Source organism: Cryptomeria japonica, chromosome 10 (assembly GCF_030272615.1).
Source record: "Cryptomeria japonica chromosome 10, Sugi_1.0, whole genome shotgun sequence".
In the NCBI taxonomy this organism is placed as follows: Eukaryota; Viridiplantae; Streptophyta; class Pinopsida; order Cupressales; family Cupressaceae; genus Cryptomeria; species Cryptomeria japonica.
The window spans coordinates 94626280-94698368 of record NC_081414.1 but is presented as its reverse complement, the minus strand read 5'-3'; the positions used below and the strand labels follow the sequence as shown (position 1 = coordinate 94698368).

Below are 72089 nucleotides of genomic sequence, written 5' to 3'. Positions count from 1 at the left end.
GTGCAAGTTTACCCTTGTGCATATGGCTTTTTTATAGTGGTGTTTGATTGTAAAAAAAATCAAGATGTCATCCTCCAGGAACAATAGTGTTGGGGGTAAAGTCTACTCCTTATCAATCCCTATTATCTATATTTTAACCCTCTCAAGGAATATTTTACAGTGAAACCTATTTGGGTCCACCTCTAAAATCTCTCGCTTCAGTTCTAGTTTGAGGATTGCATTTATTCAAATACCTCTAATTTCACTCACACCATACTTACTTGCATCCTAGTGGATATGAACATTTCAAGAGACCTTCTAGAAGATATCAATTTCAATTTTTTTGATTGCAACTGGTCTCAGCCTTTGCATTACAATGGCTTGCCCTTTAGATGCAGAAGATGCTTTGAAACTAGCCACATGGCCAACAATTGCACCAGACCTAAGATCAAAGTTGAGAAGCAATCTTGGTGGACCAATGTTATTCCAAAACATTATATTGATGATGCCCCTACAAAATTTCATGGCAAGGAACTTGAATCCCTTTGGCTTAAGCTAGTTTCCTCCTTGTAGGAATCGATAGGGTAGTATGTGTTGAACACACCTTAGGATTGAGAGAGGGGTTGAATCGGTTCGAACCTTAAAACACTTTACCTAAACTTTTTAATCTCCAAAACATAATCAAATTATCTTTAACTTTATCATTGACAATGAAACATGGAACCACAAAATATAATGCACAAGAGAATCACCATATTTACATGGAACCTAAATAGGGAAAAACCATGGTGAGAGTCAACTCACAAGATATATGAAATCGTTATAAATTTGTTTTACGAAACCACTTCCAAGGAAGCACACTGCCACTTAGAAGACTTGCAAGGTGAGATGCACTATCTTAGAGCAAGATACAAAGGACTTGTCAGCTGAAGCTCACTACTCCAAGGCAAGATACAAGGGACTTGTAGGCTGAAGCTCATTGCTCTAGGGAAAGATACAAGTAACTTTCAAGATGAAGCTCACTAATCCAAGGCAAGATACATAGACAACAAATCTTTGAATTAGAAAAACAAAGTCTTTCTACAACTATGAAGTTATCTTTGAACTCTTGTTACAAGCAACAAACTCCAACAACAATCACTACTACATTCACTACCTTCTAATCAAAACACTCTACACATGATATGATCATGAAAGAACTTGCACATGAAAAACACTTCACAAATTTATTCATCATCTCTTCCATTTCATAGCACCTTCAAAGACAAACCATCACACTGATCTTCTATATATACCATCTTCTTCATTGCAAGTTACATCAATTAGATTGACCAAAACAAGGGACAAGCATAGGTCTTATTAAGTTGGCCACCAAACATAATTGTGGTGAATGCAATCCGATCCAAGAGATAGAGAGGACCTAATTACATCATATTACACTTCTCTAAGCAACTCCAAACTATATAGACACCGGTGCACACAATCCAAGGTCAACAACAAGGTAACATGCAAATAAGAATAACACACAACCAATTGACCCAAAATACAACATCCAAATGAAATAGCTCAATGAAAATCCCCACATACCATAGGTAGGACCCAAACACAACTAAACATATTCTCCAAGGTTGGCAAGTATTATTAAGACTTAAGCATGAGATGGAAAACAAAGTTTTGTTATCCAAGTAACCACAATTAACCAGAATCACAATATTAGACATAATGGGGCACCAAACTGAACATCCAACACCATGTGGAGCACATCAGGGCATTCAGAGAACATCCAACAACACTTCCAAAAACTTTTTTCTCAATTTCACATCGATACATGCTAGCACAATACAAATAGATGTAGAACACCTCATCACCAGATTGCCAAGAAATGTAGTCCTAAACATAACATTAATAAACCTTCTTCCAAAACACTTTGAAACTTGAAATTGGAACTAAGACAATACACGAGCATTAGAGACATGGCCTCTAAGTCGTAGCACCTGAAACATCACTGCAGAAGAATGTAGAGCATTTCCTAAACCAGCCAAACCACTTCTAACAAAATGGCAAATTATTAACAAACAAGCATCATAGATCACTTCAACTACAACACCAAGAACTTGAAAAGGATAGTAGTGCAATGTCCACTAAACACAAACATTAAGTTCAAATCCGCAAGACCAAATTCACAATTGTGAAGGAATGCGAAGCACTGTTCTAGCCAAAAATTAAATACTGTTTCTACATATCGTAACTCATCATACTACAAAACCTTCTTGAAACATCATTATCCAAACCAAAAGTGTCAACACCAATTAGAATACATCTTGAGCCATTATCATGTCTCTATTCTAAAGATATCTTCATTATACCATCACAATAGCTTCGCCAACAATAATACAATGTCTTTGACAGAGTGTAGACATCAAACACCAAAGAAGGTGGACATCCACAACCCAAAGTAACTATAGTTGCATTCAAAATATAGCAACACAAACTCTACATATGACATCAAATTAGCAACATCAAGAACATCAAGAATATCAACAATAGTAGCATCAATGACCACATAATCAACTACACATACATTATCAAGGACAACACATATTGTCAAACATCAAGTTGACATCAATGACAACACATATTTCCAACATTCTCCCCCTTTTTCATTAATAGAAACACAACTGCATAACCTCCACCTATTAGCAATCTCCCTCTTTAACATCAAGGACAAAGGGCACACATAACCATCACCTTTTCAACACCAAAAATAGTTCTCTCCCTCTTTTGTAGTGAATCTATCATAGCAGATCTCTCTCTTTGTAACAATCCAAAACATTTTTCTTACAACAACAACAAACTAACCAAATACTCCCCTTGAGAGTAGCACACAACATCAATCTAGGACTAAGGATATATCTTGATATTCTCTCTCTAGATAGATGCACCATCATATGCATCTTAGTTAGAAGGAGGGGCAATAACCCCTAGCTTCTATTGAAGATATTGAAAGTATCCTTTGGAAACACCTTAGTGAAAATGTATGTAATTTGATCCTTAGTAGGTACATATTCGATTTTGACTTCCTTCTCTACAACTTTCTCCCTCAAGTAGAAATTCCAAATAGAAATAGGCTTGGTTTTTTAATAGATTACCAGGTTCTTTGAATTATTATTTTCACTTGTATTATCACACATAATAGGAATAGGCTCTTCATAAAATACCTTGACATACTTCAATGTCTGGTTCATCCACATCACCTAAGTGCATTAGGATGTTGCAACTATATACTCTGCTTCTATGGCAAATAAAGATACTGAATATTATTGCTTGTTGAACTAGGAGACCAATTTGCCCCCCAACAAAAATGCATTTCCACTGGTACTTCTTCAGTCATCGACATAACAAACCCAATCAACGCCTATGTAAGACATGAGTAACAAATCACCATCCTTCTTGTACCATAGGCCATAATGTGAAGTTCCCTTCAAGTATCTAAATATTCTTTTGACAACCTGTAATGTCCCCATCTAAATTAAAAGATTAAGTTAAAATAATTATTTAGAAGTGACAACTTTGAATTAGCTAATAGGTATAATTAGGAATAAAGATTAGAAAATGTGAAGTCTTATAAATAAGATGGTTTCTATGGCATGTAACTCTCATTCATTAAAGCAAAGTAGGATAAAAATACTTAAGCATTCATAAAAAAAGGAAAGAGATAAGATAGTTATCATACCTCCAAACTAATAAACTCCATGAATGAATCCTAGAACATCTTTCGATAAGGGTTAGCATCATACATAAAGACTTGCAAGCATCTACCATGTGAAAGATCTCATGATGTCATGGAGACAACCATACTAAACAATCATCTTGTACATACAAGAACATGAACCTACCATTAATTATATTAATCAAATATGATCGATATATCCAATATAGGCACACGATCTAATATGTCCAAGATGACTTTCCAACATCATCATCTAGACAACATGAAGTCGGTGCACATTGAAGCAACAATTGTAGAGTAATGCCAATCATATATATCAAAGAACATGTATGAACTCACTCATCAGTTTGCAATATAACAACAAATATTAATAGAACATGATCTCTAAAGATATCAAGTAATAAATGATTCAAGTTGGTGATCAATTAAGGAGAAGAGTAATGGTATCAAGGAAATGTTGAGAGCATTGATACATGATAATGAACAACAATATCAATGATGAGAAGACTTGTAATATCCCTCCACAGGCTTCCAGAAATCAATGATAATGAACAACAATATCAATGATGAGAAGGCTTGTAATATTAGGCCTCCGCAAGGCCTAATATTGAGTGCACATAACAAGCAAATATACATTTGAGACAACGCCATTCAAGTTGCATGCACATAAGTTACCATAAAAAAAGGCAATGTATCACTATTGAGTGATATAATGATCATCAATATGATTGTATTACTAATTCATCAGACATAGCGACCAAAATAAGGAGTGGTGGACACCGTGATTGCATGAACAAAAGGGTTATTCAAAATTAGCATCTGTATTAGAATTTGCAAGTATTTATATTCAAATTTGAAATAGCAATGTATTGCTTCAAGCAATACCAACATCATATATACATTGCATACACTTAAATATTGTAATTAGAGATAGCAATTCATTGCTATAGGTGACTAGAGGACAAGTAGCATACTTCCATTGTCAAATCAAAGAAGGCTAGTTCATCTAGGTCATCCTTGCATAATTGTCATCAATTTATATAAGATATAGTAGTGATCTATATTCAATATGTTTATTATTCTTTGATCAATATTATCATATATATCTTATTAATTGTATACTCAAACATCCTAAGCATTATCAAATATCATAATTGATAGAAATAATTGAGACTTGAAGGAAATAAATCTCTTGCAATTGATCTTTGCAAAATAATTGTCTCTATTTCATAAGTGAAAACATAATGTGACATTACAAGTGGTATTAGAGCTATATTCCTACCAGCTTGTGAATGTTTATGAGTGAAAAAGAATTTAAAACTTACCAAAGAAGAAGACCAAGACAAGATAATCAGAATCAACAATGAGGTAAAAGCATGGGAGACAAAGATTTCAATGAGAAGATGAATCAATTCTTTAATGAACAAAGAAATACTCAACAAAGAATGGCTCAACTACTTGACATGCTCACACAAATTGTTATCAGTGTCTCAAGAAATAATAATGGTAATAATAATAATAATAATAACAATCAAGGAGGGAACGAAGGAAAATAAAACAATGGAAGCCCAAACCATGGGTCAACCACAAAGGTTTCCCAATCCATGATGCCAACTTTCACACCTAGGGTGTCACCACAAGAAGACAATGAGCCATCTACAGTAGATCTTTAAGATCAATTCTGACAAGACTGGATAGATGGAGGACTCCAAACTGAAATGTCCTTAAAAGACTATATTGATATGTGAATGAGACATTTACCAAGGAAAGCCTATTGAGATAACTATTTTGAATTAAAACACAAGGTGGGTAAACTTAACATCCCTTACTACGATGGAACAACCATGACCAAAACATGGGTACAAAAGTTGGATACTTGCTTTTAATCAAAACCAATGGATGAGGAAGATGCAATCAAGTATGCAACCTTATATTTAGACAAAGTGCACATGAATGGTGGTACCATGGGATGATCACCATGGATCACACAAGGATCACTTCTTATGTGGAATTCATAGTGTCTCATCAAGAGATTCAATAGTAAAGACCCGAAACTACACTTTAAGGAATTAGCACAACTCAAACAAAAGGGTTCAATTGATAATTATATAAGATAGTTCCTTGGACAACTATTTATTCTTGTCACAAATATCTCTGAAAGATGAATTATTGTTCTCTTCACAATTGGACTCATGCTTAGGGGATGGGTCAAGGTTCAAGGATCACTTCTTATGTGGAATTCATAGCGTCTCATCAATAGATTCAATAGTAAAGACCCGAAACTACACTTTAAGGAATTAGCACAACTCAAACAAAAGGGTTCAATTGATAATTATATAAGATAGTTCCTTGGACAACTATTTATTCTTGTCACGAATATCTCTGAAAGATGAATTATTGTTCTCTTCACAAATGGACTCATGCTTAGGGGATGGGTCAAGGTTCTCAATCCTAGCAACCTCCAAGAAGCAATCAAGAAGTCAAGGGATATGGACGTTGGGACTAAAAAAGGCAAATACCTTACAAAGAAAATTATAAACCTAAGGAGCAAGTCAACCCACCTTTCCAAAAAGAGACCCCTCGAAGGAACCAACTTGATTCAAAGCAACCTGCCAAGAGCTTAGAAGGAAGAAACTATGTTTCACTTGCAAAGAGGCATGGGAACCCGGTCATAGATGCACAAGGAAAGAAAAATTTACTACATTGAGGTAAGGCCTAATAGTGAGGGGGAAGAAGATGTTGGTTTGGACAATAGTGAATCAAAGGATGATGGCAACCCTCTTTCTTTTCTAAAGAATTATGGCTCTCTAGACACCATAATGAGGACTCATGGGCCTACAACATTTAGAGTCCAAGGGTTCTTGTACATACATACCATAAAAATTATCATAGATAGCAAAGCTACACATAATTTCATAAATTCTCATCTCATCCTATCCCAAAAAATTCTAGCTAATGAACTTGAAGGACTCACTTAAGCATTCATGAAAAATAAAAGAGAGAAGATAGTTATCATACCTTCAAAGTGATAAACTGCATGAATGAATCCTAGAACATCTTTCAATAAAGAATAGCATCATACATAAAGACTTGCAATTATCTACCATGCCAAAGATATCATACTGTCATGAAGATGACCATGCTAAACAATCATCCGGTACATACAAGGTCATGATCCTACCATTGATTATATTACTCAAACATGATCGATATATCCAATGATAGGCACACAATCTAATATGTTCAAGATGACTTTAAAACATCATCATCTAGACAACATGAAGTTGGGGCACATTGAAGCAAACAACTGTAGAGTAATTCCAATCATATATATATCAAAGATGTATGAAGGAACTCATCGATTCACAAGATAACAACAAATATTAATAGCGCACGATCTCTAAAGACATCAAGTAATAAATGATTCAAGCCAGTGATCAATTAAGAAGAAGAGTAATGATATCTAGGAAATCTAGAGAGCACCAATAAATGATAATGAACAACAATATCAATGATGAGAAGGCTTGTAATATCCCTCCACGAGCTTCCATAAATCAACTAAGTCATACACTATTAACTGTAAGAAAGCTAATCATTCTCATAAAAAAAAATCCATTATATCTCTTAATCCAAGGAGATGATGGTGCTTAATCATGATTAAGAAAGAAAACAAAGTCCATTGTTAACCAATCAGTTTATACTAAATAAGCTACGTTAAGGAGGAGAGGCACGATGAGGAGATCCAACCTCTTGAAAGAAGAGTCTCCACACTTTTTTCGAAGAATATAAAACCAAGTTTGAAATCCTTTTTGCAAGTCATGGAATGTTTGTATATCTATTCTTATTTTCTACTTTGGAAGAGCTCATGCGAGCATTAAGGCCAAAGGCGCAATATCTCAAATATACATCCGAGACAACCCCATTCAGGTTGTATGTATATAAGTTACCATAAAAAAACTTAGGCAATGTATCACGATCGAGTGATATAGTGATCATCAATCCATCAGACATAGTAGCCAAAGTAAGGAGCGGTGGACACCATGATTGCATGAGCAAAAGGGATATTCAGAAATAACATTTGTATCAAAAGTTGCAAGTATTTATATTCAAATATGAAACAACAACGTATTTCTTCAAGCAATACCAACATCATATGTACATTGCATACACTTAAAGATTGGAATCAGAATTAGGAATTCACTGCTATATGTTATTAGAGGACAAATAGCATACTTCCATTGTCAAATCAGAGAAGGATAACATCCAAATCATCCTTGCATAATTTTCATTAGTTTATATCAGATATGGTAGTGACCTATATTCAATATATTTATTATTCTTTAATCAATGATATCTTATATATCTTATGAATTGTACACTCAACATCCTAACTGTTATCAAATATCATAATTGATAGAAATAATTGAGACTTGAAGGAAAGAAGTCTCTTGCAATTGATATTTGCTAAATAATTGTCTCTATTTCATAAGTGATTACAAAACTAGACATTACACAATCACATCATGAGATTTCTTAAGATTTGCTTGATATCTAGCCACCATGCACAAGGGTGATGGTATGCAGGTACAAATATGGTAAGGATTCGGTTCGGCTGTACATATTCGTATAGTCTATATAAATTTTGTAAAACATGCCCAAAAAAATTGCTAGAAAATTTTCCTATCTCAAGTTTTCACAAATTGATAAGTCTTTTTAAGGGTTTTGAGTGTTTCGAGCACATTGGTGATGTTCGTTTTGCTCCAAAGTGCCTATATTTTTTGTTGACCCCTAATTTTGCCTCAATTTTTGTGCTCTCAACAAAATTGACCCAAAACTTAAGCTACATAGATTTTGACAAAAAAAACAAATGATCTATAGGTTTTAGGACATTGCAAATGCGATAGTAACCTCCATTTGAGCTCAATGTGCACACAAAAATCTCTCAAGACTAGATCCATCGAGAATGTGGAAAATCTTAGCATATATGCTTTGATACCATCTTGGAGTTATTTGGTCAACCCCACAAGCTCATGAATCACCTGCAAGAAAAACACCTATCACATGTGAAGAGAATAAGTCATGATTAATGATATGCAACTTTGAGAGAGAATTGATCCAAAGAGGAATATGATATGTAGATTAACCTATAATGAAATTGGATAATTTCAATGAATATAATGAATGCTTATAAAAGCATAATGATAAAACCTTGGATGCAAACTCTAAAGAAAGATTAAGTTAGCTAGTGCCAAGTGTCACAATCATAATGAACAAGGCAAATTAAGGTATTATTAGCCAAATTTAATAGAAGGAAAAAACACCTAAGTTTAGCCAAAGTGAATAAAGTAATTATCAAAGGAACTAATTAAATAAATAATTAGATAATGTGTCCTAATTACTCCAACAAAATGCTCTTATTTAGCTATTGAACTCTTTGAACCCTAGTTTATATTGTGACCTCCATATATCTTATTTTTCATTTTTGGGTTTCTTGTAATGATGATTGATGATGTTTATATAGCAAGTGTAGGTAATTGGGATGGTATGAACCAAACAAAAATGTGGCACAATGCTTTATTCACATGAAACATGTAGAAAAACATATTCGGGATTAACATGGTATGCAATGAGATAAATGAAAGAAACTTGGCTTTATATTTATATAATAACAAACCTCCCTAGGACCAATAAAATCATATATGTGTTCAAATGTTGGCTTGAAGTTTTTATGGTTATTCCATACCCCATACCCCATACTCCAACTATATCTTTTTTATAGTAATTTTTTATCACATTGTTAAGAAATGACTAATTTTGAGAAATATAACAAAACTAATTTTAATATATCATTGTAAATTTTGATATCAATTGGAAGCTCTAGAATCAATTTTGGTGTTTGTTGATCCCTAAGAGGCCAAGGCCTAAATAAGGGCAGTCGCGAAGCTTCACCTATGTGGAACCAAGTGCAAATTGTGAAGCAACCTCCAAGATTTTAGAAGCCGCCTCTTTGTTCTTGTTTGGGGTTTTGAAAAGGGGAGAGAAAAACACAAATTATCTAAACCCAAGCAATCATTCAACAAATGTGAAGCTTACAATGAATGCAAATATTTTACAACACTTTAATCCTTGCATTAACAAGACATCCAGAATCCAACTATTTTGTAAGACGGGCATAATACACCACATGCCCTTTATTGTTGAGAGGAGAATAAAACACACAAAGTGACAAAGACATAGGGTGAAATATTTAGATCCTCACCATGGGAAGTACTCGTAAAGGCCAAACAAAATTAAGAAAATCCTTTAAATTTCCACAATGACTTATCATTTTATAGATTCTGCAATGAATGTTATAATTTGGTGTCTCTCCCTACAAAAAAATAGAAGAGTAAAATTCCCTACATGATCTATCATCCATTAGAAATTTAGACAACTAGAAAAAACCAGACAAAAAAGTAATCACTTGTTTAATCTAGGAGCACATAACACTTCCCATAATAGACATTGAAAGGTGACTAAAGCACAATCTAGTAATTTATTAAGGACAAATATACTAAGGCCCAAACACAGATTATGTTTAACATGATCTAGAACCATGATACATGTCATTCTAAACAAATGAGGAGATGTCTATCATCAAAATAGGAGTAAAGCCTATAAAAACCTTCTATTCATTAGAAGCTGACAATATCTCCCCTACAACATCCTCTTGGGCTTTATATTTGATCTATTGTCTGGACACACATTGGGAAGGGAGGGAAGTTCTTAAGGTCTGTGTTTGACAATTGCTAGATCTTCCACAATGCCAACAAATAGCATACTCGTGGGGTTCTTTGAACTATGTTCTCTAGACTAGTTCAATTTAATAAAGTTTCTTTTTAAAATAGTTGTTAATTAATTAATTAATTTATTTTAGTTTTGGTCTCGGGCCACAACTATTGGGAGCCACGACTATGGCTTCTCCTACAGTCGTGGGTCATGGGAACCACAACTATGGCTTTCCTCACAGTCGTGGGAACCCACAACCGTGGGAGGCCACTTAATAACAATTGATCAATACAAATCAATCAATAACAACAAATCAATATAACTCAATCAAAAGTCTAGTAACAATCCTTTATAAGTCACTCCTATCACACAAATCTAGCCAATGTGAAATTAACCTAAGTACAAACCAATCATTTATATTGTGTTAAATATTCAAGTCTTTATTAGACATTTTTTATTTTTATAGTTATAATGTTGCTTCATATAAAATTTATAATTATGCTTGCCAGTGTATCTATAATGGCTAGATATTCAAGAGTAGTATAAATATGACAGGGTAGGCCAGACTGATTATTAAGTATTGATCATTTGCTTTTTAAATTTTGCTAGTGTGTGTCAGGCATTACATTTCATCTCCAAATATGACATATATTCATGTTTTGAGTAAACAATTCTTAACTATATATTCATAAAAAGATCATTGAATAATGTCGAAAAGTTTTAAATCTCTTGTAGCCAACTCACAGGAGCACCTCTAGATGTTCAAACTATGCATTCATAAAAGCTCACTAAAAATTGTTGAAAAGAAAATTTGAATCAACAAAACCTTTGAAACACTACCAAGCTAGCTCTGATTTTGGGAAAAAAATTAAACCCAATAAATAAATTTTCAAAACCATATAAATCTTATTGTATATGTTTGCCAATTTTATTTACGATTTGCAAAATTGATGAATTACCTACAAATTCAACCCTAATTGACCAATATAATGCCCAACAGTTCCAAACACCAAAGCAAATCAATCTTCTTCAAATAGATCAAAAAATAAAAGTAATTTTACATTTACAAAAAATCCTTCATTCTCTATTGCAAAACAAATCTAGATTGCTAGTAAATGAGCTTGAGAATAAATTCCATAACTTCAACCATGAGTTGGGTAGGCATCCCTTGAGTTGATTATTGGAAATGCTTATTGCATTGAAGAAAAACACACTATCAAATGCAAAGGAAGTGATGTGTGAGGTGATTTGATGAATTCATAATGATAAAACAATTAAACAAAACTTATATATGTTAGGAGAAATTAAAACTTTGGCTTTATAACATTATTTATGTGTCCATCAATATATTTCATACATGGAAGTTCCTTAAAATCATACAAAGTTATATATATATATATATATATATATATATATATATATATATATATATATATATATATATATATATATATTATTGCAAGGTGTGTGCCCTTGGTCTCCTTGTGTTGTGCAGCCCAGCGCTCAAGTTTGTGACATGGCTAAACCGCCTCTTGTGGATTCTATAAATCTAGTGGTTGTATCAGGCATTAACAAGTCAATCTTTTGGTGCAACGACAACCACACTTGTAACAAGTGGTATCAGAGCTTGGTCACAGGTTCAAACCCCTCACTTACACTGGGGGGATTGTTGCAAGGTGTGGGCCCTTGGTCTCCTTGTGTTGTGTAGCGCATCGCTTATGTTTGTGACATGGCTTAACTGCCTCCTGTGGATTCTATAAGTCTAGTGGTTGTATCAGGCATTAACAGGGCGATCTTTTGGTGCAATGACAACCACACTTGTAACACACACACACACACACACACACACACACACACACACACACACATTCACCTCACCAATCATTTATTTACTATTGGAGATGTTTCTTGCATTGAAGGACAACACATTATCTCATGCGAAGTGAATGAAGTGAGAGAGGTAATTTGATAAATTCTTGTATCTTCATGATAGATTAAACTTTGACTTCATAGCATTAATTACCCCGAAGGTGTCTCCTTATATGAGATGGACAAGCTATTTTTTATAAAAATCAATGGCTCATAATTCACAAAAAGCAATGCAAGATGATTGAAAGCTTTTAGTGCATTGATCTTTTATGTCTGATGCCTGAAAATTTCTCGTCATGATTTTACCGACAATTTTTTATTTCTTACCATCACTTCTCTTACATTGCAAGGAAAAAGTGTGAACATTGCCCATTCATGCAATTTCGTACCTTTCAACAAATGTATTGAGTCAAAAAGCTTATGTAGCTTAAAACATGGAGAACAATCAGATGGTTTGTTAATTTGTACGTGGTAGGTATCATCCTCACTCACTAACCAAAGAGTTAATTTTGCAGGCTCCGGTGATTTTCTTGGTATTGGACTAGTACGTAGTATCAACCCACTTGTCAAGTCGTGTAAATAAAATCAAGTTGAAAATTACAAATTTCCCAACATCTTTAGATTATTATAGCAGTGAGATGAACATTACAGTACAAATAATAATTCAACTTTTATATTATATATTATACATTTTATTATATTATATTAATATGTTGCTTTAATTTGTTGTTCATCATTAATTATAATAATTTATATTTGTATTCAAAAGGTTTTATTATATAATTATAAATATTTAATAAAAATATAATTTATAAAATAAATTGTTATAAATAAAGATATTGTAATGATATTATATATAATTTGGTTTATATTATATACTAATAATTATATATTGTATTATACTTATATTTAATAGTTTTAAATATAAAAAAAAAATATAATCAAAATGTATAAGTATAACATTCATATGTGAATGAGAATTTAGGATACGATTTTGACCAGTATAGTTAGGTAACATGTTTAGGAATGAAAAGCCATCAAAATAATGGTCATACACCTCATCAAAATCCAATTTATTTGTATCTTATAAATGACAACAAGAGAGATGATACATGATCCTTTACCTATTATTTTGTATATTTCCCTCTAGTTTCTATTATATCATCTTTGTAATATCACTACGTAGACTTTAAATTTGAAGAATGATGTTTTTCTTCCTACAAGTGATATACATTAACATTATTTCATAGGATACACCCAATTCATGTTGGAATTTAATTTTGAAGAAAATTATTTGTTATAATTTTTACTTGTCTATGGACCACCTTCTTTCTCTCACTCATGCTCCCTCTATCTCTATCTCACTATCTATCTATTTTCTTCTCTATCCATATTTGATTATCTCTACCTCTCTTTCTCATTTACTCCACCTATCCTACTCTATATCTCTATTTCTCTCTATTATCACTTTCTATCCATAGATCTCCTAGCTCCAACCAAGACACATACTTTAAGGCTCGAACCAAGACACATACTTTAAGGCTCGAACCAAGACACACTTAAGGCTCGAACCAAGGCACATACTTTAGGAATATGGTTAGGGATATGATTAGGGTTAGGTTTATATCATACTTAGGCTTAGGGTTTAAGTTTAGAGTTAGATGTAGGGTTATGGTTTAGCTTTTAGGGTTAGGACTAAGTATTATTGCTAGGGTTAGGGTTAGGATTATGATTAGGGTTAGGCTTTAGGGTTATGGTTAGGATTATGGCTAGTAGGCTAACAATTTAGGGCTATGCTTCAGATTGTCGATAGGGTTAGGGTTTATACCATGGTTAGGGATAAGGTTAGGTTTAGGGTTAAATATCAGGGTTAGGATTATGGCTGGGGTTTAGGGATAAGATTAGGGTTAGGGTTAAAGCTAAGGGTTAACATTATGGTTGAAGTTTAGGGATAGGGTTAGGGTTACAATTAGGGTTATGATTTATATGATATGGTTATGGTTAAGGTTGAAATTTACATCTTATTTGGGGTTAGGGTTAGGATTATGGTTAGGCTTAGGGTTTAAAGTTATGGTTAAGATTATGGCTAGGATTAGGGTTTATATCATGATTAGGTTTAGGGTTAGGGTTAGAACTATGTTTAGTGTTAGATTTAGGCTTAGGCTTAGGGTTAGATTGATTGAGGGTTAGGTTTAGAGTTCTGCTTCAATTTGGTGGTTATAGGTTTCAATTTAAAAATAGTTTATTATTGATCAATTCATTAATTTTAAATTTAATTATTGTACATATTATTTCTCAAATTTGAGAGGTTATGTTTGTTATATTTAACACAGATGGTTAGGATTAGCATTATGGTTTAGGATTATTGTTAACAATATGGTTACGGTTAGGTTTAAATCATTCTTATAGTTAGTGTTAAGGTGTAGAGTTAGGGTTTAGGGTTATGGTTAAGTTAGAGTTAGGTTTAAGGTTCAGGGTTTCAGGTTAAGGTTATAGTTAATTAGAATTAGGGTTCAATTGTACAATTAGGGTTTGATTATGGTAAGGTTTTAATTATGATCAAGGTTGGGGGTAGATTAAGGTAAGATTGGATAAGGATTAGTTTCAATTAGGGTGAAGGACAAGTTTAGGGATAGAGTTTAATTAGGATTAGAGTTTAATTAGGGTTAGGGTTAAATAATCCTATTAATTGAACAAATAATCCTAATACTAATATTCTAAATTAAATGTGAGGGTTAAGTTTTATTGTTAGGGTTAAGTTTTGAGGTGAGAACTAATGATCATTTTTAGGGTTAGGGTTTAGGGTTATGATTAAGTTAGGCTCAAGGTTAGGGCTAGGATTATGATTAGGGTTAGAGTTTAAGGTTATGGATAGGATTATGGTTTACGTCATGATTGAGGTCAGGGTTAAGATTTTAATTATGGTGAGGATTATGATTTAGAGCTATGGTTAGGACTGTTGTTATGGTTAGAGTTTACATCATGGTTAGGGTTAGGGTTAGGATTTTCTTTAGGGTTTACATAATGGGTTGGGTTAGATTTAGGATTATTGTTAGGGTTTACATCATGGTTATTTTTAAGGGTTAGGATTACGGTTAGGGTTAGGGTTTACTATTATGATTAGGGTTATAGAAAGTTGGTTTAGGGAAAATGTTAGGATTAAGGCTAGCTTTAGGGTTTAGTGTTATAGTATGGTTTAGGGTTAGTGTTAAGGTTAGGGTTCTATTTACCTCATGATAAGGGTTTGGATTGGGATTATGCTTAGGGTAAGGGCTTACGATTATGGTTAGGTTTATGGTTAGGATTAAGATTTATATCATGGTTAGCGTTATGGTTTAGGGTCTAAGATTATGAACATGATTAAGGTTTACATAATGGTAAGGGCTAGGTTTAGAGTCTAGGATTATGGATAAAATTATGGTTAGGGTTTGCATCATGGTTAGGATCAACATCAGGGTTTAAGATTATTGTTAGTGATATGGTTAGGGTTGGGTTTACATCATTATTAGAATTTGCATTAGGGTGTCAGGTTAGGGTTAGGATTATAGGTAGGGATAGGGTTTGCATCATGGTTAAGGTCAAGGTTAGTATTAGGGTTAGGGTTAAAGTTAGAGACATGTTTTGGGTTATGGTTAGGGTTAGGACTAAGGATTATTATTAGGGTTGCAATTTTGTGTTACGGTTAAATTAGAGTTAGGTTTAGGGTTAAGGGTTAATGTTATAAATATTAGGGTTAGGGTTCAATTATGATTAGGGTTTGGGTTATGATCAACTTTAGGGTTAGAACTATGGTTTGGTTAGGGTTAGGGTTTAGTTTAATTACATAAGGGTCTAAGTAATGATTAGCATTAGGTTTAGGGTTAGGATTTACAACATGCCTAGGGATAGGGCTAGGTTTAGGGTCTAGGATTATGGATTGTCGTTAGGGTATACATCATGGTTAGGGTTAGCATTCAGGTCTAGGATTATTATTAACAGTATGGTTGAGTTATGTTTACATCATGCTTAGAGTTAGTGTTAGGTTGTAGGGTTATGGTTAAATTAGAGTTAGGTTTTGGGTTTACGGTTTAGGGTTTTAGGTTAAGATTATATGTAATTAGTGTTAAGGTTCAATTACAATTAGGGTTTGATTATGGTAAGGGTTTAATTAGGATCAAGGTTGGGGATAGATTAAGGTTAGGGTTGGATAAGTATTAGTTTCAATTAGGGTTAAGGTCATGTTTAGGGATAGACTTTAATTAGTGTTAGGGGTAAATCTAGTGATAGGGTTGATTTATTGTTAGATTATAGTTTAACTTGTAGCTAGAGCTTAATTCTAGGGTTAAATTTGTTTTAGGGTTACGATTCAAATTAGGTAAATAAAGATTTAAATATCTTGGTTTTCTATAGATAGAACTTTGGAAGACATTCTTCTTTTGAACATCTTTTAAAATACTTTTTTATGATTGATATCATAGAAATTTAAAGTGTTTCTTTTATATGGAATTTGATTTGTGGCACATCATTGAGGTAATAATTCAACCCTATAGAAGGAAACCATGATTCTAGCTTAATTAATGAAATTGATGACCTTAAGATTATAAATGGTAATGAATTGTATTAGGTTTTCTTATGATTTAGCATTAGTATGGTAGTTTGAGTTAGATTCAAAGTCAATTAGTTATACTATTTCAATATTTACATATGTGTGTGTGTGTGTTTATATATATATTTATATATTTGTGTGTGTGTGTGTGTGTGTGTGTGTGTGTGTGTGTACATATATATACATATACACACACATGTATATATATGTATATATAGACATGTATATATATATGGATACATACATACATACATACATGTGTGTGTGGTATAAAAACTATGTTAACACAACCATGTGCTAAATGTCTTGTGGCATAAAAAATGGTAATTATAAAATGTAATTTAAAAAGCTTTATTTTTTTATTTTTGAAATTCAACTATAAATAAATTTTAAAATCTATTAATATATAATTAAATAACATAAAATTAACTAAGAGATAAAAAAAATATCAATAGAAAAATCATATTTATATAAAAAGTTATATAATCTATAAAGAATGAAAATGTCATATAAAATACTAAATTGTTTTGAAATATTTGTGTATGCAATTTTGATTTGTTTTAATTTAGAAATATAATTTATTTATTTTTAATAGAAACATATGAATAATTTAAATTAAAAAATATACATCATTTTGGAAATATTTGTGTATGTATGTAATTTTGATTTTTTTAAATTTAGAAACATTATATATCTACATGTATGCATGTAACTTTCATTTTTTGAATTTAGAAACATTATATTTTTAGTTTAAAATTTTCACACAAAATTTATTTTTTGATTTTTTTAAATTGAAAATTAAGATTTGTTATCTAAAAATAATTTATAATTTTTATCCATAGTAAGAGGCACAATAGATATAGAAACTTTCTTGTAAGACACCATTGGAAGATAAAAATAGTTCTTAAAAAGCATGTTTTTGTTTGTAGAACAACTCATTAAATATAGAAAGTTGTATTTTTAATTGTAGCTTTAAATGTTTCCTATAAAATATTACTTCAACTCTTTATAATTGGTAACATCTATTTCAATGTATTGTAGCTTTGAATATTTTCTATTGATAAATATTTCCCAAATAACAATCCTTTTTGGAAATATTGATCAACTTAAGCATGTTTATGTTTGTAGAGGGAAACAACTCACAGAAAATAGAAAGTTAGCATTTTTAATTGTAGCTTTAAATGTTTCCTATAAAACAGAACTTGAACTCATTATAATTTTGATTTTTAAATTTTAGAAACATATAAATTCTTTTTGATCTTTTTAAATTGAATATTATTTTTGCACCATTTATATAGACATGTAATCTTGATTTTTTGAAGTTAGAAACATTATATTTTTGTGTTAAGATTTAGAATCATATAAATTGTTTTTCATCATTTTAAATTGAAAATTAAGAGTTAAAATATTGTTTTTGCACTATTTGTATAGGCATGTAATTTTGATTTTTTGAAATTAGAAACATTATATTTTTGTATTTAAGATTTAAAAATATAAAAATGATTTTTGATTTTTCTAAATCTTTAGTATTTGGACGCAGTAATAGGGAGTACCACATAAATGCAACATTAAAAAATATTTCAATGAATGATATACAGAAAACATCTAAGTTTTGGTTGTCAAAAGTTATACGTGGTTCCATCTATTGAAAAAAAATGCTGACTGTGAAGAAGATAATCCAAAATAATCTGACAAACTTTGGGTAGAGGTTCAAATGGCAAGCAGATTGATGAAATGATTTAAAAGAACATTGTATATTCAGATTATACTGCTTTAACTAAATGATAGAAATGATTTAAGCAGAATCCAAACATATGGTAAGGTGAAACTTAAAAGAACCTAGACAATAGAGGAGAAGCTAAAATCTGTGCACATCTTAGAATCTTTTAATTGAAATGATTGAATATGTAGGTCAAAGAAACACATAAATATTTTAAATCAAATGAATTATACACAATTTAATGCTGGAGACGACATAAAAATGAGGGGTACCTATATCCTGCAAGTGCAAACTGTGGTTTGTTTAGTACAAGTCAGAAAAGTTTGCTTGGAGGACTGGAAGGGGTTGTCCAAATGTTGCAACTGAAGTAAAAAACCCTTGTTTAATTTAAAAAGACATAGAGAAGATGAAACGACTGGTCTGTAATGTCCTATGATTCACCGATTCAAATGTAATTTACATGAACGCTATTTTCCAAATGCTCTGATTGTGCAGAACAATCAAAATCTGAAAAACCTTTTAATCAGAGGCAACAAAGAATCGAAAAACCTTTTGTGCAGAGCGAAATGTGCTAGTTTGCAAACGGATATCCCAAAATGTTCAATACTCTGATTACAGAATCAAAATAAATATAATTGAAGAGAGAGGGGAGTGCGACAGAATAAAATGGGTATAGTGGAAGCGAGTCTATATATGTAGTGGAAGCGAGTCAGTTACGTTCTTTTATTCGAATTGCTTCAACTTCAAAGCATGCAGATTGTGCGATTGTAACTACTACAGAAGCGAGTCATTTACATTCTCCATTTGAATCGTTTCAAGTGTGGTGATGCGAAAGAATATGAAACATTTCTTTTTTTGTGGTGATGCGAAAGAATATGAAACCTTTATTTCCTATCATTATAGGTTACTTAAATAGAAACCTTTTTGATTATTAGTTCTTGTAAAATTATATCTTAGAATATATATGAATATAGGAGGGATTATAAATATACATAGCTGGAAGAATACGAACCACTTCTTTTTTCTTACACCGTAACCGGTGATGACCCCTATATGATGCCATTGTAGGTTATGCCTCTCGGCGTAATTATTAATTGTTTTTAGGGTTTTCTCTTTTTGGGTTTGATCTCCTTTTATAAGGATTGATCCCTTTGTATTCCTTAACCAATCTGATTATCATTATTGCATTCTCGCTCTAGGTTTTCAAAGCAATCTTTGTGTTTTGTGAATCTTCCATTGTTGTGACAAGTTCTTTGCATACAAGTGTTCACTAGGTTCTGTGAGGTTGCATTTCCACAACTTTAGCATGGTATCAGAGCTTCAGACCCGAGGCTTTCCTGTTCTTCAAATTGGGAGATTCTACCAGAGCAGGTCTTCTGTGCAATTTAGGTTGATTTGAGCCTCACAATTGAAACTAGCACATGGTAAATTCTCAAGATTGACATTTTGTTTGTCAATTTTTGATTCACGAGGCTAGATCTGTGAGGGTTTGAAGACTCAACTTTTTTTTGTGATCCAGGGGGAACCTATTTTTCAGAGAAATTTGGGCCCAAAAGGACCTCATGGTTGTATTCAGAAGGTCGATTCCATGAATTTTGATATATAATTTTCCTATTTTTGGTGACAGGGGCATCTGGGACATGATTTTTTATTGGCACATTTTTCGAGACACGAAAATCTGTACGGCCGTACCTACATGTGTATCAGAAATATTTTTTAAAAAATCAACTGATTGGTAACAAAATTAAATTATCAAGTACATTACATCAGTGCTGATGTCAGCATGATGCCATGCTGACCTCTGCAGTACATACAGCTTGCATGGCCCCAATGATCCTCTTTGTGCCCTAAAAGAGGAGTTTTTTCTTTTGGCCATAACTTGGGCACACGATACCATTTTTTGGCAAACTAGATATCGTCGGAAAGCTAATTTCCTCCACTTTCCAAATTTGTGGGTTTCATCACCTAGTTTTTCTATTGGTACATTTTATTGCTATTTAAATTTAGTGGTGCTTTTTCAGTCCTGAGCTCATAACTTTTCATTAGTTTCTCTATTTTTCACGATTCCAACAGCGTTGGGATGTTGTTTCAGAGCTCTTCACAACCATCCATGCACTTTTTCCAAATTTTACTCCAGGTACATTTTATTCAGTTTTTTGTGTTTTCACACTCTGGTGAATTACTTGGACATATGAGCTCGTGAAAACTTCTAGTTTGCGTGGGATGACTCTTTTTTGGTTGTTCTTCATGTATTTCTAGTATTATGTCTTTTTTTGACATTCTTAGCTTTCAGTGTAAGCACTTATGATTTTGCAATCACACTGAGATAAAGTGCCTTTGTATTGCACATGTATTATGGGATCTTGCACATCAATTTTGTGCCTTATTGTACTCGCACTATGATATAAAGTGCCATGGGGATTTGTTGTTTGCCTTTGTTTGCCTTCATACCTTTCTCATGTGTGTGTGCCTTGGTTTGCACACCCTTTGTATTTGCTTGTACTTTCATGTTTGCAGGGTCAGATGTTCTTGGTTCTTCTTCAAGCACTACATTATGGCTTTTAGATTCAGTGTAGCTATCATACCTCTCCCTTGTCATCATTTTTTTTTGGGGGGGGAAGGGGGGGTTCTACTATTGGTGTTAATGCATCCTTGGTTTCATATTGGAGTGAGCTATGTATTCAATATTTGTTCCTATGTACTAGGCGGATGTAGCGGCTGGTTACCCATGCATTTTAGTGAGATGGAATACTTACCATATGGCATTCCTACATTCCTATTTTTTGGAGGTGACCTTCCATTTTTTATTTGATTAGCTCTTCAGGCTGTTGGTACTTATGCCATCTGTATCTTCAGGTTCTAGATGTTTTGCCTGTGTTTGCCATCTGATTTGGATTCGAGTAGTGTCATTGAGGGCACTCATGCAGATTCATTTCTTCTTGATCCTAACCATCTTTTATTTTAGAGGAGGTTCTTATTTCATCATCTTAGTAGTCACTCTACGACAGAGTTTGCAGCTTCTTCATGCTTCAGTGATTCTTCATGCTCGTGTTTTGTTTCTATCTTTTGGAACATTCTTGTTTGGAGGCTTCTTAGTCCTTCACTTGAGCTTTCATCTTTCCTTGGAGAGGAGTTTTATTGCCACTGGGTTTTCTCCCTTTTCTCCACTTTACAGAGATTTCATTGTACTTGGGTACCTCATTAGGCCTTGTTGCCAGGACCCATTTTTGGCTTTCATGCATCTAGTCCTTAGTTGTTTTTTAGCTTCTCTCTAACTTCATCTTAAGGGGGGGGATAGAGTAAAGGTAAATTAGTTTACTTAATTAATTGAAATCATATTGATTTAATAATTAAGTCACCTTTTCTCTACTTCACTTAAGCTAAATTTAGGAAGCTAAACTTAGGAATATTATTAATTTATTTATTATTAATTATTAATTGCTTTTAGGGTTTTCTCTTTTTAGGTTTGATCCCCTTTTATAAGGATCAATCTCTTTGTATTCCTTAACCAATATGATTATCATTATTGCATTCTTGCTCTGGGTTTTCAAAGCAATTTGTGTGTTTTGTGAATCTTCCATTATTGTGACAGGTTATTTGCATACAAGTATTCACTGGGTTCTGCGAGGTTGTATTTCACAACTTTAATGGTTTCTAAATGACCTACCAATTGACCTCAAGTACTACACAAATGTATGCAAAAATAGGCCAAAATGTTTCCTATTTGACTTTCAACACCTTTTCGGTGTACCTATTGCACACCAAGGTGCAATTGCTAATTATATGCCCATCAACATAAATTGCATACATAGAATCTTTAAAATAATAAAATGTAAAGATTTGTCTTATTCTATTACCCAACCAATCATATGTTTTATTTAGGTAAACTTACTTGGTAATTTAACTAATGTTTCAAATCTAAACCTGAATATTAAATTATTTCCATTGTAAGGCAATCACTTACAAAAGTACTTAAAAATAATAATAATAATAAAGCAGTTAGAAGAATGAAAGCTACCAATTGATAGTGAAAGAAGAAAAACCTAAACTAAAAGTGCCTTTATTTGTAGCGTTAGTTTGAAGATGATCATAGAACTCTTTGAGACTATCAATATAACTCTTAATTTTTCTAAACCTTAAGATTAAATATTTTCCACTGTAAAACATTTCAATGATAAAAGTATCATTTATTTATTTTTATATTGAATGTAAAGCAATTATAATCATGAATCTTAATTTTTCTAAACCTCAATATTAAATATTTTCCATTGTAAGACAATTCACTATTAAAAATACTTTAATTTTTTAATTTATTTTTATTGAAGAGAACAATTAGAATGAAAGCTATCAATTAATAGTTAAAAGAAAAAAATATAAATTAAATTCATGAAACTATCGATATAACTCTTATTAGTACTTACGGCAAGCAATACTATTGCATTCACTTATGGCCAATTAATAGATTTTTTGCGCCAATCAAAATTGATTATTATTTTTGTTTTCAAAATAAATTTGATTTTGTCCAAGGGGTTGAGCTTAACTGGTTAAAACACTGGGTTCTCACTATGGAGACCCAAGTTCAATTCCCAATAGGGACATCTGAAGTGGAATTCTAACCTGTGACTCTTGGCCTTCCATAGGATGGGGAAGGTCTTGGGGTCAATCTAATCAAACATAATAATAATAATAATTCAAAGATATGTAATGGGGATGGGCCCCCCTACTATGTCCCCACTGGTTCATAGCTCCAGTCAAAAGCTATTCAGGCTTCGGCCAATTATCGATAAAATAAATACATAAATAAATAAATTTGATTTTTATGTAGTTGAAATTTATATTTTTAAACTAAAAAATATTTATCTATTGGATGAAAAAATTTGGTTTTTTAGGAGCAAATTTATAGGAATGATAGATTTTATAAATTTTTAATAGAATTGATTATATATTTTATAGGAATTTGATTCACACAGTTTAAATAAAATAATATAAAAATTTAAATAAATGATTAAATTATCTCATTACAAGCATCACATAACAAATATTTCTATTAAAAAAAATAAACCCAATATATATTTTTTATAATTATAATTTTACATATTTTTTATCAAATCATTATATTTAAAAACATAATTTTCTTTTTGATCATTTTAATATATACAATATAGTTTTATAATATTTAATCATAAATTAAATATTTTCATTTAATCGTTAAAAAATATCTATTTTCATTTTATTGTTAATATTATCTAATTTTATAATTATTAATAGTTATTTTATTAAGATAAATTATAGTTAATATTACATAAATATAATTAAAATAATATATAATCTTAAACTAATAACTAATAATTAAATTTAATATTAATTTTATTATTATTATTATTATTATTATTATTATTTTATCAGTAAAAGGTCGAAGCCAGATAAAATTTATTAATTAGAAATGATAATTACAACTCCATTCAGTGTGGACACCAATAGGAAAGAATGGAGGGAAGAAAACATCCGGTCTAGCCCAGATCCATTAATGGATGAGAAAACTAATCCTACATATAGCTAATAATAAAGTACAAGATACATGAATCCCTGGATAATTCACATCCAGGTTAATCTATTTGAAAGATTACTTAAAAATCGTCCAAGATTTCCTATGCACTGAAATTCGACCCTTCCTTGTTAATGATGTCCTCGATTATGATGGCCAAAAACAACTCTATCCTGAATTCTTTTACTCTTATCTTGCAAGATTTGAAACAAAACATTCCAGAGTTCTACAAAAGAACCTTATCACACCTTACAACCAAGATCAATGTTAGAATGTTTAGAAGCATTATGCATCATAAATAAAATTGACAACAACTTCAAACATAACTTCTTATTTGATTATTAATGTACTCTTCCCTCATAGGCTATTGAACCCTTAATCTTGTCGTGACAATACTTGCAAGAAACTCTCAGACCTGCCCTACAATAGATCACTTCAAGAAATGTTAGCCAATAAATAAACCCCCATCCATGATGCCAAGCGTATACCAATACAACAACTACAACCACAGAGATTTAGAATTGAAAAGAACTAACTTCAAATCCAAAACACTGCCCGCATCTATATCATAATATAGAAATACCATAGCACTACTCTGGGAGATGGGGAAATCTTTTGCCAAAAGGATCTAAAAGTCACCTCACTCCTTATAGAGAAACCGATGAATTTGAAAATCAAAGACAAAAACCTTTCAAGAAGACTTAATCAGACAATTTCTTCCAGACAGTCCACTAATTTAAAAATGATGACCTCCTTTAAAACAAAGACAAGCACCGAAAGCAGGAAAGAAGACAAGGGGAGATATCCCATTCCAAAAGAGAATTAACAGAGAGAATCCTTCCCATACTTCATAGATCTCTTTCAGAAAAATGAAACCAGAAGCGGTTGTCCTCCCCAATTCTGTCAACCTACCTTTTCAGAAGAAAATAACATCTATGCTTATGAATAAAAAGCTTGCGAATAGATATATGCATATAAGAAGATGTTTATATATATACAAGCATAAAATTAAGAGAATAAAAGAAGAGAGCAGTGATTCATCATATCTAGCTAAGAACTAAAAGAACTTCAGGAAGCTAAGATGACAAACATAATTAGCTAAACCCATAAGCCGGATCCATAAAATTATACAAAGACGAGACCTTATAGGGAAGAAATGAAAAAGGGGAACCAATGAACTAAAGAGATAAAATCATAACTAAAGGTAGAGAATATATTAAATAAGCATCCATAAGTCTTTAAAAGATAAGTTTGAAATATGACAAAAGTTTGACTATAAACCCTTAAGAGTCAAAAGGTGACGATAGGATAAACCCGAGACAAACACCCAACTATCTAGCCCGACATCTCCTTGCCTGCTCCTCTGATACCTTCTCTCTTGAGCTAGCCGGAGAATTAACTGGGCTGGAGATGGGGGTGGGAGGGATGTCCATGTCGTTCGGGATCACTTCAATGTTTTCAGCTTCCAGATAGTTGGCCAGCCACATGTTACAAGCCGATTTCCTAACCTGCAGAAGCCACATGAGAAAGAAAAATTTCCTTTGCCTAGTCAGATTATAGGCCTCAAAGGTGCCCATATCCTCAATTATCAGGATTGGAAATCTAGGCACTCGGTTGTTCATCCGAATGAGAATGTCATAATTGCGAGGCTTCGAAACAGTTAGCTCCTCGTCAATATTGACAATCACCCACTCAAGTTCACCCAACAATTCTTTCTTGAAGACCTTTTTACAGAATTTTATTACCACATCATTGTCCTTCTCATAATGCATAGCCACCGCCAAGAACATAGCGGCAATGTTCGAATTAGCCCTAGTGCGCTCTGCATTCGAGATATATTCTTCCCCAAGGATTTTCATGACCGCCCTAATGATCAGGGCATTCGAGAAGACCAGAATGCCTTTCAATCTTTCCTCCTTAATTTATCTTGCAAAATCCATTTGTCGCTCGAGTCCTATTAGTCTTAGCGGAGTATCCATAGGAGCTTCAAGACTCTTAGATAACCAAAAACTCAAAACAAGCCTTTACTTATAATAATTTAGAATTAAAAGGCGTCGAGAAATACAACTCATCTTTCTTGATGAAGGACCGATATGATCGCTAAAGAGTGTTAGAGGAGCGGGGATGAAGGGTCATGATGCAACTTAAGAAATCTCTAGGATCAAGGTAATAAATACCACTGCCTCTAGATGAGCGAGTTCCTTGGCATTAGCTGGCTTTCACGGCAAGGGAAGTCACATCATCAATCCCAAGTGTGTCGCCAAGATGGCACTACTTGAGGGATTTTGATGACAATAAGATGTCCTAATAAATGTATCAAATGACATCTAGCTGCCCCTAAAATCATGGAGTGTATCTAAAGATAATCATTACCAAATACATCCATACAATAATATATACAACTATTACTAAATTTGCATGACTCAAACCATGATAATCCTTTATGCCTATTGGTATATACTATATGTGTGTGTGTGTGTGTGTGTGGGTGTGTGTTAATACATATACATCCATCCATATATATAAAATCTTATAAGGCTCTGAGAAAGTATATAAAAGACTATATATATATATATATATATATATATATATATATATATATATATATATATATATATATATATATATATATATATATATATATATATATATATATATATATATATATCTTTCCATAAAAAGAATATATATGAATATAAGCACTAATAATTTATCCCAAAGACCTTCAATTATAATCGGAGAAATAAAGAAGAGGAACGAGCTCTAAAAGCCATCATAACTATTCAGGATTTATGAGATGCAAGATTAAATCATTCTACACCTATTATCTAGACTTAACCAACTTAAACTGAAGAGACTATCAACCTCTTAAAAGGGGTAGCAAGGTCAAGGGACAAATCCCCGAGGAGAACCCAAAGCCAAGCTAATCGAGACTAGAAGCCAAAGAGTCCAAACCTTACAGCTGATACTAAGGAGGAGGGATCTATCTTAACTTATGAACTGTCCATCAGCTCCTGCATTAGCTAATTCATCCGCCTTGGAGTTACCTTCTCTATAGATATGATTGAAGGTCATTTTATTGAACTCCTTGAGGAGGCTTAGAGCTCTTGACAAGATCACATTCAACTTCCAGTTAGGTAGAGAACCTTTTCCGAGGCCATTGATAATAATAGTCGAATCTCCTTTAATGGCGAGCTTGCTGATACCCCTATTTTGACATAAGAGGAGACCTTCAACTAAGGCTAAGATCTCTTCTTTATTATTGAATTCAATCCCTATAGGTTTGGCTAACTTAGCCAGTTCCCTACCAGCCTCATCATGCAAACAACACCCAATTCCTACAGGACCTGGATTCCCACGAGAAGCTCCATCGAAGTTAAGTTTTACCCACCCTTTTTTAGGGACCATCCATTTACAAGATTCTCTTAACTCCTTTTTGTTATAATTTCTAACTCCTACAAAGGAAGGGATCTTCAGACCTAACCATCCGCCTATCATCTTCTCATCCTAGAATGTCATCTTTGAGAGATTGCTAGGAAATTTAGAAGTTCTATTGTTAAGGGTTTCTACAACTGAGGCTTCTATTTTATTCACAAGTTGAAGCCAATCCAATTTTTTATCCTTGAAGAGTCTTCTATTACGTTCCTTCCAAAGTTCCCAAATAACCAGAGATGGAGCTAGTTTCCAAAGCCCTCCAAAGAAGGAGCGCTAACATAGAATGGGCCATGCTTGAAACATTCCAAGAATGGAGTTTGGAAAGGCTGAGCTCCATCCTAATTTGTTACATAACTAGAGCCAACAATTGGAGGCATAATTGCAATTGAGGAGGATATGATCCTTGTCCTCTTCTTCCTTTTCACACAAAGGGCATCTGTTGGGACCTTCAAAGCCTATTTTTCTAAATCTGTCTGCCATTAGAATCTTGTTATGGAGAGCAAACCATGAAAACAATCCTGCCTTTGGCAAACACATCTTATCCCAATACAGATGGAGGGACAGGAGTGGTTCTGGAAAGTTGTTGACTCGGGAGGAGATTATAACAATCTTTTGAGGTGTAGTCTCTTGATTTTGATCCATCCCAGACAAGAGTGTTTGACCCCAAGTTGAAAGTGACCATCCTCTTTTTAAGGATGTTGTGGAGCAATTTCTCCCTTACTGGGATATCCACATGATCTAGAGATTTCGAAATCCAGCCCTTGGCTAGGTCCCCATCAATTGGTGATATGTAATCCTTAACATACCTACCACATACAGATTCTAGCACTACCCTGGACGACTCCAGATTAACACTCTCATGAAGGGCTTTGAAACCTCCCCAAGAATCAGTCCAAAAAAGGACTTTTTCGCCATTTGCCCAAATTCCATGATAATTTATCTAAAATAATAATCCTGCATTCCAGCATAAAGTTCCAAATGCATGAGCCTCTCGGGGAAGAAGAGTCCTTGAAGAGGCTAGTATGGTCTCTACCTCAAAGATATTTGTGGTATAATATTTGAGCCCACTTGAGGTGAGGAGATCTAAACATTCTCTAGACTAATTTGGCCCCTAGCGCTCTGCTTCGATCCTTAATATTCTTATTCCTAATACCCCCTTTTGACTTTGGCCTACAGATATTATCCCAAACCATAAGGGAGATATTTTTCTTCTCTTCAACCCCTTGCCAAAAGAAAGACCTAAGATGTCTATTCAATATTTCCTTTTTGGACTGGAGGAGGATAACACATGATAACTGATAGATGGACATTGCAGCCAAAACCGATTTGACCATAGTGGCTCTTCCTGCAGAGGATAGCCACTTGCCTTTCCAGGTTGCTACCTTACTCCTAATCCTATCTATTACTGAATCCTACAAATTTAATGAGCTATTACCCTTATCTAGGGGCAGACCTAGATACTTGCAAGGGATCCTTCCCATATTAAAATTCGAAATTCTACAGATGCCATTTTGTAAGAAGACCTTAGTATTAAAAAAAAAGACTTCAGATTTAGATGGATTGATTTCCTATCCAAAAGCCTTAGAGTAAGAATCTAGGACTTGCTTAAAAGCCTTCGCTTCTCCTAAATCACTGAGCCCATATAACATAGTATCATCCAAAAATTGTTGATGTGTGGTAGGGTCTAGGTTGCTAGTAATTCCAATTCTTGAAATCTGACTGCTTTCCCTTGCTTTAGAGATCACTCTCCCCAATGATTCCACCATAATGATGAAGAGAAAAGGGGATAAGGGATCTCCTTGTCTTAGTCCCCTAGAAGAGCTAAAAAAGCCTTCAGGAGTTCCATTAACTAACACTGAGAATTTAGGTCTTGAGATACATTCAAATATCAAGTTAATCCATGAAGAGAGGATTTCAAAGGCTTCTAAGCATCTGCACAAGAATCTCCAATCCACCTTATTGTAGGCTTCCCTAATGTCTAATTTTAAGAGCATACTAGGGGTTCCATTCTTCTGTATAGAGTGAATGGCCTCCTGAGCTATAATAACCTAGTCATAAATGGACCTTCCGGGAACAAAACTTGTTTGTTCCTCGCAAATCAAAAGGGGAAGGATTTTCTGAAGCCTATTAGCTAAAGTTTTAGTAAAAAGCTTATAGATGGTGTTGCACAAGGCAATGGGTCTAAACTCATCAAAGAACTCAGGGTTTTCCTTCTTTAGGATAAGGGCCAGAAAAGTGATTAATTTCTTTGAGGATGTTACCTGAGTTCCTCATGCCTTCAAGAGCTACCATCACCTCCTCTCCTATGAAGGACCAACATTTCTGAAAGAAACTGGTCAGAAAGCCATCTGGACCAGGGGATTTTTCTGGACTCATCTACATTAGAGCTACTTCTACTTCCACTAAAGAGAATTTAGTAGTCAGATTATAGGTTTGCTCCTTACAGAGTAATCTTGGAATACATTTAATAAACTCATCTTGATCTGAGCAAAGAGGGCTCCAGTCAAAATTGAGAGTAAGGGAGAAAAAGTCTACAGCCTCCCTCGTGATGATTTTAAGATCATCCACCTCAGAGCCATCACTCATCTTAATCTTAGAAATTCGGTTAATGACTCTCCTATATATCACACTATTGTGGAAGAATTTAGTGTTCTTATCACCCTCATCTAGCCACGTCTCTCTAGATTTTTGTTTCCAGAAGACCTCTTCTTTTGCAAGAATATTTTCTGGTTCAAGAAGGAGTTTCTTTTCTCTTAGAAACAAAGCTTCATCCATCCCATGCCTCATCACCACTTCATTTACCTTTGCTAACTCGACTTCCACCTGGGCCTTCTTGTCAAAAATATTACCAAAATGCTTCTTATTCCAAAGAATGAGCTTCTTCTTAATTATCTTAAGTTTATTGACTACCTTATAGATCCCAAACCCAGAAACCTCTGCCTCATTCCACCAATCCTCAAGGAGCTTAAGGATATTATCATCTTTCAACCACATATGCTTGAATTTAAAAGGGCATCTTTTTGGTCCCGAGTCACCCAAAATGCTAAGTTGGATTGGGAAATGATCTGATCCTAAGAAAGGTAAATTTGAGGCTTCTAAGGTATATGGGAAGTTAGTGAGACTACCCATAACATAGAACCTATCTAGTTTTTCTGCTATATTACTAAAACCTAACCTTCTATTATTCTAGGTAAAGGCATCCTTAACCATATTAATCTCTATCAGGCCACATCGATGGACCCAATCTACAAAGTCTAAAGTTGCTCTAGAGATTTTACCTAAGCCTCCTCGTTTCTCATGTTGGTTCATAATTGCATTAAAGTCGCCTCCTAAAATGCAAAATTGATCCAGGGAGTTTGTGAATTCCTCGATTTCTTTTCAAACTCTCTTTTTATCCTCATTTAGAGTTGGCCCATACACATTAATAATGATAAAATCTAGTTTGTTTTTCATGCTGGTAACCCTGCCACTCATCCAATTGCCTCGAGACTCTAATAATGAGAATCTAATATTGTGTGGGCCCCAAATAAAGGCTAGATATCTAGAGGCTCCATTGGCTGGAGCCCCTGTAATATGTTTGAAGCCTAGTCGTTTACCAAAGGAGGCTAAGTCAACATTCTCTAATTTGGTTTCTTGTCACATAACTAAATTAGGACTATAGATGGATAGACAACATTTGACTATCCGTTGTTTGTTAGGGGCATTTAAACCACTAACATTCCATGATACTACTTTCATGATGTTGTCGGAAGGAACTTCCCCTTCCCTGCATGAAACATGTCAGTGAGTTTAACCTGACCTACCGCTATACCATCATTAGCTCTTAGCTTTGATAAGGATTTCCTGCCTCTCTTTTTGCAAAGATTAGCACAATCCGGAGTGGATTTTTCCCCAACCCATAGTGCAATTCCTAAGGCTTCATTTTCTTTGTTATCTAATTCTATAATGAGGGCTTCCATATCAGAGACCTCAGGGGGATGAGTAAAATTCATAACCCCCGGAAGACAAACCTAAGAGGCAAAAAAGGAAGGGCGCTCTTTAGCCCAGGATTTAATTGACCAATGCCCTCCATCTAGCCTTAGGTCTAAGAAAATTAAAATGGATGAGGAAGGACTGGAAGATAGATTTGAAGGCCTAGGGGATACATGGACAAAAATAAGGGGTCATGAATTGTTTATTTTTGGGTATATACGAAGGAGTGCACCCGAGCCTGTGAATAAATTGTGGAGGTTAAATTTAGGGAGGTTGGCAGTGGCTAATGTCTTTGTGAATGTTGAACTCAAGAAGTCCCTAGCCAACAATTATGAACCCAAGACCAGGACCATATGTGATTATATGGGGAGACCAATACTATCAATTACCAAGGAAATTATTGACACTATGTTTGATTTAGACAGGGGGTTCGAAGAAAAAATTGATATTAAGAAATTAACACAAGAGTACTTCAACTTAGAGGAAGTCTATAAGAGGTGGAGACTCCCTATCCATAGACCCAAGGTTGTAGGATCTTTGGTGCCATTTGATAAAGTTAACAAAGCTCCATATGATGTTAATTTGTTTCATCCCTACTTTAAGTATACCTACTATTGCGCTGCTTAGGTTTTGGGATTAGAGGCTCATCTGTTGTTGGATATCGCAACTATGGTCATTTGTGAGGACTTGCAATCTAAAGATCCTTGATTGTTCGATTTTTCTACCTATCTTGTTGATGCCATCAATCATGGACTAGAGAAGTTGAAAAGAGATGTGATTAATGTGCATTTCAAGTATTATTATGTTCTTATGCATATGCTATTATATGTCAGGCAAGACAAAGGGTTATGGTCAGACGAGTTGTGCATTAGGGCATATGACAAAGTTGGAGTAAGGAAACCTGTGCAGTTCTAGATATCTTCATGGGACCAACAATACAACAATTGCCAGTACTGGCATTTCAAAGAATATTTCGTTAAGACATTACACATATTATTGGGGTACCCGTGTGATCATGCATTATCCCCTAAAATTCAGAGATTCTTAAGGCCAAAGGATTATGGTGAAGATACTGCAATTGAGCACAACTGGGGAGATTTTTATTGCTATTTAGATTGCACTCAAATAAGGGTGTATGGATTTGAAGGAAAGTAGTATGTATTGCCTATCACTGTTCCTAACAGAGTGGCTTGCTTAGAAATTGTCATGCAGTTGTCAATAGTAAGAACCCAACATTTAACTGATCATGAAAAACAATCCATCCTGCCTGGATTACTTGTCTTTTCAGACTTTGTTGTCAAAAGTTCAAAGAGTTACAGTTTGTTGTAGAATAAACTGGATTACTACAAGATGGTAGAGGGATACCCTAGGCCAAACTTTGATCTAGAAGGATACATAGGGGCTGCAAGGTCATCCCAGAAACTCAAGGCTGCAGAGCATGTGTCACTCATGCCTGATGATTTCATCAAAAATATAAAAAGGGAAGAAGCTAATGAAAGACAAGCCAAGTATGAGCAAGTGTTCCAGGCTTACAAATGGAAGCTCTTCCGAGGGAGAATAAATGAGGACATGCTTCAACACATCAAAGATCCCTTAGATCAAGCAAATAAACTTATGGAGCATGAGCTAGAATTGCTTGAGGGAGTACCCACCTACGTTGATGGCAAGCATATCAAAACTGTCAGGGATACATAGCCCTTGGCCCAACCATCTCCTCAATCTGTTTCTAGTGTTTTTCCAATTGACTCTCCCAGAGAAGAATATCCTCTGGGATTTGAGGATGATGTACAGGTGGATATGACCATAGGGCAATACAATATCCAAGATGTTGGGGATATAAGGATGTTTGAACGTGAGGGTTTCATTGCTGATGATGATTTTATCTCTTCCAAAGAATTCGACACATTTCTATACCAGAATAAAGGAACACAAGTTAGGGCTGCTATGAAAGATAAGACAGAGGATGAACAAGACCAAAGGTTGCAAGAGGAAGTGGATCTTTCTAAAAGGGAGATGACACCCGAGAAAGGAAGGCAAGTACTTAAGGATGCTGGTGTGCTGATCTATTCAGGGTGGGATATGAGATTTGCATTGTTGTTTGATGGTTTCCTCAAGAAGCAAGACCCTAACAAGCGGATCATACCAGAAGAGATAGACAAAATCTTTATGGGCTCTGGATATTATCCAGATCAAAAGGCTCTCATAATATGGGCCTTATATCTGAAGGAAAAGAGACCTATTCTAGTTGATACGGATCAGGTTTTTGGCCATCTAATGGTCCAACAGGTTGGGAAAACTGATCCTAGAATCACAACCAAGTTAAATGTGGATGTGGCAAAATTGAACCAAGAACAAACAAAGTTTTTAGTCAAAGAGAACAACATCTCCAAGGGCTTGTATGAGAAAGCTACTGAAGAAGTCCAGAGGTTACAAGGACAATTGTCACAAAAGGCTCCTATTATGGGAGAACATGAACCAAATGTGGGTTATCAACCTGACTTCAGGGTCTTAGATGCTATATCTGATGCTACCTACGAGAGGATAAAGACCGAAAAGTTAGTCAAAAAATTAACTAATTCCCAACAAAGGATGAACAAATTGGCGAATGATATTATTGAGCACAAGCTCAAGGCTATGTTGCCGTATGCTAACCGATATTGGAAATAATACATAGGAATTGTAAAAGCCCTTAAGGAGCATGAAAGATTAAGGAAGAGATTGCAAGATGTACTAAAGGACAACAAGGCCATGACTGCAGAAGAGAGAGCTCAAGGGGACCAATATCTGGTAGAACATGACAGGTACACAAACATATTGAATAAAAATCTCTAGATGTTGGACAAAGACTGTATTGTAACGACACCGACTATCTACAAGGATGGTGAATTGACCCCATTAGAGCAATGACAAGAGGAATTTGCATTGATTAAGGAGAAGGCAGTGGCCAAATTCAACCAAAATGAGGATATAGCCCCACATATCAACCAGGCGGTGTTCAATCTCTTCTCACTAGAGACAAATATGAAGCAAATAAGTGCAACCGTTAGATGCCATAAGAGTGATAGTTACATTAATCATGTTGGCATGATTAATCTTTTCATCTTTCACTTTGTTAAGCAATTATAATTTAGTTGTTAATGATGAAGGGACATAACTCTTCATAGAATAGGTGTTGCTCATTTATTTATATGAGCAAGTTTTGTAAAAGAAAGACATTATTAGAAGGGAAGATATCGGATAGATATTACAGCCCCTGGCATACTATTGTACAGTTTTAAAACTTTAATAGAATCAGTTGTGTTTCTTTGCATATGTGATGTGAATTATTTCATTTCTTATAGGCAGTTGTTTGTGATATTATCTAAAGGAGATAAGGTTATTTTTATTCTTGCAAAGAAGTTTATGTTTCTATATTATAAACTTAGATTAATAATATCTACTTGTGAATTGTAATTGTTCCTTGTAGTTCTTCCTTGAATGGTCCTTTAAAGTTAAGGTTAAATTCATTTAAGCAGTTTTATGATATAAACATTTAGTAGATCTCATAAGAAACAGTAATTGACAGACTTTCCAAAGGGGGTAGGTTTAAAAACTGTCTCACAAATCATACATTTAGTCCTAGGGAAATATAAGACTCTGTAGCCTAGATAACAAGAAAGACACTGGTCACTCACAAATCACAATTTTTACCATACCAATCACTTTTACTTTAAAGCAATAGGAATAGTTGAGTAGGATATATAAAATCAATTAGCAATAGTCTATATATATAAATTTCAAGCACAAAGATCAAATAGCTTCCATAACAACAATCTTGAACTCATCTAGAAGACATATATTCCAAGAACCTTTTCCATTTTGAGATAGGGGTCAATTAGATCAAAATAGTCAATCTGCTATAAAAAGCATTAGTTATCAAAAGCCACTAATGAATAGGTATACCTGCCTAGGTCTTGCAGAGCCTAAAGTGAGAGTTAGTAACTAAATTGGTTCACTCTATAAGTTGGCCAAGTCAATTGGAGGGTTTGATTATAGGAGTTGGCATTTCCTTAGAACTTATCCAATCTATTGATTTGAGATCCAACATTGTCATTGATTTCCAATACATTTGCCCTTTCTGAATTAGGGCTCATATTCTTGTTTGGCTTAACCGTCAAGGGTTTGGGAGGAGGCTCGATTTTCTTGCCTTCCTCCACGAAAACCCTAGGTCTGGTATGAATACCACCCGACCTCCAGTTATCCTTATTTCCTTTACCTATATCATTATTTGTATTTGGCTTGACCCGGGGAGCTGGTTTTATAAAACCTTCCTCAAGATTCCGCAAATGGATGAACCCGTTGGAGATAGACAACTTGAAAGAGCCTCCCTGGTGATGGGTATTCTGTTTACCCTGATCACCATTTCCAGAAAAAAGGAAGATCTTTCACTATTGCCCTCCGATACCTCCTATATTTCACCATCTACCATTCAAACTTAGCCTGAGGCAGGGGAGCCCAGTTCCCCAGGTTGCAGGCCGAGATCTCATACTTAGTTCGCTCAAAAAACCATTTCTGTCGTTCGAGGTCCGAGAGTTTTCGCAACGGAAATTGCAGAGCCATCTTCACTCATATATTCATAAGTTGTTATTAATTTTATTATTATTATTATTATAATATAGATTTTATAATTAAATTAAGATTATATTGATTATATTTTCACTATAATGTTTATATTATATTATAATTATTAATCTTATTTTATTAAAGAGAAAATTATAATTAAATATTACAAAATATGATTTTAATATTCTCATACTGCTAAGAATAAAAATTGAGAAGTATCCATTCCATCAAATTTATGCTTCATCTCTTATGATATTAGAGCCAAGCGCCAAGCCTTTAGAATCGGCAATAAGCGCCAACCTTTTTTTTTTTATGAATAGTCTACTGGAAAACCCTACATTTATTCGACCGCGCCTTTCCTCTATATAATCTTTCAGAACCGACTTGGACTAGTGATTACTCTGCGCTGTATTGCCATCGCTGTTTGCGAATGTGTTTCACCAGAGGGAATTTAAATATGGTCCATCGAGTCTTGAAGCGCATCGTTTCAGCGAATGAAACCATGAGCGAAAACATGAAAGCCTTCGCCTTTGCCCTAACCAAAGCCAAATACGCAGCAAAGGTAAACATCAAGCACGTCGTCCTGCTGGTTGATCAGTTCTCTACCATCTCTGTGTGTTTCTGACGAAGTAATAAACGAAACAAAACCTGATTTTCGATGCCTCTCTGCTCGATTCTTCCACATGGCTTGCCAATAGACGATGAGTCTTTTGGGAACGTTTGCCCTGAATCGTTCGGCAGTGTATGCCCTTTTCCACTATAAATTATTCTCCTCCTTTTGGTTGCGTTCCTTTCCTCCTCCTAGAAGTGTTCTCCTCCTTTGATTTATAAGCAGGAGCAGTAGAGAAGGGGAAAAAAAAGGATTTCCTGTTTCCTGATACCACTGTCGGGCCAGGACTGATGCATGATAGAATCGTGTAATATTATTGTTGAAAGAACAATTATTTACATTCAAGTTTTATAGGCAGTAAAGGAACAGTTTAAATGACAAAAGTAACTTCATAAAAACTTTCAGAACACAGAAAATGTGTTAACCAGAAGATTAACATGTTAACACAAGCAAGTGGAGAGTATGGCACGAAGAGAACTAGTAAGTGAATACTCGTAATTTTGATGTAAACCCATTTTATCAAGCCCCTCAATCGCCAGGTAAAAGGTTCCCATTGAGGAATATGATGGAGTCTTTATTTTCAGTGTTAATGCATGATAGTCTTGGTAAGATAAATGATTGAATGAGAGATAAATGAAGTCTCTCATTCAAACATTTATTATCGTGAGGGGGCATGATCAAGTGATGTCTTGATCGGTCATGTTCAAAAGATATGGCCGGTCAAGGCATCTCTTGACCGTATCCAACCCACTACATATACCAAATGAAATGTGTGAGAATGGACATTGAAATAAAAATGCTCCTCCTCTCCTGCAACATAAAAGAAGACAATCAGATTTATACAACAATTCAGTGATAGATAATACATAGAAGAAGATATTTTAATTCTGATCCACAAAATTAACATGGTATCAGAGCCAAGTTTCCTTCTATAAAGCCTAACCGCCTGAAGGAAGATCCGATTAAGATCAAATTGACATCTCCTTGAAATTCTCAAATATGGCCACATTGCAAGAACTTGTCCTCTCGAACTTAAACTACAAGCGTCCCTTGCTGAAGTCAGAAATTCAAACGTATGTTCAGAAAAATATGTTCTCTAGAAGAAACTCAAGATACCTTGTGATTGAGAGGGAGCTTACTAATCAAGATTGAGCACTTCTGAGGTAAAAATTGTAAATATTGATTATTATTATTAATACTAATAATTATTTTATGGGCCCTGTGTAAATCATAAGGAAGTGATGACTTCCAAATGATTTCCACTTGTATTTTTGAGGTTATTGGAAGGTGACGATCTTACAATAACTCAAGATTGTGGATAGAATCGCCGACTGAGGCAATCCACGTAAAAGCTTGTGGATAGAATCGCTGACAGAGGCAATCCACATAAGAGCTCATGGATAGAATCGCCAATAGAGGCAATCCACACAAGAGCTCATGGATAGAATCGCCGACTGAGGCAATCCACGTGAGAGCTCATGGATAGAATCGCCGACTGAGGCAATCCACACAAGAGCTTATGGATAGAATCGTTGACAGAGGCAATCAACTCAAGAGTTTGTGAATAGAATTGCCGACAGAGGCAATTCACATCTTGAAACTATGGTCCCAAGATAAGCATCATACAATTTATGAATATTGCTCCCAATACCTTTTACATTTATCTTACCTAGCTAAGAGGGAGTGTTAATGCATGATAGCCTCAGTAAGATAAATGATTGAATGAGAGATAAATGAAGTCTCTCATTCAAACATTTATTATCGTGAGGGGGCACGATCAAGTGATGTCTTGATCGGCCATGTCAGCCGGTCAAGGCATCGCTTGACCGTACCCAGCCCACTACATATACCAAATGAAATGTGTGAGAATGGACATTGAAATAAAAATGCTCCTCCTCTCCTGCAACATAAAAGAAGACAATCAGATTTATACAACAATTCAGTGATAGATAATACATAGAAGAAGATAAATTTTAATTCTGATCCACAAAATTAACACTAAGAACAAGTTCTTAGTCTCTTGATTCAGAAAGAACTCCCAAAATTAAGTTAGCTTACACAGTGTTTAATGACTATCCTAAAGGATTCAAGCTTTCAAAGAAGCACATGGACAACAGTAAAGTGAAACATAAAGTAAAATAGTCCAAGAAAACCCTGTCAGCATATTGCCTTCAGATCTTGCCTTAAACATACCGCAACCATATCATGAATCTCTGAGTAACATGTAGGTTTCTCAACATGTGTTAATACCTTCTTTTAAACCTAATAGTTTTCAGAGAGATACAACCTATACGCGCCCTCTGACCCACAGACCCGAACGTCTGACTACACTGTATCCCATCAGCCTTGTAACTAAGGTAAGCAGATTAACTTGCTAGAAAATAGTACCGAATTTTACAATTGAAATGTCAGCAGACCAGGGGCTGGTAAACATGTTTAGAGATATGTCTACATTCTTGCATCTGCCTTAGCTCAAGGTCTTATCTCTTGCAGAGTATAGAGAACTAAGATTATGATTTATATGATTTTAATATTTAACATCAGAACTGACCGTAAGCTCATTTCCATGTTCAATTCAAAGGAGTGATTAGGCAAACATAGAAACAAGGCATTTATAGGTAAATACCAGGATTTCGTTATGATAATAGGTTTACTTTTCTTAATCAATAAAAGTAAATAAAGAATGTAAAGAGAAATCAGATTGTCTTTACAATATGAGCTCGTAGTATTAGTACTCAAATTTCCCTTTAACGTAAGGGCAGATATCTATTTTTTAAACAGAACCTTTTCCATATGCATCAGACTTCAGTTAGTTTGTAAATAACTTTTTAAGGAAGCAATTAGAGGACCGAATAACGTAATCGACAACTTTGTGAAAGCTATTTTCATTAGAAAAAAAGTTGCCCAAATCGAAAAATAAGATTACAATACTTTATAAGAAATTCCCTTTATTTGAAACATAAAACTTGCCCCCAATTCTTCATTGCATTCAAAATAAAAATGTTCATGTTTTAATGTCTTCCATCCTCACTTTGTGTTGGCTAGTTCAGATCGCAGCAACTTTGCAGCTGCAACCATATTTGTTAAAGCCGGAACAACTTCACTATATTTCCTGGTTTTCAAACCACAGTCTGGATTGACCCACAGGATGTTTGCTTCCAGCACAGCAAGCATCTGGCAAAACAAGCAATTAAAGTAAGTTGTAAACCAAAAGTGAATACAAGGATAACTTAAATGTTTTTAAGTTGGACCATGGTAATAAAACCATGCCACACTACCTTGCGGATGCGGTCTGCGATCTCTTCTGTATCTGGGATACGAGGAGAGTGTATATCATAGACACCGGGTCCAATCCCAGCTCTATATTTCACACCCTCATGGAAAACTGATAGTAATTTCTCATCAGAACGGGAATTCTCAATCGTAATGACATCAGCATCCATATCAATGATGGAATGGATGATGTCATTAAAATTCGAGTAGCACATGTGAGTGTGGATCTGAAAAAAGAAATACCACATGAGGGCTAACAAAAATGGGAATGGTAAGAGAAGTGAACAGTTAAAAACTTAAAAGCATATAGCAGATGTAGGTCAGCTTTTAACATGCAACAGAGAAATTAAAGAGTACATCTTCGAAGTTTAAACAAACCTGAGTAGTATTCTTTATACTACTGTTGGTGATTCGGAAACCATGAACAGCCCATTCAAGATAGTGAGCCTGCTCTGCTTTTCGTAAAGGTAATCCTTCCCTGAGAGCTGGCTCATCAATTTGGATTACCTGGATTCGGAATTTTGGTAGGTTAGCATCAAATATAAAAAAACTTGCCCATAAAGCTGCAATTTAAACAACAGCCAAGTTGGCAAGATTTTACATAGAACTGGTGCAAACGTAGGTATACCTGAATCCCAGCTGCCTCCAAATCTTTAACTTCTTTCTTGATGGCTAAAGCGATTTGCATGCAGGTTTCTGACCTACAAGTCATATATTTGATGTTAATAAGAGCAACTAGTGAAATCGAGCTCTAAGGATTCATCAATGAAGGAAAAAGTATCAAGAATCATATCAGATTATTAAATTAAGTATTTAGCAAATATGCATCAACAAATTAACAATACACCATCCTTACCTGGGCTGATCATCTCTTACAAAGGACCAGTTCAGAATCGTAACAGGACCGGTAAGCATTCCCTTCATGGGCCGAGCAGTAAGACTTTGGGCATACTTCGACCAAAATACAGTCATCGGCTTTGGGCGGCTGACATCGCCATAAATAATTGGTGGCTTCACACATCGAGAACCATAAGACTGTACCCAACCATTAACTGTAAAGGTAATTCCCTGAAGCTGTTCTCCAAAATACTCTACCATATCATTTCTCTGCAGAGATGAATCAAATTAGCTTGCATTGGCAGATACTACAAGTTATTCATTGATTTAAAACCCTATGCACAGAACACCCACCTCGGGTTCACCATGAACAAGAACATCGATGTCAAGATCTTCCTGCATCTTAACCACTTTGGTAATCTCCTGTTGGATTGATTGAATATATTCTAGCTCTTCAATCCTGTTGAAATGTCAGAAATATGTACTATGATGTTATCAAAGACATGCTTTCTGGACAAGAACGGGGAAAAAAGTATTTAAGCCTGTAACAGCCACCATATTTCCTCGTTCCATTGTAATGCTTAAAGTGTTTCTGGATGTAAATGCAGCAAGATTTTTAAAATCAACATTAGAGATCATGTCCTGTGACCCATCATTAGGAAGAGGAAAAATTATTGTTGATGGATCACACTGAAACTTCGATTTTAAAAATCTTAACACAGTTATATAGCATATTTAGGCCTGATAAAAGTCACAAAAACTAATGCATCGAGAACAACATACTTTTTTGATTTATATTCGCGGCGAACTCTCCGAAGTTCCACTGTTTGAGGAAAAGAGCCACCGGTAGTAGTTGGAAGGACTGGTAGGTTCAACTTCTTTTGTTGTTCATCTAAACGCACTACTACAGGAGTTGCACGCCAGTGATCAGAGCCCTTAAGAGCTTCAACCTGTTATTTCATTCATCCTCAAAATTCAGACTGTACACCCAATATATAGTGATTTGTTGCTCATAACATTTTGCAGATTCTTTATTTTCTCAAAAGCTAGTATATACCATGATGGAATGCATATAGCAATTATTTATTTTACCATTTGTAGACATGTTTTACAGCAAAAATAGTTCGATGACCAATATAAGTAGTCAGATACAGAGGAACAATTTGAACCGAAATAGAAGCATGAATAGAGCATATGCAAAGAAGAGCATTTGATAACCTACAGATTTTTGCACTGCCTCATTGTTCACTCTTTCTGACATCTTTCTTGAAGATATAGCAGCTGCATTGGCAGCAAAGTATGCCTGCAGTATAGAATGATTGAATTTCTTAGACCTAAGTTTTTGATTGAGATGCCAGCAAAATCTGGTCAAATGGGCAAAAGAAAATTCCTGCCGCTAATATGTGAAAAAACCAATCCTTATTTTGAAGGCCTAGATTCCTGTCAAATCCAACCTACAATTTTTCTATCGTAGAAAATGAATTCTAATTTAGAGTTTCTACAAAGAGTTATCCTCAGAAACGGAAAAGACTATCTAGGGGATAAATTGCATAGGTTCATGGTGCAAAATCCTGATCCATTCCAACATGTTTGGAGTAGTTCTGCACTGAGGATGTAGTGCAAAGTTTCCCCTAGGTTCTTATATCTCTTCAGAAGTGCTTTCGAGATTCAACTTTAACAATCAGTAAAGGTCTAAATTAAAAGAGTTGGGAGAATATTTACCTGATCTGTTCGGCCTTCCAATGCTCTAGCCAAAGCAACTACCTCAACTACTTTTTGTGCAGCAAATGCAAGCCAGGATTTGATCTCATCATCAAGCGTTGTCTCATTCGCTAAATCTACTGCCGTATGAATAAGAGAGCAGGAGGTAGAGACTACTACTTTACCTGCAATGTAAGCAAATTTTGTAGTCTTATTAAGGGAAGCAGGATTATAAATCAAATCATATACTATATAATTTCCTTTATCCAACATCTCTTCGAGCTAAAATAGTGTGCACATATACCTTTACCAATTGCAGTTTAAAGATTTAAAATGAAATTCTAAACCATGTAAATTTCTTGATTCAACAACTCTTCGAGCTAAAATAATGTGCATGTATACCTTTACCAATTGCAGTTTCCAGATCCTTCAAAATAGAAGATGCTGCTGCCAAGTCTGTTGCCCAGATATTCCGCCCATCAACAATTCCAGCAAACAGATATTTATCACTAGGAAAGCCATGAGTTTTGATGTGGCTGAGTGTTTTTGTTCCACGGACTAAATCCAACCCGAGAGCAGATATAGCTTTTACTTTAGTAATGGTCCTGTGGCAAAAACTCTTTCATGGCATTAGCAACTTCAGACCTTCAAACCTTAACCATCTTATTCTTCTATGCACATATCTAAGACATTTTCAAGGGGACTCCATTGTCAAATATAAAAATATATAAAATAAATTTGAAATATAGAAAGGAGCAGAATATGAAGCAAGCTAAATTACTTGTAAGTCTCAATTGGAATATCGGCAAAGTATGTCTCAACAATCAATTTAATTCCATTTAGTCCTCCAAAGAAAGAATAAGCCTTATGGAAAGCCTCTAAGTGGTGAACCTCAAGGTCCATTACAAGTGAGGGCTCGTCGAATTGCACCCACATTGCCCCAGCTGCGTTTAACTCACCAAGAACTTCTCTGAAGTAATCACAGCAGAAAGCAGAGCATTAATGACCAGTAATAGAAGTAAGCACAAAATAAAAAATCTATGATGTCTCTCAATTATGATTTGCAAGTAGTTATGAATTACTTTCTAATACAAAACTCACTTGTAGACCGGAAGTATTGCATCTATCAGAGACATGAGCTCAAAGGTTTTAGGAACACTCTTTGCAGGTTTAGATAACAGCAAGTATGTCAATGGTCCTATAATGACAGGCACGGTCTCAATACCAATCTGCATAACAAACATAGTACATCAATCACAGATTCTAAAATCAACTGACATATCAAAATGGAGTCACATTTAACATTCTTCATTACGGTAGAATATTAACAATGTGGTCTCTTCAATTCAAAACCAATTACTTGTGGTTCAAAGCATTTCACAAGCAAGCGTGATGGAGCGTTCAACACGCTTAATTACAGAACTTTAAAAAAAATTAGATTATTTTCTGCCTCATTTCCAGATCTACATACAGGAGACTGGAAGTGATGAACTACAGTAACTAAAAAAAAAGCAATAGACAATCACAGAAAGGTATAGGGGAGGAAATTTCTTATTAAACATTACCATCAGCCCCTCCGATGGGCTCAATCTCCCCCAAACAGAGATCCCTGAGCCAACCATGACACATATCAAAAGAAGGGCTGTAAGGGCTAGATGAAGGCCACCACACTGGAAGCTAAAAGAAATTATGGTGCCATCTATTTAGTTTATATGGGTCTGTGGATTTGTGCTAGTTACCTGTTTAGCTTCCTTGTACTCATCAACTGCTTTACGTGAAGAGTACTTGAATTTAGTTTCTGGTCCCAGCTCTGGAACAATGTAGTGGCTGAAATGATCAACATCACATACTTCCTTAGAATCCCTGGAATCAACAAAATCTCTATAACAGAATTAAGAAAAAATAGGGAAACAATGTAATAGCTGAAATGACCAACATCACATACTTCTTTAGAATCCCTGGAGTCAACAAAATCTCTAGAACAGAACTAAGCAAAAACAGGGGAGTAATAAGTACTTACTAGTTGGTGTCAAACCACTTGGTCATCTCCATGGCAGGCAGCTTGGCATTACCACGGGCCATAGAGAAGTAGGTGTCAAATCCAATCTCTCCACCGTTCCACCCATACCTGGAAGGAACAGCCCCAAGCATTGCAGAGGTGTCAAGCACCTGATCATAGTAGGAGAAGGTGTTGCTTGGTATATAAGTCACGCCAGCATCACTCATCTGCTTCCATATTGAAATTCTCAAATCCTTGGCCACCTTTTGTAGCTCTACTTCGCTGCTCTTGCCATCCCAGAAGCACTCCAATGCAAATTTCAGCTCCCTCTTGGGACCCATGCGAGGATAGCCAACCACATGGGAAGCCATGGATGATGTTTTCCAAATAAATTGCAGAGGACTACTGCGCAATGCTCAACCTGTATTATATATGTGAATGACAAGAAAAACATAATGCGAAAAAGAACATTGATCCATAACATCTTCCGTAAAATTTCATTTTCTTTCTCCGTCAATTTGGTTTGCTGCTCAGTGATTTTAGGAATTTGTTCTGTTAAAATAATAGTGATTTTGTTCATCCACTTAAAACCAGTCTAGCTTAACTTCCAAGCTGTCGAAAAAATTGTATGTTTCTGGCTGTCGACGTTTTGGAACGGGTCAGAAATTCAAGAAGGCAGGTGAAGGCAACAGTTCGTAGTGTTTTGGTGGATATACGAGTATTTTCGGGGAAGGAGAAAAATAAAGGAAATGAGAGGAGGAGGGACTGCGATGGCACTGAGGAAAAAAGGTGGTGTGTTTCTATGGGCTGAAGGGATAACACAAAAGGACTTAGATGTAGCCCAGACTTCCATTGGTGAGTTTGGTGGTGACGATCAAGTAAGCATTGAAGAGACCCTACTCAGAATATCAGCAATTAGGAGTGTGAAAGGCATGATAGTTGATTTTTTATATAAATTTGGCCAAGCAGTGAATGGCTATGTGACATGGTCCGTGACCTTCTACCTTAGAGAGAGAGCATCTTATTTATAGGAAGGCCTGGTGTGGGGAAGACTACTATCATCCGTGAAATAGCTTGAGATCTAGTAGACAAATTGTGAGAAGAGTTTTAATAGTTTAAAGTTGCAACTATATGTTTAGTTTTGGCTGTGCATGTAAATACGGAGCTATAATATAATGTGAAAATCAGGATCAGCACCAGCACAAGGAGTTGCAAAAACTAAAGTTAGTTGAAGTTTTATAGTGGATGTTGGAGATATATAAGATGCAATAGTAAAAAGGGAAAGAAAATGAAATCTATAGAAAACTTATTATTGAAGAGTTGTGAGGTGGAAAAGAATGGTGAGGATAAATACTCACTTTGTAAGCAAGACCTATATTTAGAAAGGAAAGTCATAGAAATAAGGATTAGTTATAGGGATATAACTAATAAAACAAGAAAAGATTAAATCTCTCAAAGAGTTGGCAAAATTATTAGTGGATAGAAGACTTTTAAATGGGACATTTCAAGAGTTTGACAGAGTATAGATGAATGGGATGAAGCTAAAGATGATAAATGGGATGAAGCTAATGAGTATAGATGAATGGGATGAAGCTAAAATGATAAATGGGATGAAGCTATTGAATTATGTTACATTGAAGAAGGGAAAGGTATTTAAGATTACAATGCAAGAGGAGGAGAGATGGAAAACTGTGATGAAGAAGAATGTAGTCACACAAGATGGCCCAAGATGTTGTAGCATTAGAGGAAGTCTACATTAAAGAAAAATTTGCAGCAACGATGGAGATTTTGAGAGCCCCGTTTGTGATGGAGTCCTATTCGTTTTAGAGAATACAACCAACTAAAAACAGCTAAAGGAATGCTTAGAGGATCCTGCTATTGATGAAAAGAGAGTAGAAGATTGTCACTTTCTTGGAGAATGAACGAGAGGGACTAAGGGAAGAGGCAGAAGCATGCACATTAGTTGTGTAGCAGAGGACAATGAAAAAAAAGTTGTCCTGTGAATGACATCATGTAGAGCTAAGAAACAAAAACCTCAAAAAAGATGAATTGGAAAGCATGCTTAAATAACATAATGCAGAGAATGAGGAAACTTGTATGGAAGTTTTTGTTTTTAATGGTTTATGTGCAAATGCGGTTTTTAGTGGAGTAGGGCCATTAAGCCTTCAAAGAGTTGGGAAAGAAGAAATGGAACCAATTGGCAGAAGAAGAGGATCTTTGATCCAACAAGATGGTGGAAGGGAAAGAAGAAGAAATGTGATGATTTGTGGAAGCATCTAATTTGGTGGAAAGAAATGCTGTGACTTATTTCTTCAAGTCAAAAGAGTGATTCCATTGTTTAACCCAAATTCTTTCTAGATGCTTGATGCGACTGCATACTGGAATAAAAGAAATCCTGCATGATGCGACTGCATACTGGAATAAAAGCAATCCTGCATCACAAGAAAACCCTGTAAAAATTGAATTCCTAAATTTCTTAATGTATTAACTTCTTTGAAGTTTGTTTTTAAATGAATCAACTTTGCACGAGAAGGTTCAAAATTTTAAAAGAGGAGTAGAATGATGGGTAAGCATCTTCCATAAAAGATCATCACTCTTTCGATTAATCTGGTTCACTGCTGAGTGGTTTGTGGAGTTTGTTTCGTTCAAAAATAGTGATTTGGTTCAACACGTTCAAATCAGTCCTGCTTAATAGCGCAGCTATCAAAAAAATGTCTGCTTCTGGTTGTTGACCTGTTGGAAAAGGTCAGAAATTCAGGAAGGCAATTAAAGACAATAATTTGTAGTGTTTTGTGGATATTGTAGTTTTTTGGGGGAAGGATTAAAAAAGAAAGAGAAAGAAGAGGGCCTGTGACCGCAGTGAGATTGGAAAAGAGAGGATTGAGCTTCCAGAAAAAAAAAGAAGCCACTAAGAACTGAGCCAGACTGAACAGAATCAGAACTGTTACTCTTGCTGTTTGTTTTCTTCTCTGTTAACAGATGTAATCATCTGATATCTAGAGTAAAAGTAGGGATCTAGTGATCGGGTCTGTTGTGTGAGTGTTTGTCATTAGTTTTGTGAGTGATTGTCATTGGTTTTGTCAGCTGTGCGCCCAATTTTTCTGGGTTGCTGTTTTGAGTGAATAAAAGAACTTGTCATAACTCCATTGGATATAAATAGAATAAATCTTCTGCATATATTTCCTGTTTTAACTTTTTCCTTACCTGAAGAAATGAGTTGATTCGAGAGGATTTCTCTGTAGATTAATTTAAACAAGACTGCATCATCTTGCCAGGCTGCATCAAACATTAACAGTTCAACACATAAGCACTTCCAAAATCTAATGCATGCAACTGAAAACAGTTGACACAAAATCAGCTAATCATAAGCACTTCCATTGTGATGAAGTGGAACATACTGACCACCCAAAAACTGGCAGCCGCTTCAAATGTTTTTGATGAGTTACAGTTAAGTGGGTACTGTCTTATACCTAGTGTGAAGGAGTGGATAAGCAAGGCGGCGATGTATGAAGAGTGATCGGATACTGGTTGAGGCCATCAACACCCGCACATCCGGGCCGTCCATACATCCGATCCAACGACTCAGAAGATTTTCAAATGAAATTTTCATATTAATTAGTAGCCTGGTTTTGGGTTTGGGAAGCTTCACGTTAATAGAATACTGATTTCTCCAGTTGACTGCACCAGCCCAGACTCCAGTGATAACCTTTTGGTAACACTCCCACTTGTGAGTTAAGGTGGGTCAGGTTGGTAAGATCCTTTGCTAATTACGAAGAATTTGGAGTATTTAATTTACTGGAATTGGCTATCTAGCCGGGATGGGTTTTTTCAATTTTTTAAATAAGTGGAAAAATATAATATAGTAGGCTGGTCATTATTAAATAAAATGGTGACATCAAGGCCATTCTATGGGCTGATTAGCCAATTCCTAAGGCTGGATAGTCAATTCCTAATTTACTTGGGTCAAAGTTAAAAAGTTCAGACATTAATTTGAGGTGTTATTTTATTAAAACTATAGTATTTTAGGTTTGGTGGAGTGGTTGAGTGTTTTATTTAATATGTTTTTAAATATTGTGATGGTGAAATTTTATATATTTTATTTTGATTTGAATGTTTTTTAATGTAATAGTGAGCATATAAATGATGCGTTTTTAATTGAGAATAGATTTATGATTTAAGTTTTATTTGTTTTTATTTATGTCATTTTTAGAGATATGTCTTGATTCTTAGTTTTTATTTCTTGTCTCAAATTAATAGATCTATAATTGTATAAGTGATCTCATAGAAATAAACTTCTTTGTCTTAAAAATTCAAAGTATACTTTGGGACCAATTCAACTTATCCTTATGTTTGATATGTGTTCACTGAAGGCAAGAGGCATCAAGGGGCATTTTATTTGGGACTCTTGGTATTGTTAATTTTGTCCTCCCCTATTGCATGTAGGGCATAGTTGCAATTCCAAAATAAATGTGATATGAAATAGATTTGTGTGTGTAGAAAATGACTACAACGAAAATTAAATGTAATAATTGTAATAATGTTAAATATTACACACAAATTTGATAAATTAAGAGTATATAAGTTAATAATAGTGTGAGAAATGTAATAATGTGGAAATTTAAATATGTAAGTGAAATTTATTGTATCATTTAAGAGCGAATGTATGGAACAACAAAATAACATTTGTGTACAAGTATTATAAGGGATTCCATTGAAATGGCATATACAAAGGAATATAATTTATTACAAAAAGAAGATGAGATAATTAATGGTTAGTGAAATTAAGCATTTGATGAAGAGATGGGTGCCTTAAAGATAGGTAGCGATGAGGATGCAATCGTTAAATGAAAAAATTAGAATCTCAACATTGTTCAACAATATTAATTCCTTTTAACTAGATATAGAAGGTGCTCTAAAATTTAAAATAAATTTGTACCTTTTGACTATTTAAAAATTAATATTTTCGCTTGTTTATGATAGCCTATGGTATATACCACTTATTTGAAGGGATTACCTGGCTCAAGTGGTAAATAGCGATATAATATCATAGTTTAAAATCTTAGACTTAGGTCAATTAGTTGGTTGAGTAAAAAAAAATTTAAACCCTAGGACTTGGCAGAAACTCATGGAAAATCTTAGTAATAAATTAAGCTCAAGTACACTTTATAGATTACAGAGGTGTTCAAAGTTTCAATATATAAACTTTCTATTTTAATATGAAAAAAAAATACAAAACATAATTTATTTCATGATTAAAGCTTAGAAAAGCCTACTATTGATGTGTGGGTGTTACAAAAGAAAGTGTAAGTAAAGGTGTTGAAGAAGCATTTGATTAGAGAAAATTTAAATTCATGTGTGGTAACTATAGCAGTAATGAGAGAGAGAAAATTTAAATTCATGTGTGATAACTATAGCAGTAGTGTGTGTGTGTGTGTGTGTGTGTGTGTGTGTGTGTGTGTGTGAGAGAGAGAGAGAGAGAGAGAGAGAGAGAGAGAGAGAGAGAGAGAGAGAGAGAGAGAGAGAGAGAGAGAGAGAGAGAGAGAGAGAGAGAGAGAGAGAGAGAGAGAGAGAGAGAGAGAGAGAGAGAGAGAGAGAGAGAGAGAGAGAGAGAGAGAGAGAAGATTAAATCTTATACTAAGATGGAATTGAAGAGTGGTTATTATTAGATCAGAATTAGAGAAGGATATGCATGGAAAATTACATTTGGTGATAGTTTTAATAGATGAAACTTTAATTTTAGTAAGACTAAGGAAGACAATATACAAAATATCAAATTTTAGTATTATGGAGATTGTTAAAGAAAAAATTGATCAATGTCAAGAAGTGTACTTTCATGATTACATAATTAGTGTATTTGAGATTCGTAATCTTCATAAACAATTTAAAGATGGATTCATAGAAATTGGAAGTGCTTGCTAAATGGTGTGCACTAGCAAATGGTGTAGAACTAAGAAGTTTATGTGGATTAACTATTTTTTACATAAAGTTCATTATGAATTTGAATGGTATTTGTGCACTAATAAGATAGACTATAAGAGAAATCAAATAATTTAAGCTGACATCAAGACCATTTTTTTTGAATTGTAGAAGTTTATTGATGTTAGAAAATAATGTTATCAACCCTTGGCTCACACCTTTATAACTATAGTATGATTGTGTATGTTTTTTTTTGCATCAACGTTTCTAATCACACGCAGTGATCCATCATCAGGATGAAAGAGAGCAACATAAGAATGAAAATGGATAAAGTTGTAGACTAAGCCAACTAAAAAGAGAGGGGGGGGAGGAGAAGGAGGGTGAGGGTCCCACAAAGGTTCAAAAGTCAACAAAGAAGGAGAGAAACAAGGAAAAAGAATAAAAATACCAAAATTGTATACGTATCAATGTATACAAAAGAAAGCAAACAAAAAACCCATGAAAGAACCCAATCCACGTGTATAAAAGAAAACACATACAACCATATATATATATGCCAAATACATATGTATCAAAGAGAAGAAAAAATAAATACACTCCCAAAAAAAACACTAAGCCCACACACACATTGCCAATAAAAACAATTAAGAAAAACCAACAAAAAAACAAAAAATAGCAATAAAGAACCTAAAGATAATAGAAAAAAAGTAAGAGACAAAATATAAATATAACTAAAATAAAATTAAATAAGTGAAGGTGAGTGTTTATATATATATATATATATATATATATAAGCAATCTAACCAAAAACATAAATACAAATATAAAAATATATGTATGTAATACACACATGCTCAAACATAAAAGAAAGAAACCAAATACATACATACATACATATATGTATGTATGTGTGTATATATGTATAATGTATATATGTATGTGTATATATATATATATGCATATGCATATGTATCCACATACATATATACACATATACATATACATACACACACATATACATATATATACACACATACATACATATATATACATATATACATATATACATATACATATACATATACATATATCCATATCCATACATATACATATATATTTATGTATATATATGGGTGTGAAAAATTGATTGTGGAAAATTGATATCTCTAATTGCATTTCATGTTGAGAGGTATAAAAATGGCTTGGGTTGCATCCAATTTGTATATTTTTGGATGAAAGAATAGATGGCTAAGATCAATTTGAGCGATCAAGGGCTCAAATTGGTTGAGAGGATTAGGATGGTGTGGAGAGGACAAGTTCCTTCACATGGTTGGCGAGGATGAAAGGGGTAAAAAATTGAAGAGAAGTCAATAGTTCAGAACTCACTTGGAGAAAGTGGAAATGGATGGGATTGAAAGGGGTACGTTGGAATACTTGAGGAGTATGGGTACATACACCTCAAATTTGACATGTAAATAATTAGATTAATGATTTGTTAATCATTTTTGCCCAACCATGTTCCAAATCCTTATAATTAATTAAATAATTTATTTATTTATTAATTATAATTCATTTTCGCAATCAGTTAAATTTTATTTTGTTTTTTGTTTTTTCTTCTTTTAAACGTCAGTTAATTTATTTAATTTAATCTTAGCCCTTACTCATAAATTATTCTAAACCCAATTAATTTTTTAGTCAAAACCAACCAAATCCCACATTAACATTTTCTCCAATTTTACATTCTCCCAACTCCCCAAACTTGTAGTCATGTGACATGTGTTCTCCAAGCCTTCATAAATGCTTGCATGTGCATGTCACTTTTATCTTCCAAGTCATCCTTTAACTCTTTTTCTATTAGATGCTCACACGTGTGAGATCATTTTCCCCATGTGGTCACCATGCACTTTTCTCCTTTCTCCATTTGTCATACTTCCAAGTCTACCCCTCTTACACATTGCCACTTATTCTTCTACTTGTCTTCCCATTGGTCTTCTCAATATGTGCTCACATGTGTGAGAACACCTTGCCCTATTTCTTATGCAAAGTGTCTTTTTCACATGCTTCCACCTTGTGACACTTGTCACAAGGCTAAACCTCCACTCTGTCATTCAGTCTTGACCCTCCATTCCTCAAATCATCTTGGTGTTTCATTCCCGCCTCTTAAATTCTATAAATAAAAGTCTCGTCTCTTCATTTTACACAACCCTTTCATTTTAAACTTATGTTGTTAAAATCATCTCCATTTCATCGTTTCAATGTTATATTATTGTGAGAGCAACCAACATTAGCAATCAAAGAGAAAATCAAGTAGATAAGGGTGCAACTACTTCAAATATATCTTGAGATGGGGAGAGGTAAAGGATTGAGGTAAAAGTGTGCTTTGTATTTTATCTTTTGTTTTATGTTCTTTGCTAATTTCTCAATCTTAAATGGGTAAGTCCTTGACCCATGTGGCATGTACCAGTGCCCATACCTTGTGCACAAAGGATCAATACCTACACACACATTCGGAGGATGTGCATTATTTGAGGGGATTTGATTAAGGTTATGCATGTGCAAGTGAGGATTAGTGGTATAATTAGTTTTAGCCTACTTAATCTTAATGACAAGTGGAAGGAATAAAGGATTAAGTAAATAGACATATTTAATTAATTTTTGGGATAAGGATGGGGACTTAGATAAATAAATATTTGGATTTTGTATCTAAGGTGGATTATAGAGTAAGGATAATTTAATGATTTAGACTATTAAGGGTTTGATGAATATTGGTATTATTAGTTAAATAATAAAATATTATTTAATTAATAAGTGAATAGAAATTAGAGAATTAATTAAATATATAAAGATCTATTCAATAAATTATAAAGGAAATGGTTAGGTTATTAGATAAATGTTATGCATCAATTTCAAGTGTCTATACACTTATTAGTGGTAATTTATTATGTTGTTTGGAATCACATCACTATACTCTATAAAAAATAAAATAAAAATGTTGTTAATGGGTTTTTTAATATATCGCCACACACGAGCTAGTAATTAATGCAAACCATTATTTTTCATGCTTTAAGAAAAAAAATCCCATTTACCAAACAAATTATAGTATTACAACATGCTTCTCTCTCCCTTCAAAGGAGTCAAAATATGTTTCTTACTATTCTTCATCATAATGTAAATATTTTTTCTACCATCATGTATATATTTCATATCATACTACCATTGGCAAAATATTAGAAAATATTTCACTATATGTTCCTAATCTTAAACTTAACAAAACATTGTTCACTTACTAACACTTTATGTTTTTCTTCTACAACTATGAAATTCAAATATAAATTTGGATGTTCTAACCTCTTTTCTAACCTCTTTAGTTTTTGTTGAAGTTGCAGGCTTCAGGATGATTGGCAGAAATAAATATGTCTTCAACAAGAGTATGCAATAACGAGCTTTCTTGAATATTGAGATATGAGATATTTTACAATGTACAAGAGCCTTGCTTATATAGACAAGAGGAGAGGTTGGATTAGAGAAGATTGTGACATGGTCTTAATCTTGTGTTGATGAGACAACAAAAGTGTTGACTAAGATAACTATTACTAGTTGTCGTGTGATAAGATAAGATCACGTGACAACTAACCAATCATCTAGAATGCTACTTAGGACCTAAGTAAACTTAAGTCATGAGAATAAGTCCCCTTTTAAGAACTAGTTAAAATCACTAGGTACAAGACCTTACTAGGTCCAAAACCTTATTCACACCAAAACCTCCCTTAAGTGCAACTTAGGGAGTAGATTATTATGCAAATGATGCAAGATGGGTCTCAACTAGTAGCCCAATGTTAGATACCCATGTATAAATACCTCTCATAAGTAGAGAAAAGGAGAAACACCACTTGGGAAAAAACCTCTCGCAAAAAGAGAGAATTCAAAAGAAGATCATATACAAGTGATAAAATGAGTGATGTATGGAGGTCTCATTAATACCCCCAAGAACTACATTCACACGAAGATATAATTGATATCCTCCCATAAAAGGGAAAGAGAGACAAAGAAGCCCCCCATAATGAATAATCTCGTACAAAAATGTTAAGTCTCTAAAGGCAAAACATGATCTAATTCTTACAAACAACTTGTCTTTCCTTAAGAAGAAACAAAACCAAGTACAAATGCAAAAATGTTTCCCACTCAAGATAGGAATTGAAAGATAGAAGCATGAAGAAGAATGATGAATTCTCTAAAAATAATTCATGTGTCTCCTTGTCCATGAAAGATGCTACCACAATCCAATTAGGTACATGCCTAATCAAAGAAGGTGATGAATTGGAACTTTAAGAAAACTGATATTGAACAAGCTTTGATGATGAATATGTTTTGATTGTAGGAGTACAATGGTTGCCATCAAAGAGGAGAGTTAACCCCTCAAACGTTTCCTCCAAATCTGAAAGACAAAGATGGTCCTGATGAACAAGAGGGATGGAAGTATCAATCTTTGACTTTGAACAAGGATTCAATCTAAGTGAAGGCATATAACCTAGCTGTGAAGAAGAATCATGAACCTCTAAAGCAACCTTGTCTTCATCTTCTAAAGTTTCAAAGTATTCTAAAAAATCAAACTCTCTAATAGTATTACAATCATAGGGTATCCTTTTTGAAAAGTGAAGAGGCATGTTACAATCTAAAACATGATCATCTGGGAATGGTTGAGTTTCAGTTACTCCATACAACTCCCAAATTTTAGTCCAAAGAGCATGAGGATACTCAAAACAATGTTTCATGAGATGTGCTTAGAGTTCTTAGAGTTCTTAGAGTTCTTGATTTTGAAGCTAGCTAGTTTAGTTTCTATTTTAGATTTCTAACTCTAACAATGTTTCATGTGTGTGCTAGCCTGTTGTTTTCTCCTCTTGCAGGTTGATTCCACAATTTGGAGCTCACATAAACAACTATAATATTTTTTTGCTTGTGTATTAAAATATTTTGCTCAACACAATAATAAAAAGAACATTTTTTTAAAAAAATTCTAATGAAAAAAATGACACACTACTTGCGCTCAAGGGGGTCATAAGACAAGCTTCGACAATTTTTTTTGCCCCCAAAATAACTTTTTTTAAAATGGACAAATTTATAGTCAAAACTTGTTGGATCAAACTTATGAATGCAATTGAGATGTTGATTTGGGCCCAAAGTGCTCTGAAAAATCATTGACCTCCTAGATTAGCCAATCTTTACACTTCGTCAAACCCTTATAACTTTGGCAAAAATGGTCAGATTTAAACAAAACAAAAGCTATCTTGACTTTCTCAACCATCTTAGACTCAATGGTGAGCTTAGATCTCCTCAAACATGTTCCAAAAAATTACTTGCAATGATACCCATAAAAAATCTCTCATCTGGCAATAGATCTACCCTCAAATCTGATAAGGGTTTTCCATGGCCATGACTCTGATACCTTGTTGAAGCTCTAGACTTTAGGATCACCAATAAAAATAAAGATGCCTTCCATAAGATAGTATGCAATAATGAGCTTGCTTGAATATTGAGATATGAGATATATTACAATGTACAAGAGCCTTGCTTATAAAGACAAGGTAAGAGCTAGGATTAGTCAAGATTGTGACATGTGTCTTAATCTTATGCAATAAGACAACAAAAGTGTTCACTAAAATAACTAAAAGGAGTTTTCATGTGATAAGATAAGATCACGTGACAATTAGCCAATCTTCTAGAATGCCACCTAGGCCCTAAGTAAACTTAAGTCATGTGAATATGTCCCCTTTTAGGAACTAGCAAAAATCACTAGGTAATAGACCTTACTAAGTCCAAAACCTTATTCAAATCAGCAATTTCAACATAACCATTTCAATCAACACTATATTATTTATAACTCCACTACTAATGATTTATTTTACACCATTTACCTTTAGCCCCTTTCATATAGTTCTAAATAGCCTTCTACATTGTTGGTTAACAGATTTGTCACTTTAGCTTTATACTCTTTTTCCCATGTCTATGACAATTTGACCAACATTTGAATCACTTGCAATGGTATTTGCAAGTACTCTCTTCTTATTTTACAAGGCACAACTACCTTCATATGATATGCAATGAATGAAAACACATGGTATGAAATTTAGTAGAAAGCAGAAAAGACAAACTAACACCTACCCATAGCCATGAAAGTAGATGCAAAGATTTATTTAGAATGACGTAAACGTAGATAAACAACACAAAGTTTACTTATCCCACACACAAATGATATCTAGGGAAATAAAGAACAACAAACCCTTTTCAATATATGACTTAATCTAAATTCAAAGCTTCGGAATTAAATACATAAACAGTCCGATATAATAAAATGACATTGAAAGTAATTACAAAGAAGCACAGTTCATTTCAATTAAAAGAAAACATTATCCTATTTATTCCTTCAATGTCAAAATGTGAGTTCACAGACTCAACACCCCTTGTACAATAAAACTGTGCAGAAAAGAAAAATATGTTGCCCTCCCCTTTTTCCTCCTCTTTCTATAATCTATTAATTACATATTTAAAGATTCTCCAATCAGCCCTTTCAATTTTTGTAACTGCTTCTTTTTAAAAGAATAAGATAACCCTTTCACATTCACATGAAATTTTTGCTCTCAAAATGATTTAGAACATCTTAAAATGTTTTAAATTATTGTACATAAACAATAGAGAAAGTGAGAATTTTTTTATTTCTCCTGATACTACTTCCGAGTAAATTCACTGTGGGTTAACCAGGCATCTTGGGGCCATGAAAGTTTGTGAGCAGTTATGATAATTAAAATAAAAATGGGTTTATTAACCAAATTTGAACAACTCACAAAATTGAGGTACTTCCTTTGTAAACTGGCACTGCTAACCATATCGCTCCATAGAGAAAAATACCAAAATAACATATCATATGAGCTTGTATGGCCATACAATTAAAATTGGTGACATTTGAGACCAAAATATTAGGTGGGTTGTCTTTAGATTAAAGAAATTTGCAACTTTTCTTGGATGCATTTTTGGACTCGAGTCGAGAAATCGGGGAACATTGAAACATCAGAACCCTTTGAGGTTGACAAATCGGGGAACATTGGAACATTGAAACCCTTTGAGGTCGGAAAATGGGGGAACATTGGAACTTAAAAACTTGAAAAAGGCCGACTATGAACTAGGACTACAAAGTTTAAATTTGGCCAAGTTTAAAAATGGAGTAACATGCATTATATTGGATGTTCTCTATTTGTACTTGTAATGGTGAAAAATTAGCATTCCTATCACAGAAGGAAGAAACTATTAATTTATTACTTAGGGACCATTACATTTAAAAGAGGGTTTCAATCCAGTAGATCTAGACAAGGATTAAGACTGGGAATTTTGATTGGATTGGGGTTTTTGATGATGTGATTTAGTAAACCCTCTTTTGTAAATTGAATTGCTGAAATTAGGATAAAAGTGCTCGAAATTGAAGTAAAAATGCATAAACAGTAAGCTACAGTTGCAGGATTGAGCCACAAACCTGGATCTAAGCAATGTAAGAAGATTTGGACTTTCTCCATAAAAGAGCCCCTAAAATGTCGAGACCGTGGTGGTGGTCACCCCGATTCTCCGAACTTTTCACACTCCAATGGGGGATCAATTCATCACTATAAATAATACTTATTATTAAGATCATATCTCCCTACATATTTCCTACACATAGAAAGAAGGGGAAAAAAATTGGGAATAGGGGTTTGACTTTTGGAATTAACCATGAAATAGAAATGAAAGAGAATTGAATTGTAGTAATGGAAATGTTCTCCTTTTGAGGGAGATACTGAATAATGACTGAAAACACAAATGATATACCTCCTTGTAAAGTTTTATTGTCTCCATACGGAATTAGGATTTCATGGTCTTCAACAACATGGAATATGAATGTCAACTTCAATGCTTGAATCTTGACCTTATTGCTACTCCAATGCTTGAAGGAAGACTTATTGCCTGGTCACTTGAATTTGAATGCTTGATAGTTTAAATTGATTGACCAATATGATTGTCAAATTGAATGTGTGTCCTAAAAATGAGAGGGGAAAACCTCCTTTTATACTTGTTTGTCAGAAAATATATTAATTTTCCGACATGGGCCGACACCAGTAGATTTCTTGCTCAATTTTTGAAATGGGGAAGGGGCCCAAAGTCTGGTCCTAATTTAGAGGACCAAGGCACCATGCCCTGGTCCTATTAGGGACCAAGGCGCTATGCCCTAGTCATACCCAATTTTGGGGCCACGACAAAAGATTTAAATGATGCATGAGGTCAATATGAAGTCAAATTTGCAAGACATGAGCAAAATTAGGTCCTCATCAGGCCTAAGGGCATAAACACTAAGGTGAGGACCCAAATGTGGTCAAAATTGTAAGGGAGTACAATTTAGGACGTTGCATTTAGCCCCCACTTTAGCAGGAGTATGAGGTTAAGCATACTCTCGATAAAGTACAAAGGTTCACATTGAAAGGTTTTCATCAAGATGTTAAGGAGGTAGGACACACTAAGCCCCCAGTGGAGTTTAGGTATCTTACGACTTCAAGATCGAGATAAAAGGGACATCATAAGAGAAAGAGAATCATGACTGCAATCCCAGTAAGGTTCACTTACCGCGAGTCATGAAAAGAAAAATACAAAAAATACAAAGCAACTGACTAAGTTCACTAAGTAACTTGATTAGATCAAGTTGTGCACAAAGAGGAAAACATTGAGCGGAGTGTATGCCCCCACATTAATGTGATTGCACATGCCTTATCAAGAGAAATTTATTGAAGCTAGCATACATTCATCCAAAAGAGAAGCACACTATCACAATGATATGCCCCTAAGAAGGATACAAATCAAAAGATAATGGTCGCATGACACAAAACACATAAGGATTCTACTTAACTCTAGGGTCAGTATGCTCTTATGATAAATAATATATATTAGTATAAATTTGTATTGAATTGTCCTCATCCCCCAAAGAAAGTAGAACCACTATGGAAGTGTTGGCATCAGATTGTCATTGATGTCAACAGTTGAGAAGATGCACTGGACAAAGATGCAAAATGATAAGTGTCATAGAGAACAAGTGTAGTGTGATAGAGAATGTGCAGAGTGATTGCTTCAGATCAACTAGACAGAGATGCGAAGACATGCAGAAAAATTCATTAGAAAGAGATGCAACAATGATGTGTGTCCCAAAGGAAGATCAGATTGGTTGAGATGGTGTTGTATCATGCTCGTAAGTTGAGCAAATTTCATTGTATGTGAGCATGTTGAACAATCATGAGTTTGTATTTTAGTCAAAGTCTACAATGAAGACAAAGAAGATAATTTGACTTGTAATTGGACAAAGAAGACACAGATCATAGAGTGGTTAAGGCATTGAGAAAACAGGTCTGACTTAGAAAAAGTATAGTCATAGTAATGCATGACACACAATGTTAGTTGCACACTGTTACAGGGATATCATAACACACCATGTTTATCACTATCACTATTTTGCGGTCAACTCTCATCATTGACCAAAGGTTGTTGCGAAACTGCGACAAGAGAAGCACATAACATGTAGAGAGGGTTATTGTTGTTTTGAGGGTCAACATACTATTTTGACCAAGGTTGCTGCGAAACTACGACAAGTGCATAACATGCAGAGAGGGTTATCATTGTTTCGTAGGTCAACACACTATGTTGACCAAGGTTGTTGTGAAACCGTGACAAGCACATAACACACAGAGAGTGTCATCGTTGTTTCACGGGTCAACAAATAACATTGACCAAGGTGGTTGTGAAACCACGAAAAAGTGCATAACACTTGTGTTAGTCAGACTATGAGAAATGCCAGCTCAACACTCCGCTTGTGAATCCATCATGGATACCTCCTACATGCGGATCTTTTGTATGCATAGGGATACGCTGATGGGTCCCACCATCCATTGTACTGCTAAGTGAGTTATGAGGGTTAGGTGGACAAATCTTTGTTGACAAAGATATGTAACTAAAAAGAGCATGCATATCGAAGGAGATTTTTCAGTCTACACAACAAACAAGAAAATGAGTAAATACTAGGCAAAGTTATAGTAAAAAATATATTTTCAAAATGGGATCTATATGCAAAGTCAAACCAAATTGCAGAGTTTTTGAGTGTAGAAGGAAGGCAACATTTAATTTGGATGTTTGTGTTGGGTCCTCAAAAAAATTTCCATATTTTGAGGGCCCAAGTTGAAAATTTTGCCTAATGCACTCATAATCAACTTGAGTAGCTCACTTTGAGAGCCTATATTTTTGCACCCATAGATTGTCATGAAAAACCATTTTTGTAATAATTCGAGACTTGAGTAAAATACCTTCCCTTGTATGAAGTAATGTGGAACCTGCACAAATGGGTAAAAATATAAAATGTTTTTTTTCCTAAGGGGCCTCTAAGTACTTCACCCTGCATAGCCTTTCATGGGTTTCAAAATGCGATGCAAGCTCACGGGATGGGATTTCACCCCCGCCACCCCGCACCAAGTTTCATGTAGGCAAGGAGAACTTGCAGGCTAGTGGGGAGGGGGAATAGTTGAATCCCCACCACTCTGCGAGGTAACAACATGCATCCATAAGACATTGTGGGGTAAGATGGAACACAGGGAAATGCCTTCCTCACCACCCTACAAGAAAGCAACAAACACTCAAGGAGCACCGGAAGGAAAGCAAAGTGAGACAGATGCAGAGAGAAGGACCTCCACGCCACCCCGCACAATGGAACAAGGTATTCATGGGCTTGTCAATCTCCATGACTTTGGCTGATTCTTTCCACACAGAGCACTCCCCAAGAATGTGAAATATCAAAGAGATGTAGTATATATCCCATCGAAATACAAATATCAGTCAGACACTGAAAATCTACCATGGCCACAAGAAATCTTGCTAAAAGACTATGTCACGCCTAAAAGGAATTGTTGATGAGATATCTCCCATGTCTCACTGAAACATGAAATTTAGTGGGACACCAAAGGTCTACTAAGGGCGAAGGGAGTCTTGTCGAAAGAAGAGGTCACACTGAAAACAACGACGTCGAGGAGACATGTTTTTCGCCTTATCAAAATTTTAATTTCAATATGATGGTGAAAGTCTAGTAAGAGTGAAAGGGGTCTCATCGAAAGGACGCATCACACAGAAATCGTAGAGGCAACCATGAATCGGCATGAGCCTACGAGAGAAGAGAGCTCTTTGCAATCTCACCGCCCTGCAAGAGAGAAGGAGGTATCCAAGGGGCAGTGCGGGGCAAAAGAAGACTCGGGGATAGGATACTCCCGCTAGCATGCCAAGTAAAGTGGTGCACGGAGAATAAGTCACAGGGCTGATAAAAACTAGGGCAATGTGAAGATTAATGCTCAAAAAGATGTAGTAGCGAGCAACCACAGTCAAAAATGGAGAAAGTGCAGAAGGGAATGCGAATGATTACACATTGAGATGCTTAGAATAAGACCTTAGATCACATTATTAAAGCATCAGTTATCGATTGTTGTGGCTGTGTGGACGGGATTTCATCAGTAGGGGTTGAACATAGTGCTTTGTGCATGCTGAAAAATACCATGGGAGGTTTGCTCGATGAACGCCCATTGATCATTTTTTATACTAGTAGCTTATACGCATATACCTCATGTATGAAGAGAATCGATGGGAATGGCAATGTATTATACGCTATATTTGACCAATTCTTGAAATTAGTGGAAAGGTGAAAGGGGGAGAATGTGTTTAATGTAGGGGCATAAATTGCAACAAGTAATTACTTGCCAAGTTGTGGAATATTCTGTTCACACTTAGAGTGTATTTTTTGATAGAGACAGAGTATTCAAAAAATGATATTCACTATCACCAAAAATGAATCTTCTATTTTTGCTCTGAGATAAAAAGTGGGTTGCAGGCAGAGAAGATAGAGAACCACACAGGGAAATTTTCAGACAAAGTTAACAGGGCAAGTGTGTGAGTTGAGACATATCAGTTTTTCTGTGCCAACATAGGAGAGCAAAAATGTGTGAGTGTAGGTCTATTTTTCAGATTATCCAGGTGTCACATTCAGATTCAATGATGCAAAACAAAGGCAGATTTGAGGAGTAAAGTGCAGATTTTAAATTAAAAAATTCAACAAAGAAGAAGATTTGAGTCAATATAGAACTTAGTCTAGGGTTTTTCTAGGGTTTTCTCTTTGTGTATTTAGTTCTCTTTTCTCCTTATTTTTGAGGATCCTTAGGTAATTTTGAAAATATTCTAGAAGCAAGGCTTCCTTATACAATCCATAAATTGGAGCATGTTAGAGTTATGTTTTCAGCTTGTAGTCATTTTGTTGTTTCAAATAGTTTGTAACTAGAATACAAGCAAGTTTAAGTGTTTTATTGCAACTGTCTCCTTTATGTATAATCACTATTTTATGAAATGAATGATCAAGGATACTTTGTTTTGTCTCAGCAACTTCCAGTGTTTGTCTTATTTTTGCTTCTCTTCGAGGAAAATATTTAATTGCTTTAATAGGACAAAGAAATAGTGTCATGTGCATGTAGGATTTTCAAGAAAGGTTGTGATGAAACCAGAAATGAGGATATTAATGTAATGCATTGATATTGTGAACTCATTGGTTGCATGTTAGTCTATTTGGGTTTAAAATTGCATGTTGAAAGTCGACTATGCTTCCCTGATGAAGGCACTGGTTATGGGGTTTGCACCCCATTTTTAGAATCAACTAATCTCATAAAATCTTTTTACTTAAGTTCATACACTTTCCTTGGCATATTCATAATGGGATATCTATTGTATTTTGTAATGTCATGAGTATTGAAAGCTATAGGTTATTTAGGCATTACTCAGGTGTACCCTGATGGAAATAGGGCATACAACTAAGAGGGGGGGTGGGTGAATCAGTTGACACAAAAAATTATGCAAATTTAACTGATTCTCATATCTGATAATTAAAAATGAAAGCATAAATCAACAACACATCAAGAACACACATAACACCAAGATGTTTGACGTGGAAAACCCAGTCAAGGGAAAAACCATGGTGGGAACCTACCCACAATATGGTTATACTCTATTAGAAGTATAGAATTAAATTACAATAGGGAATGTACATACATTCAAGCATACTACCTAGATCTCACTACTCAAAAACTGAAAGGGCTACAATCTAGGGAAGACCCATTGTCTTACAAATAGATTGGGATCACACCCGAAAGGTCATGAACTGAAAATAGTATCTCCTAATGCCTAGTTACAGTTCCGGTTAAGCACAACTTTATTCTTCACTCTTCTCTACCTCCAAAAGATGTATACATTCATCACACATATATTCTGATTGTCATCCATACACTCAATTTCAAAGATATTACATTTATTTATACATGACATCAACCTTATGAAGATCATCAAGATCGGCTCAACACTCACCACCTAATTACAAAAATATAATCATATATGATACAATACCACATGTTGACCAAGCAATGTCCGCCAAGACATAGAACAAACCCATATCACACACCTCGAATGCGAAACACCTCTAAGAATTATGCATCAAAAATCTGCAACACGCTACAAGCATCCAGTTGGCCACAAATATGAAGAACGCTAACATACTTGAGAAAATCATTAGTTACATGCCCAATGATCAATGCAAACAACCAACACAAAAGGCACACGATCCAAAAACATCCACAAGCATCATGAATTACCGCCGCAACATTCACATAAACTCAAATTACTAGAATCATATCATCATTATACTGTTCTTCAAGAACACTAGCTGCAATGACTGTCAACCTTGAAAAATAACTTCCAGAGCACCAAACCATGAACCACTTGAATTAAGGATACAAATCAACGTCCCAAACATTCCTCCACATTTGCAGATCAAGATATTATAATGTGGAGCAATGTAGATCAAATTACTAACACTTTGTGACCACTGAACCACTAAAAAACCAACCACAATCCAAATAATCATAACTCACTCAATTATTCATGTGGACCTCTGAAAAATTGCACTGAATCAACTACGAACAATTCTCTACAAACCCTGATCATCATCATGTTGAACAAACCAACTCACTGAATTTCACTGCATCACTATCACAAACAAAGAAGTATGTTGACATCAATGACAACACATCTCTTAGATATATCTTAATCACATATTTGCATCATACTTACAACAATCTCCAACATACCCACCTTGGTCTCACAGAGCCAAAAGTGTAGGACATTTCAGTCTTGTGACTGAATCTCATTCGTTGGCCAAATCCAACCTTGAACCCATTGATAAGAAGGTGGCTAAATATTTAAGGTTTGGGGATCTATTGATTTGGGAACCAACATATTGAAAATTGTGTTGGGGATTAAATCAAGAAAAAATTGTAAATCATACCCTAGAGTCTTTGGTTGAAAGGTTTTCAATCTGGAAATTTTTTTGTAGCAACATGTATGAAGGAGTTTTGAGTGACTCTGTTGTAAAAGAAGACCCAAAATGATAAAAAAAAATTAATAGCTCTCAACTATTCAAAGATTGTTCCTCAACAAGGAGCTAGCGACTTTGGCATACAAGAACCTGAAGAAGAAAACAAGGATCTCCATATTTGAAGAGATTTCAATAAAGAAAGTAGTGACCAACTATTGCAAATTTTTCCAAGTATTTTTCTTTTGGTTTACCAAAGAAATTTGTGAAAACCATAAAGTGTTAAGGAATGAAATTAACCCTTATTTAGTGTTGTAGCACTAGTAAGAAGGGAAAGTGTTTGTATTCAGATTACATGCTTCTATGTTGTAGTTTTCAGTCATGTTATTTTGAGAAGAGAATATAATCTTGTAGTAGGCGCATTCAAAGAGATCTTAAGTTTGGTTTCAAGTTGTTTCATGTACTATTTCTAGTTAAGGTCTTGTGGTGAAAAGAAAGAGTCATAATGAAGTATGTAACAACAGTGTTTGTATGAATAATTTTGAAGTGAAGTCAAGATGTATTGTCCTAGTTTTGTCTTAGGCATAATGAATAATCAACAAATTGAACCATGTCCACCAAGTTAATTGTTTATCCCAGGAAGTTATAGGCCCTTAAACTTTAGTAATATTCAGGGATACCCACATCCTTTTCCTATTGAGCTTAAAGACCAAATTCCCTTGATCCATGCAAAAGAATCCGAGTCAATAGTCAAGAATGTGCAGTCATTCTGTGAGTGTAGAAGATTTTTCAAATTCATGGTGAAGATGTTGTCATGAAGTTTTTCATAAGGTCTTTGAAATATAGTGCAAGGGAATGGTATCATAGTCTACCCATGTAATGCATATCTTCACAGAAGGATTTTAAGGGGTTGTTCTTGAGTAGATTCAATGGCAATATTGAAAGTTATGGACAACTCTTTAGTTCTCAAAAAATTTTAACAAGTGGGGATGTAATGTATGCATAAGAGAAACATGTGTCAAGTGTTGAAAATGTTTTTCAAAGTGTGAATGTCCTTGCATGTCCTAACCTATGTTCTTCAACATTGGGGGCATTTATATCAACCTCAAGTTGAGTTTGAGTGTAATCCAATTCTTGTGGACCCTACGACATGTGTTAGTGCACAACTAAACATAAGAAGGTTGGAAGGTGAGTCACCACATGCACTGCTATTAAGGTTCCTAAAGGGGTATTGCAGAACATTCCTGTAAGCTTCACACTTCAAGACTCTGAATGGATTGACTTGTCCTTGAAAATCTATGAACCTAGTGTTGTTCATTGGTCTAGAGATTTGAAACCAACAAGCTTGAATTAGATTATTAGATGGATAGATGTAATTGAGAGTTTCAAATCTAAAATTGCACTTAATGTTGAAAATCTTAATGCTGATAATAAGAAGATTGAACAAGAATGTGATAAGAATGTACAAATTGGTAATGATACCCCATGTATTGTTGAATATGGAATGCATTTTCAACTTGAAGTAGATAAGGTCCGTGAATAGCAGATAGATGAAGAGTGTGCACTTGAAAATGAATGTTATAATAGCCTGAATGAAGTTGAAAATGAATACCTAGATAGTCAACTCTTTCTTTTAGATGCTGACTGTGATTTTGGTAAGGTTGTTGGAGATTTAATTTCCTATACTATGACAAGCACATGCTCTTACATGAGTCCTTTGAGTATTTAAGGTTTCAAGGATGACAATGAGGCTAAAGAAGACTTTAATTTGCAAGGAGATGATACTCACAACTCTTGTGTGGACAAATGCGAAGAACATATGGGACATATGGATGAAGAAGACAGGTGTTCAATCAACAATGAACAAGTTTCAGAGTTATTGGTAGCTGAGTATCAAAGCTATGCATATGGGAGAGGTCAAGAACTCTTGTGCCCTATTGATATAAAGTTTGACATTGAAAATACTCCATATAGTGTTAGATGTGATTTACACATTGTCAGTTTTTTGCCTATGTTTGAACTAGTTGATGTGTAGGATGATGAAGAACATGATTGCATGGGATCTATTGAATGCAATCATGATTTGAATGCTAATAATGAAGGCGTGTGTGCTAATGAAAAATCCGAATTTTATTTTGACAATATGTGGGTAGCTGGAAATGAAGATGTGCATTGCAAAAGTGATCTCAATGAAGAGGCTTCAGGTATGGGCATTCATCAATGCATACATTTTTATGCTTGGATGGACATTTCATTGAAAAAATTCACATAGAAATGAGATCAAACTTGAGCTTGGAGTCACATTGCAATGATGAAGCTGAGATGGATGATTATGTGAAATCATGGAAAAATGATGATGATTGTTTGTCGTATACAAGTTGTTGATGCAAGGAATGTTGAAGAGGACTTGGGACATGAAGCTAAAGATTCTTATCAACATCATGAACTGTAGTTACCTAAGGTAGTTATGTATGACCCTTTTTCTTTTCATGTTCTTGATGTTGGTTTGCATAATAAGTGTGATTTGCTAATGAATCCTTTTGAGAAATTCCTTTTTGACATGAAAATTAGTAATCAAAATGATGCCTATGATTTCAATTGTGTGGTAGAATGTGAGTCATTTATTTTTCAGTTGGGTGATACTTTTATGAAGTGTGATAGTGGTTTGAGTCATGATGAGTGTTATGTTCAGCATGAAGGTGTTTAGTTTAATGAGCATAGCATGTTTTTGTCACATGATGATTAGTATTTCCAAATTGTGCACGAGTCTCAAATGTTTGATGATTTTGAATGCACTTATAAGGTTAAGTATAGTAGCTAGATGAGGAAATTTGATATGTTAAATTAGAGAGGTTCCAACTATATCTTCAGATTGTCTTCAGTGAAGTCAAATGAAAACCATGTTTACAACAAAGGAAAGTATAGGCCTTTCTTTTTTGATGGCCTTGGGACATCATATGTGGTTTGATGTCCAAGCCATAGTAGTAGGGGGCAAAGATAACCATTCTTAACTTCGTTGCCCAATGGAGTAGGCACCCGGTCTACTCCCAGAGATTTGGATTCTTCCCATGCCCACAAGGGGCATGCATCCCCGAGCCAAAGTCACTATTGGGACCTCACAAATTTTCCCAAATTTTGAGGGCCCAAGTTGAAAATTTTGCCCGATGTACTAAGAATCACCCTTGCAAAATTAGCTTGAGTAGCTTACTTTGAGAGCCTATATTTTTGCACCCATAGATTTTCATGAAAAACCATTTTTGTAATAATTCAAGCCTTGAGTAAACTTCCTTCTCTTGTATGAATTAATGTGGGATCCGCAAAAATGGGAAAAATTATAAAATTAAATTTTTTCCTAAGGGGCCTCTAAGTCTTTCACCCCACATAGCCTTTCAGGGGTATCAAAATGCGGTGCGAGCTAGTGGATTGGGATTTCATCCCCACCATCCTACACCAAGTTTTATGTAGGCAATGAGAACTTGCGGGCTAGCAAGGAGGGGAAATAGTTGAATCCTCGCCATCCTACAAGGTAACAACGTGCATCCATAAGACACTGTGGGGTAAGATTGAACACATGGAAAAGGCTTACCCACCACCCCGCAAGATAGCAACAAATACTCAAGGAGCATTGTGGGGGAAGCAAAGCGAGACAAATATAGAGAGAAAAACCTCCCTGCCACCCCACACAACTAAACAAGGCATTCATGGGCATGTCTATCTCCACGGCTTTGGCTGGTCCTTTCCTCACAAAGCTCTCCCCAAGAATGTGATTTAATATCAGAGAGACGCATTATATATCCCACCAAAATACAAATATTGGTAAGACATCAAAAATATGCCATGGCCACAAGAAGTCTTTCTAAAAGGCTATGTCACTTTGAAAAGTAATTGTCGACGAGACATCTCCCATGTATCACCAAAACATGAACTTCAGTGTGACACCAAAGGTCTGCTAAGGGAAAATTGAGTCTTGCTGAAAGATGAGGTCACATAAAAAAAATGACATTGGGGAGACATGTTTTTCATCTTACTGAAATGTCAATTTCAGTATGACAGTGAAAGTCTGGTAAGAGTGAAAGGGGTTTCATCGAAAGGGCATATTACACCAAAATCTTGTAGGAAACCATGAATGGGCCCATTTCTATGGGAGAAGAGAAGTCTCTGCAATCTTGCCACCTCATGAGAGAGAAGGAGGTATCCAAGGGGAAGTGTGGGGCAATCTTGCCAACTCATTCCAAGATTTTCTCTTTGTGTATTTAGTTCTCTTTTCTCCTCATTTTTGAGGATTATGAGGTAATTTGGAAAATATTCTAGAAGCAAGGCTTCCATGTACAATCTAGAAATTGGAGCATGTTAGAGTTATGTTTTGAAAGCTTGCAGTCATTTTCTTGTTTCAAATAGTTTGTAACTAGAATGCAAGTTTAAGTGTTTTATTGCAGTTGTTTCCTTTATGGATAATCATTGTTTTATGAAATTAATGATCAAGGATCCTTTGTTTTGTCCCAACAAGTTCTGGTGTTTTTTCTTATTTTTGCTTATCTTCAAGGACGAGATTTAATTACTCTAATAGGGCAAAGAAATAGTGTCACGTGCATGTAACATTTTCAAGAATGGTTGTGATGAAACAAAAAATGAGGACATTAATCTAATGCATTGATATTGTGAACTCACTGGTTACATTTTAGTCCATTTAGGTTTAAAGTTGCATGGTGAAAGTCAAATCTGCTACCCTAATGAAGGCACTGGTTATGGGGCTTGCACCCATTTTTTTGAATCAACTAATCTCATAAAATCTTCTTTTATTTTTTGTTTGTAGGAGTAGGCTTAGTGTAGAAATCATTCCCAAGTGCTAAGTGAGAGTTGAAAAGCCAAGATTGTAGCCAAATCTATAGTTCGTACACTTTCTTTGACATATTCATATTGAGATATATGTCATATTTTTTAATGTCATGAGTGTTGAAAGTTGTAGGTTATTTAAGTGTTACTCAAGTGTACCCACCTTGGTCTCGCAGAGCTAAAAGTGTAGGAGATTTCAGTCTTGTGACTGAATCTCATTCGTTGGCCAAATCTAACCTTGAACATGTTGATAAGAAGGTGGCTAAATCTTTAGGTTTTGGGGATCTGTTGATTTGGGAACCAACAAGCTGCCAGACTGAAATGAAGAGACAAGAAAGATTATTTAGTAGCTCCAACAATTATTTTCAAATTTCTTGTTGGAGGGAAAATTCTTGAGGTGTGTAGATGACCACAAAATGAAGAAGTGTGAAAAAAGTGTAGTTTTTGGATGAGTAAGTGTGAACAATTAGCGTGTAGGTGAAGAAGCTCTACAAAAATAGAGGTTATAGAACAAAGAAAAAACTAGAGGGCCACAAAGAAGTTGTTGCAGCAGGTGTGCATAACATGATGCCAATGCAGGCATAACATTGCAGAAGAGATTTCATGTCAAATGATCAAATGTGAAGAGGAGATGAGAGGGAGCTGAAAGCTAAAGAAGAGAGCTAAAAACTAGAGGACTAAGAAGGCAAATCAAGGATGTAAGAAAGGTACAACAAATAGGTGAAGAAGATAAGGAAAAAAAAAGGATACAAAATAGAGCACAGAAAAGGAGCACACAGAAGGAAATCCAGAAATTCTGCATTACATAGTGGTGTGCAATGAACAATGTGTAGGGGGTGTGTGTGTGATGAATAGAGAAGAGCAAAAAAAAAAAAGACAGAATGGGAAGCATTGAGGTGAGAAGGTTGTATAGAGGATGTGAAGAATGCAGAATAAAATAGACACCAAGTGAAGCAGAGAAGGAGGACGAAGGACAAATACCCTAGAGCAGAGAATTGAGACCTAAAAGCAGAGAGAGAATAAAATAGAGGTGAAGCATAGAGACCAGAAACCAAAGAGTAGAGAGTCGTGACAGATAACACAGAAGGTTATACACACAGATTGGGGTAGAGAAAGAGGTTTGAACAAAGTAGTATGCCGAGACAAGAAAAGGACAAAAGGCAGAGGACAATGATTGGTAACAAAGACCAAAGAGCAGAGGATAGAGATTGTGAGCATAGAAGAATCAAGACAATCTCAAGTGCATAAAACTAATTATGAGTTACAAAATTTAATTTGTAACAAGGTACTTAATTGTAACTGAATATTTACTCATTATATGTCATCTAAATGGGTGCTCAAATAGGGGGTTGCTGCTCCTTTGGGTTTGCACCCATAAGCATTGTAAACAAATATTTTCATTGTCACGGGGGATTCACTGGATAGGAAATATTATATTACATGCATTCATATTGGGGGTTTAATATCCCAAAAATGAGGGTGCAATATATTGTCTATCTGTGAAAATAGGGGGGTTTTTAATTCCGGTTATGAAAAAATACAATATTTAGTGAAAATAAGGGGGATTTAATTCGGTATGTGTATTGGGAGGGGGTGACAAAAAAGGAGTTTAGGGCAACATTTTTTGATCATAGGGGGATTCTTCAGCATGCCATGAACGTACGTGCTATAATCCAGGTTCACTAAGTGAAGCCCTCATGTTCATTGTGAGGCTATACTAGAGCAATAGACTCTAGCAACATTTCTCATCGAGGTTTTTCCCCATAGTGGGTTTTCCTCGTATATCTTGTGTTATGTGTTTGCCTTGTGTGTGTGTGTGTTCAAATGTGTTTAATATGTTTTCTCATAGTTTCTTGACTTTTGTTATTAAATATTTGATTATAAAGTAAGTTAAGTTTTAAATTACGATTGATTCACCCCCCCTCTTAGTGGTCCTCTTGTGTTCCTTCAGGAAGAAGGGTACATGTGTCTTTTGAGTCAACATGGGAGAGACTAAAAGAGATCTTAACACTTTGCATCATCCTCAAGTAGACAACACTAGGGACAAAAAATAGAATAATTGAGAAACAAATAGAAGGTTATGAAAAAGTGTGAGAGAGAGGATCTACGACACGAATGAAGCTAATCAAGCAAGTCATCCACCTCCCCATCTCGTTGAACATTGTTTTGGGAAGGTGGACGATATGCAAGAGGGGAAACTTCGAGCACATTAGATGGAGCTATCACAAGTTCCAAACAAGTACCATGCTCTAATGATGGATCACTTTGT

At 34.8% G+C, this 72089-nt stretch overlaps 2 protein-coding genes across 6 annotated transcripts; both read right to left on the bottom strand.

Moving 5' to 3' along the window:
• Window positions 1-27184: 27184 nt before the first annotated feature.
• Window positions 27185-27604, bottom strand: LOC131052593 (uncharacterized). The gene has a single exon (XM_057987181.2). It carries the CDS (start codon window positions 27602-27604, stop codon window positions 27185-27187), a length of 420 nt encoding a protein of 139 aa, XP_057843164.2.
• Window positions 27605-39673: 12069 nt separating this feature from the next.
• On the bottom strand, window positions 39674-47888 carry LOC131052608 (5-methyltetrahydropteroyltriglutamate--homocysteine methyltransferase 1). Of its 5 annotated transcripts, none has more exons than XM_057987203.2 (15): window positions 47830-47888; window positions 44647-45046; window positions 44366-44453; window positions 43728-43855; window positions 43408-43596; window positions 43029-43231; window positions 42648-42811; window positions 42148-42228; window positions 41709-41875; window positions 41280-41385; window positions 40945-41195; window positions 40717-40789; window positions 40467-40595; window positions 40094-40315; window positions 39674-39989 (listed from the first exon to the last, which is right to left on the bottom strand). In XM_057987203.2, the coding sequence occupies exons 2-15, from the start codon at window positions 44994-44996 to the stop codon at window positions 39843-39845; spliced, it is 2298 nt and encodes a 765-aa protein (XP_057843186.2). In that variant the 5' UTR covers window positions 44997-45046; window positions 47830-47888; the 3' UTR covers window positions 39674-39842. The 5 variants fall into 5 exon arrangements, with proteins under 5 accessions (XP_057843186.2, XP_057843185.2, XP_057843187.2 ...); XM_057987202.2 differs by having other exon boundaries at window positions 44647-45030; XM_057987204.2 differs by having other exon boundaries at window positions 44647-45027; window positions 47830-47875.
• Between the last annotated feature and the right edge of the window lie 24201 nt (window positions 47889-72089).

Coding starts and splice junctions, on each gene's coding strand:
- LOC131052593 (XM_057987181.2), bottom strand. CDS start 27,604: ATGGTCCCTAAAAAAGGGTGGGTAAAACTTAACTTCGATGGAGCTTCT.
- LOC131052608 (XM_057987203.2), bottom strand. CDS start 44,996: ATGGCTTCCCATGTGGTTGGCTATCCTCGCATGGGTCCCAAGAGGGAG. Junction 43,597..43,727: donor GCAATACTTCCGGTCTACAA/GTGAGTTTTGTA, acceptor TGATTACTTCAG/AGAAGTTCTTGGTGAGTTAA. Junction 40,596..40,716: donor TGGAGGCAGCTGGGATTCAG/GTATACCTACGT, acceptor TTCCGAATCCAG/GTAATCCAAATTGATGAGCC.